Genomic DNA, 62,260 nt, shown 5'->3' on the forward strand with positions numbered 1-62,260 from the left:
AGGTCGTGCTGTTTCGTAGAATTAACTGCAGGCTTCTAGCCAATGAGAAGACAGATGGTGGCTACAATGTATAATAGTTACTATTAGTATGTACCAAACCAGTGGATAGTGTTCTTCACGCATTCTGATTCGCTACAAAAACTTAGAATAGTTGTACTACCACCTCCTAAGCCCGTGAAACAAAAAAGTGATTTCTTTGTTTTCTACCGCATAGGGCCCCTCACCTTTAAAGGAATGAGAAATCATTAAACAAATCCAATCTTTGGCGTGTTTGGGTGCTCTTAAATTAGGACCATTCTGTAATACCTTCGTATCAGTTTTTATCTTACGTCATAACATATTTTTGATGGTTGAATCGGTATAACAAATACTTGACAATGTAAGGAAAAATATATTTTCGGTTTTTCAGATAGATCTCATTGAGCCTAATATATGAAATAATTATAGCGAAAAATATTGATTCTGAACAAAGCTGTTAATAAAAAACGACTTCAAGTTGTATTAATAACCTCTACTTGATACCTGTCATCAAGTTGTTACTCAGTTGTCGCATAAACTAAACTTAAAATAACACTCACGTGACAAGAACGCATAGTCAAGTTGTTGTTTACGAGATTAGGGGACTTAAGATTTGAGTACGAGTACGAGATCGAATACGAGAACGACTTTTCAATTCTAGTTTGCAGGCTTCCCATTATCACATCACATACCCATTTCATCCCATGAGCTACCCTCTTTACCTAAAACCAGCATGAACAGCGAGGACTCTGGAAACGTCACTGATTTGAAAATCGAAAATTGAACTCGTACTAAATCTTGTACTCGTAGTCCAATCTAAAGCCCTCTATTATCACAAGACTTGTGTTGAATTTTCCGCGCGCAGTTCGAGTTTTTCAGTTGCGTTAGCAAATTGTCAGCTTACATTATTGATGTCGTCAAAGAAGCACGAAAGGTTTTGCCCGCTTTCAGGTGCAAAGAAGGTACACTAAGTGGAAAAGGTGTCGAAATTTTCCAGTAAGGATTGGGCCGATGCACGGGACAAACAAGGGCATTAATAATAGCTAGCTGACTATAAGAATCCTTTATCTGCGATGAAATGTTTTAAGGAGATGTCAAACCAGACCTACTGATCTAACTCCTTACCAGTGTGAGGCGTATTGTTATTCGTTGAAACTCATCCCTGAAAGATAATTTGATGCGTTACCAGGTTTAAGGTGGTTCCCTAGGGTATTTACGAACACCCTCCCTGCAGAGCGCGAGTTAGAAAAGGAAACTTAGTTAATTTCTCTTAAAGTTTTCCATGGAGAGATTTACCAATATGAGTACTGTTAAAAAATAAGGCTTATTTTGTGGTTGTCAATTTTTGGTTTACGGCCGTTGCCATGGCAACGTCTCATCTAATGACAGGCAGATATATTTCTCATTTTGGCCTAAACTCTTAAAATATTTATACTTTCCTTCGGTGAATTTTTTTCATACTTTGCCACTTCATGGAAATGATATTGCCTGACATTTTGAATCGATAAAAAGGTAAGGTTGTTCAGACGGTTTTTCCAATATTCTGTAATTTGTCATTTTTTTTAAATATTAGATTAGCTCTGACAGATTTTAACAAAAATAGGGTATTTTAAAGAGCTTGTATGCGGTTACAACTGAGCCAAATTAAAAAAAAAAATTCACCGAAGGAAACGCGAGAAAATTCACTGTCAGTTTTGCTTTTTGTGCTCATGTTGACGTCACAAAAATCGACAAACACTGACGTTTTCCTTTGGGCGCGCGTAGATTACTTTAGCTTTCGTCCTATGCCCTCGTACAATCGTAAAACTATAGGGAGCCACCTTACAGTGATTCCTCAGAATTGCATTGCGCATCTCTACTGCGCACGATTTTCGCGTCATAAGCGCGCTCTCACGAGCGCGTGCACATACACAGCATATACAAAATGGTGGCTTTTTCTAAACTGCTTGGCTTGCGAGAAACAAATCATCAATTTTTCCTCGGAAACGAGTACCGGGACCTAACAAATTTTTATTTAGTTTGAATGCAGAGATCACCTTTCATACACAGCATATACAAAATGGTGGCTTTTTCTAAACTGCTTGGCTTGCGAGAAACAAATCATCAATTTTTCCTCGGAAACGAGTACCGGGACCTAACAAATTTTTATTTAGTTTGAATGCAGAGATCACCTTTTTTCTATACAGTTAACATGAACCAATTTCTATTGCAGAGTAAAAAATTATCACAGAAAATAAGAGCATAGCTAGCACTCGTAAAAGATAATATGTGGCCTCAGAACAATGCGTGCTTAGAACATATGGTATCTCTGTCGACTAAATATGAATGCCCTCACCATGAAACGCGCATCAAATTGCTCCTTAACATTTATGCAATACATCCATTGTTGTATTTCTCGCTTAACTTTCTCTCTATTTTTCTGCTCTCTTAAAGTGTGAGGTGAATGGTTCAAATATAAACGTTTCTGAAAGCAAAAGCAAATAACTTCAGGAATGATGGGGTTTATTGAAGGTCTTCCTGCTCCAAAACGAATATGGAGACCCCTTCTTTTTTATTTCAAATGTTACGTTCTCTTGATATAAACAGTCAACAGGTAAAGTTTGAAAGAAAATCTATTGTGAGTTCTATTTCGATGGAATTACCTTAAATAGTCGTCTGTTTTATGCTTTCCTATTTTAGGTGATCATTCCTGGTTCTTGGATCTTCGCATTAATAATCTTCATGCCACGTATCACGGGCTTCAACGTAAAAGACAATGCCTGTGTGCGGATGGATGAAGAATGGCTGCAAAAAGCTTCTTTTTTGCTCTGGTTAGCCTTTGTGGTCGCGGCCATTGTACTAATGGCTGGATTGTATTCCAGAATCGTGTACGCCCTGTGGTTTAAACGTGATCCTGAGAATCAACTCGCCTTCCCACAGAGGATAAGTATTAACAAACAAGTTCAACACGTGAACATCTTTGTTTCGCTTTCCTCACGATAATTACTGAAGTATGCAAATTAACGTTCATGATTGAAACTTCCATATAGCTAAGTTTGTTCGGTCATATTCTGGTGCCCCGAACATTCTAGTAAGGTTTTCTTTTAGCATTATTATAACTCTCCATCATGCAGTTACCAATGCAAAGGGCGCATGCCGAATATTATTCTTTCTTTGTTTTAAAATGTCTTCACGTTTGTAAATACTGTTAATGCTTAAAAGGTTTGTTAAGTCTGTGATCCAGCAAATATTCCCTAAAAGTTCCATTATGATCAAATTCTCGATACCCATTTTTTTTTTTTTACATTTTCGTACACAATAGGTCTTTCCTAGATATCTTGGCAAATTTCAACCTATTACGAACATTACAACTCATGTTATTTGAACCTTTATTTCCGAGAATTTACGGCCGCCATTGATTTTCCTTGTTCAAAGTCTTGGTTGAGAATTGGAGAAAATGACGTCATTTTCTCAAAAATACCACACGGATTGAAATTATGCGAACAATAAGTACAGCAATTCACACAAAGAATAACAAAAACTTTGGCTCATATATTCGTGCAATTTTCGACATTGATTTTTATTATAACTGATTTCAACCCGTCCAGTATTTTTGAGAAAATGACATCATTTTCTCAAATTCTCAACCAAGACTTGGAACAAGGAAGATTAATGGCGGCCGTAAATTCTCGGAAATAAAGATCCAAAAACCGCGTGTGCTAATGTTCGCAATGGACTGAACTAGGAAAGACCTATTATTTACGAAAATGTGAAAAAAAAAATGGATGTCGAGAATTTCATCATGGTAGCACTTTAAGAGAAACTGATATTTTCACCTTGCCAAAAATATCAGCTACTGAAGGCTTTATTTCCGTTAGTTTAGTTGCCAGGTTCCTAGTCCAGGGCCACAATTTCAAATCAATATCGCGCTGTTACAGATTTCAACACCATTCCCAAATTACCTTAAATAAATTTGTCGGCTCTCTTCTAATTCTTCCTTTATTATCTGAATTTGTAACATTAGGTAGAAGAAATGCTATTCTGTATAAATTGGAGAGTAAACGAAGTTTGCATGCTTGTCTGTCCGTCTGTCTGTCGGCTGTATGTACGCATGTATCTTTGTACGCACAGAACATTGTCATTGTGACGCCGTTAGGGATACATATTCTGTTTGCAGGACCTTTCTTGACAATTCATTTGTTACTATCTAAATCGGATTTATGCCTCTCTCTACACACAGGGCGTCGTGCGAGTGCGGAAGCGAGTCACTTTGATGGGGGTAACTGTCACTGCCATATTTGGAATCTGTTGGGCGCCTAACGTAATTGCGCACAACTTAGACTACTACACATCCCTCAGTGTCAGTGAAGTCGCACACGCTGTTTTTCATATGCTAGTACTGTTCAGTTCCGCCGTCAACCCATTTGTGTACGCTCTGGTTAGCAAAACCTTCCGAGAAAAGCTTAAGGGAATGATATGCTGTAGGTGTACCGGCTCCACGGGATCCACACGAAATCGGGTTTTCCCACAGCAGGGATATCATCTTTGGAGTGATCGAAAAATCTAAAACGTTTCTTCTTTGAATGCTTTGTTTAAAGTTAAAAGGACATTGTGACATGGAGAGACAAAGTTATGATAATGATTCTCTTCTCCCAGCAGCTACAGAAGAAAAGCTTTGTTTCGCTGGGTATGCAATTACGATAGTCTCACCATTCATAACGCTGAGAGGAAAGGTCATCGTAATGCTATGACTTAGATAGACTCGCTCCCCAAGTTTCAACTAGAATATTCAACAAGTAAATCAGTAAAGGTTTCTGATATTATAGTGTTTTCAGTGCTACTGATCTGTTTATACCTCAAAAGATGAAAATAAACTCTTTAGTTGAAGAGTAAGTGCAAATGTCCTTCAAAGTTAAATAAAGGAAAGGATCTTATTTTTTAGCGGTAGGTGAGCAACTTCTCTAAAAAGCCGCGGTGTGCCATGACAGGAGTTGTTATGTAACCCGAAAAACGGAAAGTAAAACTCCCTTGTAATCAACAAAGACATTTGTTGTGAAATTCCTATTGTGCGAACTTATTAAATCATTATTAGTAGTGCAATTGTGAAATAAAACAAGTAAAACATATGACAAGTCGATGGCATCATGGTAACGTAACTGAATTAAGAGCCAGAGCGAAGAGGCCTCCGTTAGGCCTATAACTTCCAAACAGAACGGAACTACGCAATTCTGATTTTCAGTGAGGCAATCATGTGTTTTTCTTGTGGACATGCGATGCGAGACGGGGTGCACTGGACAACAGATGCAGATGTATGGGATAAGAAGAAGGGCTGTGAGGTCGAGATTGATTTACATCCAGGGCAGAAGCGACATATGCCAAGAAAACAATAAAGAGAGAGACGGATGAAGAAACAATTTTCTCATTAATTACAACAGATTGCTAGTATTCCAAGCAGGACAAAAACTGAGCCTGAAACAGAGTATTACCAGTCCATGAATTATTCCGGCGAAAATATTAAGGTACCCACAGTATAGCCCTTTGGCGGCGACATGAATACCCTCACACGGGCCAGGTTTTCTGTTTAAGATGGCTGTTAACGCCGCGTCGCCATAGAGTGGACGTTAGCCTGGATACATGGTACGATTTTATTGTTTCATCGCTTGATTACCAGCTTGACTGCAGGAATGGAAGATAACAGTAAACTAGATCACGAAACCACTAATGTACTAAATTAAAAATCAACCACTAGTGTAATACATGTACTTACCACTATTTTCATAAAAAGCTAACCACTAATGACGTAAAATTGTTAACCACAGTTCTCACACTGAGTGCCTATTAATAGCTAACGTCAAAATGAGAAATAGAAAAAACCTTGACAACTCGACCAGATTTCTTCCTCTTGGTTTTCTAAGAGTACAGACAGTCTTACCATTTTAAACATATGAACACTGCCCATTTGGCAGGAAAATGAAAAACAAAAAATACACACACCCACTAGAAAATAATGAAAAAAGAAACAACAGAAAGAAGAACAAAAACCAAAACTGTTCCAGCTAAAACTGGGGAATATCCAAGTGCTATTCCCCAATTCTCAAAACTGCGCGTGTTGCGGAAAAATTTTTGAAGGATACTAAACACAATACCCTCCATTTAGAGCGTAAATACGCTCGGATATTTGTCCTTGGACATTATCTGTTCCTCAAACTGCTGGCTTCTCGGAAGAGATAATGTCCGCGGACAAATATCCAAGCATATTTCCGCTCCAAATGGAAGCTATTGTTCATATAACGCCGTTTTAAAACAGCAGCGCGATCCGCCCATAGTTTTGCTTACCAGGGAGACGACATTATTTTGCGGTTATGTTGTTTCACTTTTGCCGCGCGTGATTGGTTGAAAACCTGCTATGACAACGCACCACTGAAATGGGTTCCTCACGTACGCTTCAAATTTCAGGACGTTACAACGACGAGTCGTCGCTAATCTTTTGCTTTTGCCAGTTGCACAGTTCAGATAATTTCAGAGATCATCTCCACAAGCAGAGGCGTAGCTAGGGGGGTCTTTGGGTGCCGTGATCCCCCCTTTTGTAAGCCTTTTCCCAGCAAACAACCCACAACAGGTGGTGGAAACGACATGAAAATCTGGTGAGCACCTTCACTTTGACGCGGTGTAACTCCCCCCCCCCCTCCCCCTCTCTTAAAAAAATACTAGCTACGCCCCTGACAAGTTATGAAAAGCGAACTTTACGTAGGCGGTGAAAAAGGCAATTTAAAACCAGAGATGCTTAAAAAAAATTATTGGGCCAATTTATTTGGAATTTGATGTGCCCTCTGCTTCGGTCATATATAATAATTGAACGTGATGTTAGTGTCAGAAGTTTACGCTTTTGATATTCAGAGCTGTTCGAAAATACGATACTGTTAACGACAAATAACACCGTGTTAAAACAATAGAAAGACCATATGTTTAATAATGTGTGTTGAAAAATGCAATTGTCATTTGACATCTAATTTACAATACCAACTGCTCGCAGAGTAAACTGCCAACTAACTTCAATTTTTCGTAGAGGAATATTAACTGTTTATCGGTTAAGAACATGTTTTTGTTGTCCTCCCACCATTCTATGGAATCCTAATTATATTGCGCGAATCAGAAGGACGGATATAACACAAGGAGATATGAATAGCAACATAACGCTGCAGTGCAGTTTTGTTATTTACGATGTAGCCCTTTAAATTGTTTTACTTCACGAATGAGTTTTTGTTGTGTATAAATTCAGAAGTTTGCCAATATTTTCAGTGAACCCTGTCTTGGTTGATTTGTGGATAAATACTGGCGATTTATCAACATGTAGTTGATGTGGGTAAATTAACCGCGTAACGACTTCGTGCACGTGACGTTTCTATCGGGCAGCTGACATTTCGAGCCTTTCTTACGAACAAAGCCATCTTTTAATCTGTTAAAAGCACTTAATGACTGGGGCCAGTCATTAAACATGGTTTTCAATTTTCTCGGCGATTCTGCAGTTTTCAGTCACGTGACGCGTTTAGAACAATCGTGAGCGAGCAAAAACACTTAATGAATGATAACTCTGGATATTTTGTAGTCACCAGTCCAGCGCGATCGCATCATTTCTGTCTACGAAATACGGAAAATAGATAATGTTGGCCAACATTGACGCGGAAAATGAAACAAAAGCTATTGAACAAGCCAATGAAGTATTCAACGAATATCTAAAAACAAAACTGTTGAAGAAAGTGATGGGGAGACAAAACTTTTAGCTATGAATGAAAGCTTTGTTAAGTTTTCAGGTTAAATTGGTTTCGCAATAAATGCGATGAAAAAACAAACTTGGTTGCCGGTTTGAATATTCTTCGGCGCGCATAATTATCACAGATCTCGTATTTCTCACATTTACAAGGTGCTGCGATTGCTTTACTTTGCTTGTGTGGTATTTTTGAGAAAATGACGTCATTTTCTCAAATTCTCAACCAAAATTAACTTGGAACAAGGAAAATTAATTGAGGCCATAGATTCTCGGAACTAAAGGTCCAAGAAAACGTGAGTTCTAATGTTCGTAATAGATTGAAATTTGGCAAGATATGTAGGAATTAAAGACCTATTGTGTAAGAAAATGTAAAAATTGGATATCGACAATTTGAACATAGTGACACTTTAATATAATATGCAGATAATACCGACCAACTTTTGTTAAATTTCTGATATTTTAAAAGCTATTGTTACAATATCTAGAAACTTGGAAATAAAATTGAAAACTGATATCTTACCTTAAGAAACGCTTAACGGACGGAGAATCGGAAGAGTTGAACGATAATTCTGTTGCCAACCCAAAAACCCGATATCACTGCATGATGACATCGGAAGAAATGGGAAAGACAGCGGTTCATTAATCATCGTGTAATCTTTATACAACTTAGACCATGCGTTTACCACCCGCTGCACGTTATGTTAGGCCCCGTCCTCACTACAGGGGCACCCAACAGATCGTTTCGGTAAATTATCTGTTCGGAAGGCCTTTAATTCCTTCTGATTTTCTAAAGAGAATTATCACCTCGAACTTTCGTGATATGAAAAATTTAATGTCTGTTATTTTCGGAATTAGAACATAGTGACACTTTAATATAATATGCAGATAATACCGACCAACTTTTGTTAAATTTCTGATATTTTAAAAGCTATTGTTACAATATCTGGAACTTAGAAATAAAAATGAAAACTGATATCTTACCTTAGGAAACGCTTAACGGACGGAGAATCGGAAGAGTTGAACGATAATTCTGTTGCCAACCCAAAAACCCGATATCACTGCATGATGACATCGGAAGAAATGGGAAAGACAGCGGTTCATTAATCATCGTATAATCTTTATACAACTTAGACCATGCGTTTACCACCCGCTGCACGTTATGTTAGGCCCCGTCCTCACTACAGGGACACTCAACGGATCGTTTCGGTAAATTATCTGTTCGGAAGGCCTTTAATTCCCCCTGATTTTCTTAAGAGAATTGCCACATCGAACTTTCGTGATATGAGATATTTAATGTCTGTTGCTTTCGGATTGTTAAATAATGTCGTTTTGAGTACCGAAAAAAGGTCAGCTATCATTTTCGGAAAGGCGATAAGGCATAAGGTTTTCGGGAAAAGGGCAAAAAAGCCCTAATAAATTCGAGAATACTCAAGCTCCCCTAGAATAACCGAACAGGTAAAACTTTTCTTAGCGCAACCTAAAATTAACCTACAGAGCTTTAAAAGTACTCTAGATAGCCTAAAACAGCGTTTAAAAGCATTCGAGAGAAAACGGTCCTGACACTACGCCGGAGAAAATTGAAAACGCAACTTTATTTCTACGGTTAGGTCTACCATCCACGCCAATCCGTCTGGAAAGCGTATTTTTTCGTAAACGCTGTTCAAACCAGAGTAATTTGAAAACGTCGACCTTGCGTTTTAGTTTGGACAGAAAACATTTTCTAAACGGAGCTTTTCGAAAACGATGACGTCACGATAATCATGTGACTTCCCTGACCGAGTTTTCCTCAAACACAAATCCAAAATGACCTGTGATTGTTGCGTTTTTAAATTCCTCCGGCGTAGTGTGGAAAGGGCTTTATTTGAGTAGTTATAATAAAAATGACAGCAACATTGAAAGCTGTCTGCATTCTCGTATTAGAGTTTCACAAATTTTCCTTGCCTAAGCAAAATTTTGACGTTCAAATTTTTAAAGTTACATAAATTTCAGACGTATTGTAGAGGCAGGTTTCGGTAAACGATTGCTTATTCACGATGAAAGATACTGCAAGCAGTTTAACCAAGTTCAACATGCGAAACTGATAACCAAACTCCATTTGACTGCAAAAAATTTCCGGGTATTTAATTTGTCTTTGGACATTATCTGGCTGTCATGATAGCTTTTCAAATAACATAAACATGCACCGGGTGGTGAGCACATGGTCCAAGTGGTATGAAAATGATATGATGATTAGTGAACTGCTGTCTTTCATAATCCATTTCTTCCGATGCTATCATGCAGTAATATCGGGTTTTGGCCTGTGTACCAAAATTTACGTTCAACTTCTGCTGGAATTCTCCGCCCGTTACGCGTTTGTAAGGTAAGGATTATCACTAACGAGAAATGATTTTTCGTTATTATTTCCAAGTTTCCAGATATTATATTAATGGCTTTTAGAATATCATAAATTTAGCAAACGTTTCTCAGTATTGTCTGCGTATTGTATTAAATAGGTTCTTTTAATGGTGTGAAAGCATTGATCCAAAAGAATTGCTAAAACAGGACTTCAATAATTATTTTCAATCAAATAAGAATCGTATAACACGCAACAATGAGGAAACATCCAGTAGGAACACGGTCTCTTAAAGCTGTACTTCCAGAAATCGATAGAAACACAGAGGTACCAGAGCTGTTGACATAAGCATGAAGGGAGCAAAGAGAGGTTGCATCTGAGAATCGAAATAAATAAGTGACGTTCTTTTCTTTTTGCCCCAGTGTTTCCTAAATAGAAAACATTTTCTTCGCTTTTCTATCGCGTTATAGAAAACTCCTGTAAATTTTTCTGTAACCAGAAGTAGGGGTTTTGGGAGGACTAGGAAAACTGTCGGAACAGCAGCCGCACACAATATTTATCTCTGCCATTAAAGCCCTGAAGCACTCGATAGCAGGCAAACATACACAACTGTTATTGTTTTTGTTGTTGTTGTTGTTGTTGTTGTTTTTTTCTTTTGCTCTTTTTTTTTGTTTTTGTTTTTGTTTTTGTTTTCCTGAATGACCGAAAGAAGGACGTTTTGCCTCTGAGGCGAGATAATGCAGCATGGCGGCAAATCTACTCGTTAGCTAAGCTGATATCGATAATTCGCGCTCCCTCAGAAAATGCCTGCATGCATTTTGAAACAATTTACCCTGTAACATTAGAGAGTCTGCTTCATTGGACAAATTTAAACGCCTTCTCTACCATAATTTTTAAACACGGCATTCATGGAACCCAGGATTTTTCTTAAGTGGCATATTAATGTAAGTCAATATAATGTTAGGATTTGGATTTTTAGTCATTATTATGTAATTTTTTCTACCTGATGTTTTTACCGTGTATAAATAATGATTAAAGATTAAAGATTCAACACGTGGGCCCCTGTAACCGACACAAAAACAATGTAGTGTACTTCGTAAAACTGATGTGCCTCTTTACTAAATTAAGTGGTTAGAAAATGATCAAACCATAAGCTTAAGGTGGCGAATAATGAAAGTATGATGTTTCCTCTCCACTTTCACTTCTTCTCGCATTAAACCAGTGATATTAGCTAAGATGTCAGGAATTCATTCTTCCTTTTCTCTTTATTAAACCAAGAGGGCTTCGCGACTGTGTAAAATCGACAAAACTCGACTCAGTCATGCTTCAATCATCTGGCATTGCCATAGCAACGGTACACTCTATACTCGTCGTGATAGACATCGTTGGAAATTGTCTCGTTTGTGCGATCATAAAGAAACATCGAGACATGAGGTATGTTGAAACTAAAATACCTGAATTATCAAAGTTAATTTAAAATACTACTGAAGGCGTACAAAACAACTTTAACAACTTTATATAACAGTGAACGGAAATAGAAAAGTGCTGGCTTGTGATTTACATAGTCTGATGTGAACATGGGAGAACGTTTGAGAGAACTATAAAGAGATTTTTGAAAGTTCTTCAATCATATGTTGACGTATTCAAATTTACATCGGAGTATAAGAATTACAACTCAGGTAACTCAGCCGTTTTAATTTTTTTAACTTAACATCGTCACAACGCCTTCGGGAATGGTAAAATTAGTTATTTCCTTCAGACGAAAGTCCATTGGAGTATATACACTCCAAGCAAAATTTCTAATGCCAACAGCTCCTGTATGTTCGCAATGTAGATAATATAACCATGCTCCTATCTTGTTCAGCCATTCTTCTGAAGCTATGCAAGAGAGGATAAAGAGTAAGAGAGTAAGTCCTTGATAAAGGCCTTATTCTTAAGGTAATCCCTCTCAAGTTATTTTTAGACATGGAACCTAATTCTGATTAATTTCACTGCGCGCGTAACATGGACGTTTTCGTGGAGGATGAAAACTAATGTGAAGCTGCTTGTGCCTTCCAGGTAAGGGGAGTGCTTTTCTCTAGGCCCTCCTAAGGTTTCCGACGCCTGACGTCGTCTAAAAATAACGTAAAAGGGATTACCGTTGTAATAAGGTCTATTAGAAGAACTAAATATCTTACCCTTCGTCCTCTCTTGATTTATGATATTCCACAGGACTCCCTTCAACTATTTACTTGTGAACCTGGCTGTAGCGAATCCCTTGTTTGCGACCTTTGTTACACCGGAGACTTTCTTCAAGATCACCCCCACTCACCCAGGGGGAACATTTCGTACAGTTTTGTGCAAATTAGTGACGGGTAGAGGCTTGGCATGGACTGCTGGAACCCGTCGGTGGTCACTTTGGTTGCAATTGCCGCTGAACGATATTTTGCGGTAATCTATCCTGCTGGCAACGTGGGCAAACTTACCAAGCGTAAACTGAAGGTGCGTCACTGACAAAGTTTAATTATTACTATTAGTATATTCCAAACTAGTGGATAACTTTTTTCACGTATTCCGATTGGCTGTTTATACTCGGATTGCGTAGGCATTTATGAAAAGGGTCTATAAGCAAAATGCTTTCTTTTTTTACCGCAACATAAGAAGACATTTTCGCAGTCTATGAAGCAGCTGGGGGATTTCTTTCGATTAAGAAAACTTCAATTATAAACAATTATTGGATGAGGTTTTTGTAATATCCGGAATAATCAAGGTCGAGGTAAGTGTTATCAGCCGAAGCCTTCGGCTTCGGCTGATAACACTAACCGAGACCTTGATTATTTCGGATATCACACAAACCTAATCTCATAAATGTTTTATTATACATTGTTTTAAAGAAAATACCGACAAATGCACTGAGCACAGTTTATTCAATTTTCAACAAGCCATGTTCTTACGTGAACTTGACATTGCTCTTGGAAATCATGCACTGCGCGCGCAACCTACCGATTATTTACTAATCTGCTAGCAGATTAGTGAATAATCTGTGGGTCGCGCTGTTTCCTAGAATTAACTTCAGGCTTCTAGCCAATGAGAAGACAGATGGTGACTACAATGTATAATAATTAGTATTAGTATATACCAAACCAGTGGATAGTGTTCTTCACGCATTCTGATTGGCTACAAAAACTTGGAATAGTTGCACTACCGCCTCCTAAGCCCGTGAAAAAAAAAAAGTGATTTCTTTGTTTTCTACCGTATAGGGCCCCTCACCTTTAAAGGAATAAGAAATCACTAAACAAATTCAATCATTGGCGTGTTTAGGTGCTCTTAAATTCGGACCATTCTGTGATACCTTCGTATCAGTTTTCATCTTACATCATAACATATTTTTGATGGTTGAATCGGTATAACAAATACTTGACAATTTAAGGAAAAATGTATTTCCGGTTTTTCAGATAGATCTCATTGAGCTTAATATATAGATTAATTATAGGGGAAAATATTGATTCTAAACAAAGCTATGAATAAAAAACGACTTCGAGTTGTATTAATAACCTCTACTTGATACCTGTCATCAAGTTGGTACTCAGTTGTCACATAAACTAAACTTAAAATAACACTCACGTGACAAGAGCGCATAGTCAAGTTGTTGTTTATGAGATTAGAGGACTTAAGATTTGAGTACGAGTACGAGATCGAATACGAGAACGACTTTTCAATTCTAGTTTTCAGGCTTCACATTAACACGACACATACCCATTTCATCCCATGAGCTACCCTCTTTACCTAAAACCAGCATGAACAGCGAGGACTCTGGAAACGTCACTGATTTGAAAATCGAAAATTGAACTCGTACTAAATCTCGTACTCGTAGTCCAATCTAAAGCCCTCTATTATCACAAGACTTGTGTTGAATTTTCCGCGCGCAGTTCGAGTTTTTCAGTTGCGTTAGCAAATTGTCAGCTTACATTATTGATGTCGTCAAAGAAGCACGAAAGGTTTTGCCCGCTTTCAGGTGCAAAGAAGGTACACTAAGTGGAAAAGGTGTCGAAATTTTCCGGTAAGGATTGGGCCGATGCACGGGACAAACAAGGGCATTAATAATAGCTAGCTGACTATAAGAATCCTTTATCTGCGATGAAATGTTTTAAGAAGATATCAAACCAGACCTACTGATCTAACTCCTTACCAGTGTGAGGCGTATTGTTATTCGTTGAAACTCATCCCTGAAAAATAGTTTGATGGGTTAACAGGTTTAAGGTGGTTCCCTAGGTTATTTACGAACACCCTCCCTGTAGAGCGCGAGTTAGAAAAGGGAACTTAGTTAATTTCTCTTAAAGTTTTCCATGGAGAGATTTACCAGTATGAGTACTGTTAAAAAATAAGGCTTATTTTTTGGTTGTCAATTTTTTATTTAAGGCCGTTGCCATGGCAACATCTCATCTAACGACAGGCAGATACATGTCTCATTTTGGCCTAAACTCTTAAAATATTTATACTTTCCCTCGGTGAATTTTTTTCATACTTTGCCACTTCATGGAAATGATATTGCCTGACATTTTGAATCGATAAAAAGGTAAGGTTGTTCAGACGGTTTTTCCAATATTCTGTAATTTGTCATTTTTTTAAAATATTAGATTAGCTCTGACAGATTTTAACAAAAAATAGGGTATTTTAAAGAACTTGTATGTGGTTACAACTGAGCCAAATTTTAAAAAAAATTCACCGAAGGAAACGCGAGAAAATTCACTGTCAGTTTTGCTTTTAGTGCTCATGTTGACGTCACAAAAATCGAAAAACACTGACGTTTTCCTTTGGGCGCGTGTAGATTACTTGGGCTTTTGTCCTATGCCCGCACACAATCGTAAAACTATAGGGAGCCACCTTAAGGTGATTCCTCAGAATTGTATTGCGCATCCCTACTGCGTACGATTTTCGCGTCATTAGCGCGCTCTCACGAGCGCGTGCACATACACAGCATATACAAAATGGTGGCTTTTTCTAAACGGCTTGGCTTGCGAGAGACAAATCATCAATTTTTCCTCGGAAACTAGTACCGGGACCTAACGATTTTATTATTTAGTTTGAATGCAGAGATCACCTTTTTTCTATACAGTGAATATGGACCGATTTCTATCTCAGGGTAAAAAATTATCACAGAAAATGAGAGCATAGCTAGCACTCGTAAAAGATAATATGTGGCCTCAGAAAAATGCGTGCTTGGAACATATTGTATCCCTGTCGACTAAATATGAGTGCCCTTATCATGAAACGCACATCAAATTGCTCCTTAACATTTATGCAATACATCCATTGTTGTATTTCTCGCTTAACTTTCTCTCTATTTTTCTGCTCTCTTAAAGCGTAATGTGAATGGTTCAAATCTAAACGTTTCTGACAGCAAAAGCAAATAACTTCAGGAGTGATGGGGTTTATTGAAGGACTTCCTCCTCCAAAACGAATATGGGGACCTCTTCTTTTTTATTTCAAATTTTACGTTCTCTTGATATAAGAAGTCAACAGGTAAAGTTTGAAAGAAAATCTATTGTGAGTTCTATTTCGATGGAATTACCTTAAATAGTCGTCTGTTTTATGCTTTCCTATTTCAGGTGATCATTCCTGATTCTTGGATCTTCGCTTTAATATTCTTCATACCGGATATCACGGGCTTAAACGTAAAAGATAATGCCTGTGTGCGGATGGATGAAGCATGGCTGCAAAAAGCCTCTTTTTTGCTCTGGTCAGTCATTGTAGTTGCGGCCATGGTACTGATGGCTGGGTTGTATTTCAGAATCGTGTACACCCTGTGGTTTAAACGTGATCCTGAGAATCAACTCGCCTTCCAACAGATGGTAAGTACTGATTAACAAAGAAGTTGAACACGTGAACATTTTTCTTTCGTTTTCCTTACGATAATTACTGAAGTATGCAAATTAACGTTCATGATTGAAACTTCTATGTAGCTAAGTTTATTCGATCATATTCTGGTGTTATGTGCCCCGAACATAACATTCTCCACCATGCAGTTACCAATACAAACAGTCGCAAGCCAAATATTATTCTTTCTCTGTTTTAAAATGTCTTCACGTTTGTAAATACTGTTAATACTTAAAAGGTTTGTTAAGTCTGTGATCCAGCAAATATTCCCTTAAAGTACCAATATGATCAAATTCTCGATAACCATTTTTTTACATTTTCGTACACAATAGGTCTTTCCTAGATATCTTGGCAAATTTCAACTTATTACGAACATTAGAACTCATGTTATTTGAACCTTTATATCCGAGAATTTACGGCCGCCATTAATTTTCCTTGTTCCAAGTCTTGGTTGAGAATTTAAGAAATTGACGTCATTTTCCCAAAAATACCACACGGTTTGAAATTATACGAACAATAAGTACAGCAATTCGCACAAAGAATAACAAAAACTTTGGTTCATGTATTCGTGCAATTTCCGACATTAACTTTTATTACAATTTCAACCCGTCCAGTATTTTTGAGAAAATGACATCATTTTCTGAAATTCTCAACCAAGACTTGGAACAAGGAAGATTAATGGCGGCCATAAATTCTCTGAAATAAAGGTCCAAAAACCGTGAGTTCTAATGTTCGTAATAGACTGAAATAGGAAAGACCTATAGGCCCTTTGCTCGATGCGGTCTTATGGTACAAAATCACACATGCTGGTGAGCAAGTTCCGCAGTGGGACTTCCAAAACAAAGGCAGGTCCAGGTGAACTGGTACGAGTTGCATTGTTCCACTGTGCAACTTGCTCACCAGCATGTATGATTTTGTACCATGTGACCGGATCGTGCAAAGGGCCTTTTGTGTACGAAAATGTGAAAAAAAATGGATATCGAGAATTTCATCATGGTAGCACTTTAAGAGAAACTGATATTTTCACCTTGCCAAAAATATCAGCTACTGAAGACTTTATTGCCGTTTGTTCAGTTGCCAGGTTTCTAGCTAGTCCAGGACCGCACTTCCAAATCAATATCGAGCTGTTACAGATTTCAACACCATTCTCAAATTAACTTAAATAAATTTGTCGGCTCTGTTCTAATTCTTCTTCTATTATTTAAATTTGTAACATTAGGTAGAAGAAATGCTATTCTGTATAAATTGGAGAGTAAATGAAGTTTGCATGCTTGTCTGTCTGTCTGACCGTCTGTTTCTCTGGCTGTATGTATGCATAATCTTTGTATGCACACAACATTGTCATTGTGACACCGTTAGGGATACATATTCTGTTTGCAGAACCTTTTTTGACAACTCATTTGTTACTATCTAAATCGAATTTATGTCTCTCTCTGCACACAGAGCGTCCTAAGAGTGCGGAAGCGAGTCACTTTGATGGGGGTAACTGTCACTGCCATATTTGGAATCTGTTGGGCCCCTGAAGTAATTGCGCACAACTTAGACTCCTACACATCCCTCAGTGTCAGTAAAGTCGCATACGCTGTTACTCATATGCTAATACTCTTCAGTTCTGCCGTCAACCCATTTGTGTACGCTCTGGTTAACAAAACCTTCCGAGAAAAGCTTAAGGGAATGATATGGTGTAGCTGTACAAGCTCCACGGGGTCCAAAGGAAATCAAGTTTGCCAACGTCAGGGACATCGTCTTTGGAGCGATCAAAAAATGTAAAACATTTCTTCTTTTAGTGCAGCTTTTTTTTATATGTTAGCACTTTAAAATGCCTTGCGAGATAGCAATTCTCCTCTCTTTCTCTGACCAGCAAGAGAAGGGAATCCTTCACAGGGTGTGCAACTTTACAGGAGTATTACCTTTCATAGATCTGGCAGGAAGGTTATTGCAATTCTTCAATTTAGCGCCAGGAGCGCTATTTACATTTGGTAGTTTAAACGAGCTCGCTTATTTGAAGAGGGGGCGTTAATTCCTTTTTCATATTATTATTATTATTATTATTATTATTATTATTATTATTATTATTATTATTATCATTTATTTATTTATTTTACAATGTGCCTCAGTGCTTTAATGAAAAACAGAAACTTTAACTCAAGAACTTTGATAATGTTCAATATTGCGCTCAGAGTTCATTCATAGTTCATTCATCTAATCAGTCTATTCAATGTCAATGCCTTGAATGTCACTTTCGCTTTGGGTACGCTTAGCTTGCATATAAAGAGGGTGCTTAATGAATTTGGAATAGGGGAGGGGGGTGCTTATTAGGTGTTTATTATACCATATACCATCTACGGGTATGTACATAACAAACTGACAACGCGACCAGCTCCCGTTGTCTTGCACCAGTAAATAACCCAGAGGCCATTGATCTTAATTCCGTTTAAGTCTGAATTTTTTCAGGCTTAGATATCATCACAGCTGCTTAAGTTGCGTATTTAAGAGCTGCATGATCATTCATGTATTTGCATTAATTAGCGTTTATTATTCGTTCACGAGCAAGTGCACCCTCCTGCGTTACTATGGGTAGCCAGCACCCCTATCAATTTTGTTTTTAATTTATAACAATAATTATTGTGATAAATTATTTCTAGATCTGGGGTGAAATAAATGTTTTTGTTGTTTTGTTTGTTAATGTTGTTGCGTATGTTCGCTGCTTCGGTACATATAAACAATAGCTTCCATTTGGCGCGAACAAATGCTCGTAAATTTTTCCTTGGGCATTATCTGTTCCGAGAAGCGAACAGCTCTTGAGCTCCGAGAGTGAAGTTTGAGGGAAACTGTGAGTTTCGAGAATCGTACAAAAGTCGTTCTCGAAGAAAAAATATTTCGGAAGTAACAATTCGCAGACATGTCTCTGTAGTTTATATGTGAAACTAGCTATTGTCCAAATTTGAGGGCAATTGAACAAATTCCCTTTGATTTATAACTCTTTAAAGTGTCTGCTTCAAGCAAAAATAAATTTTATGCCGAGAGCGACGCCTTTTTATAAACCCAGCGCACAAAAGACTGAAATGAAATGGTTATAATCGCGGTCGTGCATGAGGCCAGAAACCACTGAATCACTGAGACACTTAATTGGATTAATTTGGCCACTCACGTGGCGTTTATTTCAAACCATTCAAATGCTAAGGTGTCAAATTAATCAATTAAACATCGCTATATTTGATTCAGTGAATAAAGTTGGGGCGAAAAACAGCCAGCCCAGTAAGAGGTAGCAAGAGTAGAGGAGGAGCTCAGGGGATGGTGGAGGGTCGACGAAAGAAAGTAAAGTACGCTTCTGAGGCTAAACAGCTATCACGATCGGCGCTGGCAGAAAAAGGGGAGAGGGTTAGCAGAGCACGCGAATTTAAAGCTTGCTCTGCGTGTGGTGTCAAGCCCATTATCGGCTATCTACCTCTGCAGCTTGTACAGCAAGATAAGATAAGGCCCCGCCCCAACATAAAACCCATTATCGCGGTAATTCAATAATGGGCCATATTCGAGAAAACAGCGCTAAGAAAAATCTTCTGCTTCGCAAACAAACTCCGCCCCCAAACGCCTTCAACTGGGTTGTCAGATAACTGAGCCAATCAGTGCAGGTAAAGTTTACTACCGTTAACCTCCTGGTGAAATGTACGCGCGAATCTCCAAAAAACCCCTGTGTTTCGCAATGCGCTCAAGGTGCCGAAGGCGGAGAGATAATTTTTCTGCTGTAGCTCGGTTTTTCTTGAAGTTGGTCCCTGGCAAAATGGGGAAGACCAAAAAAGATACGAACGCTAGAGTGCCTGGGCGAAGAAAACAAATAAAAGAAAGTGCGGCGGAGCAACTGTACATGGTCAACTGTGCATGGACAATATTCCAGTGGGTCTCAATGAGTCCAATGATTCGTCAATATTGGATTCATCGGAGTCTCTGTCAATATCCCTGTTATTGCTCTCAAGTTTCCAAATTTTTACAGAACCTTTTTTTCTCTCTTACCTCGATATTTTGCCCGCCTTATACGATAGCTATAGCCTCATCCGCGAGGCGAACTTTTGCTTCTTCACTCATTGAGGTATTTTCATTCGTTCTTCGCTGTTTTTGCTTTTTCGAACTGGTCCATGTTTTTGACGTGGTCTATGTTTACTAATAACTTAATAGAATTACACCTGATACCAAAAATGCTTGGTACAGTTGAACCTTGATTATCCGGACTCGTTGGGACTAGACGAAATAGTCCGGATAATCGAGGGTCCGGATATATGAATATTAATAAAGAACAAAACTGTTTAAATAAAGCACATTTAATCGTGAAACAACACTTTTACAAATCGCTTGGAAAACAATATGGCCTACTGTACATCTTGAACCGCTCAACTCTGAGCCAATCAGAACGAAAATCAGAACTCATTAGAGTGTTCTTCATTAGTTACGATAGGTGTGTGCGCTGCTTTTGCTCTTAAAAAGCAAAACAAACTCGCTTTTGACTGCACTTTTTAACGCTATAGTTTTAAAAAGAATATTGCTACGGATCTTGATCATGACTAATAAATATTCATGACAAAATTGGGACTAGAGAAAAAGTCTGGATAATCGAGGTTCGACTGTAGTCAGAACAACAATGCTGATCAACTTAGTCGAGTAGTCAATTCGTGACATTCGTTGAGGTAATTCCGCCGAAAATCGTCTCAGTTGATTGCATCCAAAAGCGCCATAGGGCTGTCAATCAAGAAATAAACTTTACTTCCGGCGAAAACGTAAAACCGCCATTTCTCCGCCAATATTTAATCTTTTTCAACAACTTTTTTCAGAAATTAGAGATTATTCTTCGACCACTACTTTGACCCAAAAATCCAAATTTGAAGAAAATTGCCCACCTGTAGGTATACTGTAACCTGAATATTTCCTTTAATATTTCCTTTACTATTTTTCTTAACACGAGTGACCTGAAAATTGGGGAATATCACTCGGATATTCCCCAGTTTTAGCTGGGTATATTCAGTCACGTGACGCGTTTACACAAATCGCGTTTGAGAGAAAATATTTGATGGATTATAAAGCTAGGTAATAGCGGAGCCCCATACTCATATAGGAAAGAAAATGAAACCCATGAGTTAATTTTGTCATTGTTATCATGGCTAGCAGTATTGCTCGTGTGCGCGTTCGCAGGACCACGGCGACGGCGACGGCGACGGCGACGGCGACGGCGACGGCGACGGCGACGGCGACGGCGACGACAGAGTCGCGCAACATGGCGGCCATACTCCAAATAATAGCGGAGCTCCGGCGGCCCGAAGGGCCGCCAAGCGGAGCCCCATACTCATATAGGAACGCAAAGGAAACCCATGAGTTGATTTTCTCATGGTTATCTGGCTAGCGGTATTGCTCGTGGGCGCGTACGCACGACGGCGACGACGACGGAGTCGCGCAACATGGCCGCCATACTCCAAATAATTGGTTGACAGAGACATGCAGCCTTGGTTTACCGTGTACTTCTTTGATATTGGACATCCGTTACCATCAATTGATACCTGTCAAAACAAGGTATCCGCTGACCAGTATCACGTGACCATATCGCGGGCTCAAGTTTACAGCTTATTGAGGTCGCATGTTTTTTTTAAGTTGACCGCTGACCAAGTGCTGGTTTTCGATTGGATCGCGGGCTCATCTCAGGTTAACTTGTTGAAAACAGGGCAGGATTGTTTGGAAGCCAGTTAACGCTAACCCAGGATTAAAAGTTAACCGAATTATAACTTTTTCTTCTATACAAATGTTTTTTGCTGCTTTGTTTTGTGTTTATAGTGATTATTAAAACTCAAAACAGAAGGCCAAACAATATACGGAAAACCTCGCCTCAAAATTCTACCTTTTCCTGGGTTATTTGGCTCTGAACAACTCGGCCCAGGAGCTACGCTTTTAGGCTGGCCTAAATCTATATATTAGGTTGACAGAGACATGCAGCTTTGATTTACGTGTACTTCCTTGATATTGGACATCCATGTTATTATTAATTGACACCTGTCAAAACAAGGTATACGCTGACCAGTATCACGTATCGCAGGCTCAAGTTTACAGCTCATCGAGGTCACGTGTTTTGTTTTGAAGTTGACCGCTGACCAAGTGCTGGGTTTCGATTGGATCGCGGTCGCATGTCAGGTTAACTTGTTGAAAACAGGGCAGGATTGTTCGGAAGCCGGTTAACGCTGACCCAGCATTAAAAGTTAACCGAATTATAACTTTTTCTTCTACGGACAAATGTTTTTTGCTGCTTTGTTTTGCGTACACGGTGATTATTAAAACTCAAAACAGAAGGTCAAACAATACAGAAAACCTCACCGTAAAGTTACAAAACTTAAATCAAAATTGTACCTTTTCCTGTTAGCTTAATTGGGCTCTGAACAACCCGACTCAGGAGCTCCGCGTTTAGGCTGGCCTAAATCTATATATTATTTGTGATTGGCTGTCAGTTTTACATGCTGAGCTCAGTAACTGCTCACGGTATCGTTATTGGTGATTAGATAACCGTTTACCAAAACCTGCCGTTACAATACGTCTGCAATTTAAAAAGAATGCAGAAATTTAAGCGTCAAAACGTTTCTAATGATAAAGAAAATTGATGTAACTATCATTTGAAAATACGACCAGCTTTCAATTTTGCTACCATTTTTTCTGATAACTATTTAAATAAGGCCCCATCTACACTATGCCAAAGAAATTTGAAAATGGAGGTTTCACCCTGAAAACTCATCAAACGTTTTCCGCTCACATTACGACGGAGAAATTTGAAAACGCAAAAACAAATTTGAGAAATTTAAGAAGTTTGTGTTTGTGGAAAACTCGGGAAGGGAAATTACATGATTATCATAGTTTTCGTAAAGATCTGATTTCAAAATATTTTCCCTCCAAACTAAAGCGCCATGAAGGCGTTTTGAAATTCCTCCGGTTTGTAGAGCGTTTTGGAAAAGCTCCGTTTTCGTGACGGATTAGTGTGAACGGTTGACCTAATCGTAGAAATAAAGCTGCGTTTTCAATTTTCTCCGGCGTATTGTCAACGGGGTCTAACATAACGAGCACCGGCTGGTAATCACGTGGTCCAAGTTGCATAATTGTTTACGATGATTAGTGAACTGCCGTCCTTCATAATCCTTTTCTTGCGATGTCATCAGTGATACCGGCAGTTTTTTGGACTGGCTACATCATTACCGTACAATTCTCCGCCAGTGCAGCGTTTTAGGTAAGATTGTCATTTTGCACTTTTATTTCAAGTTTCCAGACATTTCATTAATAGGTTTTCAAATATCAAAAAAATGTGCGAAAAGTTGGTGGATATTATCTGCATATTGTATTAAGTCATTTTTCTTTTTTTAACGATGTGAAAACAATTAAGTAAAAGAATTGCCAAAACAGGACTTCAATAATAATTTTCAAGCAAATAATAATTATATAACATGTAAGAATGAGGAAACACCCTTTACGAACACAATCGCTGAAAGCTGTACCTCGACAACTCGATAGAAACACAGAACTACTCATGCTGTTGACATTATGATGAAGCGAGCAAAAAGAGTTTAAATATTTATCACCCAAATAAATGAGTGGATTTTTTTTCTTTTTTCTCCAGTGTTTCCTAAAATCAATAGAAACCATTTTCTTCGCGTTCCTATCGAGTTGTAGAAACACAAGAGAAAGTTTGTAGCAGGAATTTCTGCAGTAGATTTTTCTGTAACCTGAAGTGAAGGTTTGCATGAGAAATGTTGCAGCAACACGAGCAGCAGGCAATACATATTTATCTCTGTCATTAAACCTGGAAACGCTCGATAGCGCTCAAATATTCACAAAATGTTGCAAAGGGTTTAACCGGCTGACAGAAATGTTTTTAGTACTCCAGTTTTTTAATGGTTCTCTTTTATATCTAAAATAGAAATAGTGGTTCCTGCAGATTCAAACTTCTCAATGAGCTCAAACTCAGTTCGCGAAAAGAAAATGATTTTAAAAAGGCTACATCGTAAACAACAATGCTACACAGCAGCTATATACTGCGATTCATATTTACGCCATTCTGTTATAACTATCCTCCTGATTTGCGCAGTATAAAATGGCGTCGAATGGTGAGCGCCCAACTAAACCATACTCTCAAAGATAAACAATTTATATTAAAATATCCCAATACGAGAAAATTGAAATAAGGTGTCAATCAGGTTTTAAATAACAATTCTTCTTTTCAATTCACGTTATTAAACAGTCGGCGTCATATCTTCTGTCTTATATCTGATCAGCATCATGTCATAATAGAACATCTTTGAATAAAGCATAAACTTCTAACAATAATTAAAGCAAGAGTTTAAGCGGGGCTAAATAAATTCCAAGCACATCGACCCAGTAACTTTCTCTAAGCATCGCTGGTTTCAATTTGCTACCTGAAGTTTGTCTATTTGTTTTGACAAAATTATCGCTTTTCTTTTTCTTGTTCTTTTTTTTTTTTTTTTTTTTTTTTTCACTTTTCTCATGTTACTGCCGGGTGGGCAGTGTTCATATGTTAAAAGTGATAAGACTGTCTGTAGTCTTAAAAACCCAGCATAAGTATATACAAAAGCAATCGAGTTGAATTGTCAACAAACCCTCTCTTTTCCACTTTAGAAATGACTTTTAATATGTGCTCAGCGTGAGAAAGGTAAGGACATTTGCTTCTTACAAGCTGTCAAAAAAAGCAACCCTGAGAAAAGCTCATCACTATTTTTCTGTCCAGGCTTTTGTGGTAAACCTTCGACAAAGTTTGATTTCATTAAAGACCGATTTTTTCACTTTCGCTTCAGGCTTTATATTCTTCCAAACACTTTGTAACTCACCCAAATATGTAAACTATTTTTTTCACTTAATCATAATAAATTACGCATGTTTCGCCTAGCTAGTGATATAGTCCTAACGGTTTTTCAAATATTCTGTAACTGACGATGATGTTAGTAACATCGAAACATGTCTCGTAAAAAAAAATGTCGTAATCTTCTTAAAAATTACGATTTGCTTTCTGCTGTCTCGACCTTTTGATTCAAGAAAAGGTTATTAATTGGACGTATGATTTTCTATTCAGAATGGCTGTGGACATCTTGTTTGTGTCCGTCAGGAATTTGTTAGGCAGTTTAGCGGGGCAGAGCGCGATAGCGTGACAGCTAGCACAAAAAAAAAAAGAAAAGAAAAGAAAACAATGTGTCTCCCCTAAGCCGCCTGTTACACGGGTTAACTTAAGAGAGTGAGGGAGCGCATTTTGATCAAGCAAGCACCATCTTGTTTTGGGCTTAGGGAGGGAAAAGCGTCATAGAAAGTAAGATTGAAATAATCTAACATGGCAGCAAATCAACTCAAACACGTTAGGATTTACACGCTCGGCTCCGTCTTCTAACGCGTAAGTTTCTTTCTCTGCAACCTTGTTTACTATGAAGCACGAGTGTCCCTGCAAAGGGAGCAAATTCCATCAAAGACGCTGTATAATATGTGCTTTACTGCTAACTTACGTAATCATAAAATTATGTTAAGATATAATGAAAGTATCAAGTTTTATTTCCTTTTAATTAATTTATACCTTAGGTAACATTACATGACGAAATATTCATCAGATATCGATTATCTCCAACAATCAGTGACTGCCACTGTCTTTTTCTCACGTTACGCCAATGATCAGCTCAGTTATCAGGAATTCACTCTTCCTTATCTCTTCATTAAACCCAGCAGACCTAGCGACTGTGTAACATCATCAACAACATTCAGCCATGATCGAATCATCTGGCATTGCTATAGCAACGGTACACTCTATACTCGTCGTGATAGACATCGTTGGACATTGTCTCGTTTGTGCGATCATAAAGAAACATCGAGACATGAGGTTTGTTGAAGCTAAAATAACTAAAATATCACAGCCAGTTTGAAACACTACTGAGGCCTTACACAACAACTTTATGTAACAGTGAGACTAGAAAATGGTTAGCTTGTGATTAACATAGACTGATGCAAGCATAGGGGAAAGTGATAAAGAATTTCAAATTTAGAGAATTTTATTAAAAGTGTTTTAATTATAAGTTCTTGTATTTTATTTTTCATCGGACGTTAAAAATTACAACTCAGACAACTCAGCTGTTTTCATTGTTTTCAATTAAACAACCTATTAGGGAGCGTAAATTGTTTCCTAAATAAGAAAGTCGACTAGAGCATAGAAATCGCTTTCAATACAATATGTGGATGTTTTTTGCAGGAAACAAATTAACGTAAAGCCACTTGGGCTTTCCACGTGAGCGAAATTTCCGTCATAGAAGTACCTTTCTCTAGACCATCATAGGGTATAGAAAAATAATTTAAGAGGGATATACTCTGTAAATAAGGCTTATTTAGGTAATTAACTTTCTTACTCTTCATCTTATTTATGATATTCCACAGGACTCCCATCAACTATCTACTTGTGAACCTGGCTGTAGCGGATGCCTTGTATGCAACCTTTCTTACACCACAGACTTTCTTCCCGATCACACCCACCCACCCAGAAGGAATAGCTGGAACAGTTTTATGCAAAATAATAACAGGTGGAAACCTCGCCTGGATTGCTGGAACCTCCTCGGTTGTTACTTTGGCCGCAATTGCCACTGAACGATATTATGCAGTAATCTATCCCGCTGGTAACGTGGGCAAACTTACCAAGCGTAAACTGAAGGTTCGTCACTGACAAAGTTTAATTATTAGTATTAGTTTATATCAAACCAGTGGATTATGTGTTTTTCGCATTCTGACTGGCTTCTCAAACTCGGAATAGGCAGGTGTTTATGAAAAGGGTCTATAAGCAAAATGCATTCTTTGTTTTGTGCCGTAACTGCAGAAGACATTTTGGCGATCTATGAAGCAGCTGTCCCCATTTCTCACGTGTTTCTTTTACTTCCCTCTGGAACCAGGGCCTTGAATACGAACCTCCATCTGTCTTCTTCGGCTCCTCTCAGCTAGGTCATGCTGATGGTCCTTAGCTCTGCTTGTAGAGTTCTTTTCCATGCCAGAGCTGGTCTTCGTCTTTTCTTTTTCCCTGAGGGTTCCAAGGCTTGGCGGGTGACGCCGGTCTGCTCTCTGAGTAGGGTATGTACGATCCATTTCCACCTTCTGTTCTTAATGGCAATGGTGATGGGCTCCTGCCTTTTTTTCGCCGGAGTTCTTGGTTATAGATGCGCTCTCGCCAAACGATGCGCAAACCCTAACAGATGTTGATGAAGAGCTGCATTTTGTGGTCCAAGTTCTTAGTGTTCCTCCAGGTTTCTGCCCCGTACTGGAGAATTGTTTTGTCATTGCTGTTGAATAGTCTCAGTTCAGTACCCCACCTGAGGCTCTTCCTCCGCAATACTGATCTCTGGGTGGCAAAGGCTTAAAGTGCTTTGTTGATCCTAGCCTTGCCATTTTTATCTGTCCATAGGAGCTTCCTGGCATGCGTTTACTCGTAGGCTTTTGGTTTTTGTGACATTGATCTCGAGACCTGTCGTCCTGACAACTCCGTACAGTATGAAAGTCTTGGTCTGTATATGCTCCCGAGTTGTGAGAGTAGGGTAACGTAGGGTAATCTAAATCCTTGCCATGAGTTGTTGGAACACCTTCCCTTTTACGCGCTAAAGCCCACGATTTCAACTACGTCCTGGACGTTTTCAAAAAAGATGAATAGAAGCAATGCAAGTAAATTGACCCCCCCCCCCCTCCCTCCTCCCCCTAGCAATGTTGAAAGAAAATGAAGTTATTCTGAAGACTAGATCGGATGTGGTTAAAAGGAAAAAGGGACAATAGAAAGTGGTTAGGCAGTTGTCTTGGAACTGAACGTGATTGCTGAAAATTAGTTATAATTGGAATAAGACGTGGGTATCTATCTTATCGTCACTTTAGTTGGAGAATACTGTTCTAGGATGCAGTCGTGTCTCACTCCTGTGTTGACAGTGAACGATACAGACAAACCAGCATTAATTCCGGATACCTCTTCAGCTGGTGTCCTCATAGAGGCTCTTAATGATGTTTACGATCTTGTAAGGAATGCCATAGTGTATAGATTCTCCACATCACTGTTCTTTCCACCATATCAAACAACTTTTTAAAGTCAACAAAACTGACATGCAACCGTGACTCCCATTCTAGCGACTATTCGATGATGATGCAGAGAGTCACTATCTGATGCGTGCAAGACCTCTCTGCCCGGAAACCTGACTGTTCCTTCTCTCAGTTTGATGTCCACAGATTTCCTGATCCTCCCCAGAACTAACCTGTTGAAGACTTTGCTAGTAAGAGAAAAGGAAGAAGCTAAATTCCTCTCCGATTCTGGCAGTCGCCGAGATCTCCTTTCTTGGGAAGCTTTGCAATGTAATCTGTCTTCCATTCAATAGGCACTTCCTCCTTCTCCTGTGCTTCCTACAGCAGGTAAATCGATCATGATATTTGCATTGACCCAATGTCTGCCTCCATGACTTCGGGTGGGGTATTGTCTGGACCTGGTGCTTCTAAATTCTTGATCCTCTTGTCGGCCTTCACTACCTCTGGTCTGGAGATGGAGCCAAGGTTGATGGCCAGGTCATCTCCTTCCTAAGTCTGACAACTGGTGTGCCGTTGAGCAGACTGTTGAAGTGTTCTTCCCATCTCTTAGGCTGGTCTGATGTCTTGCTGAGAACGCTGCCGTCACGTCCACGCACTAGTCTGTTGGTATTTGTATTCCGCCTGACAACTCACGTTTGCTGTAGAGGGTTTTCATGTCATTCTCCTGGCCTGCAGTCTCGGCCTCTTCAGCAACTCTACCTACTAGTTCTCTCTTGCTGTCCCCATTAACACAAAGAAAACTGCAAAATTTGGCTTGGCAGTATTTACAAGTGCGGATTTATTATTCTTAGGAGTGAAGTTATCGGTGAAAACCGGCATGAAACGATTTGTTCACATTTGCAATTTAGAACAACTTCGAAATTTAAAAGCAGCCTAAGTGTTCTTGTTTATAGGATAGCCAAATTAAAACTATGAAATTCGTAAAATGTCTTCTGTCGACGTGGTTTTAAAATCAAGAATACTTTACAATTCCTTTTGATGAAATGTCGCCGGCTCGGGGAAAATCAACAACTAGTAACTTCGACCAGTACTACGGGGAATAACTGTCAACCATAGAGTTACAAAGAAAGCTTTCAAACTAGGTCTACTGATCTAACTCATCACCAGTGTGATGCGTATTGCTATTCCTGGAAAAGCACTCCTAAAAGAAGCGTTGACGGAAGAAGTTTAAAATAGTATTTGCGTCGCTGTCTTAACGTTTTCCGTTTCGCTGTTTCAGGTGATCATTCCTGGTTCATGGATCTTCGCATTGATAGTCCACATACCACCGTTTCTGACCTTAAACGTAAAGGACAATGCCTGTGCGTGGAGTGAAGAATGGATACAGAAAGTTTATATTTTGTACTGGACAGCCATCGTAATTGCAGCCATAGTACTGATGGCTGGGTTGTATTCCAGAATCGTGTGCACCATCTGGTTCAAACATGGTCCCGACAATCAACTTACCTTTCAACAGAGGGTAAGTAGTAAGGGAGCTCATCAGTCACCGTAATCTAAGTTATTTTGGCCACTTACAAATGTATCTATAAATTGAAAGAAAACCTAAAAATAGCATTTTACTAAGATAGGAAAACACGAAAGAGATACCGTTGAGCAACAGTGATAGTTAGGGATGGAGAAGATTGACACGGATTATAAACAACGGACGTAAAAGTGTCAGGCTAAATTTTTAAGTTGCGCAAACAATGACGAAGCTCCTTTGAGAAACAAGATCGATATGTGAACGCTTTTCGTTGGCTTCTCTGACGATAGCTACTGAAGTGTTCAAATGAACGCTCATGACTGAAACTTGCAGATAGCCACGTTTTTTTTCAATTATATTCTGGTGCCCGAACATTCTGGAAACGTTTTGTTCGAGCGTTGCTGTTAAGTGAATACTCTCCACCAAGCAGTAACCATGGAAAACAGACGCAAACAAAATATCATTCTCTCTGTTTTTTGAAATGTCTTCACCTTTGTGAATACTCTGAATACTTAAAAGGCTTGTTCAGTCTGCGATCCAGCTATTATTAGTTAAGAGGAACTGATATTTTTAGTCTGCCAAAAATATGTAAAACCTCTTAAGACCTTAATCCCGTTAGGTCAGTTACCGGGCAACTAGTACGCGCCCAGGACCGCACTTTGTGTCATCGCATAAATTTTTCTGCCTTGATCTAACTTTTATTTCGTTATTTTATTGATAACACCAGGTAGCTCGATTATATATTAGCACTGTTAAAGAAATGTTACCGTGTGAATTCGAGAGTAGATCAAGTTTATGCACGCGTGCATAGTGACAGATCTTGTTTCCAGGAATCGTACTTTCAAACCACTTTGCTGATTCGTTTGTTAACTTGGAAAATATTTATTATTTTCCAAGTTGTAGTGCTGGAACGATTTTCCTCCATCACTCCTTCACTCCTCCAATCCTGCACTCCTCCCCACTCCTTCACTCCTTCACTCCTTCACTCCTTCACTCCTTCACTCCTTCACTCCTTCACTCCTTCACTCCTTCACTCCTTCACTCCTTCACTCCTTCACTCCTTCACTCCTTCACTCCTTCACTCCTTCACTCCTTCACTCCTTCACTCCTTCACTCCTTCACTCCTTCACTCCTTCACTCCTTCACTCCTTCACTCCTTCACTCCTTCACTCCTTCACTCCTTCACTCCTTCACTCCTTCACTCCTTCACTCCTTCACTCCTTCACTCCTTCACTCCTTCACTCCTTCACTCCTTCACTCCTTCACTCCTTCACTCTTTCATTTCCCGTTAGACATTTGGAAACCCGGGGAGGGGGGGAGGAACTCCCATATGAAAAGGCAAGGGATGCTCGTCGGAAAATTTGAATTTATCTCCTAAGGGAGATTAATTTGGACGTTGCTTGAGCTTCATTAGACCCCTAAAATATACCACTTAAAACGAATAGGTTCGATTACTTGCCACTGTTCAAGAGAGGATACCGCGCACTTGTAGACCCGACTCGCGTTCTCGAGAGATTAGCGGATATCAAGCCTAAAAACAGAAATTAAATGAGAACGTTTCTTTTATTATTTCCTCGGGTGCACTCTAAAGGTTACTTTGACAGCTAAAAATAGTGACCTTTCGTCATCAACATCCCAAGTGAGACCAGAATCCTTGATTTGTACCCGAGACGACGAGCATCCCCGACCTTATCATGTAGGAGTCCCCCCGAGTGTCGAACATCAGCCGTCTAAGACCGTTTTACAGTCGCTTGCAGCGTATCAAGTAGTTATTTTCGAGAGGTAGAAGGTAGAACGAATTTTTCATCGTAAGGAAAATACTTATGGTTCTTGCATGCTTAGCGATTCGATTCAGGGAAAGTCTTCGTAGTTTTTCCTTCACAAACCTACGTGATATGTGAATTCGAAAGCAATTGATATAAACGAATGATTAAAGGCTTCAGACGATTTTTTTAACACAAGAAATGGAAAGAAAAACGCTACCTTTCGGTAATTTTAAGAAAAGAAAAAACAATGAAGAAGAAAAGAAATAAAAATCAGCAGTAACCACTAGGATTCGAACTTCCAATGTCTCGCATGGCGAGCCAGCACTTATCACACTGAACTCTTCGACATCAGTTACCGATAACGAAAGTATTAATTATTTATTTACGTACCGCAGGCTGATGAGTTTCGTTCAGTCTGTACCTCACTTTTGACCAAACAAAATAATCTTGCCATTTTTGACTACAGCACAAGGAAGGCTTGTACAGATACATGTAATGTAAAACGTGTAGGCAGGTCTGACTAACAAACAGATTCTTAACGTTGAACATTTTCATTTTGCAAATACCACAACACACCCCTGAATAGAAAAAGGGTTTATGGGCTTGTTAGAAAGCTAGACTGCCCTCAAATCACAACTAGTTCCTTAATGAGCAGAGCCTCTTAACACCCTTTCATAATTTATTTTCCAAGTTCAGTAGCTCACAGCCAGTTTGATTACTATCTTAATTGTATTTTTCTCTATATATTCAGGGCGTCATGAGAGTGCGGAAGCGAGTCACTTTGATGGGGGTAACTGTCACTGCCATATTTGGAATCTGTTGGGCACCTGACGTAATTGCGCACAACTTAGACATCAACACATCTCTCAGTATCAGTGAAGATGCATACGCCGTTATTCATACGCTAGTACTGTTCAGTTCCGCTGTCAACCCATTTGTATACGCTCTGGTTAACAAAACCTTCCAAGAAAAGCTAAAAGGAATGTTATGCTGTAGCTGTACCGGCTCCACGGGATCCACACGAAATCGAGTTTGCCAACAAAATTTAAACTCCACAGTAGAGACATCAACTTTGGTGTGATCAAAAAATCTAAAAACATTTCTCCTTTTAATAATGCCTTTTTTGTAATTAAAGGAAATGTGACGGCATTATACAGATTGGAGAGACAAAGTTATGATAAACGTTAGCACTTTAAACTGCCTTGAGAGACAGCGATTTTCCTCTCTTTCTCTGAGTAGCAAGAGAAGGGAATCTCACAGGGTAGGCAACTTTACAGGAGTATTACCTTTCATAGATCTGGCAGGAACGTTATTGCAATTCTTCAATTTAGCGTCGGGACCGCTATTTACATTTGGTAGTTTAAGGGAGTTCACTTATTGGAAGAGGGAGCGTTTATTCGTTTTTCATAAATATCACGATGTGACCCAGTTCTTTAATGAAAAACAGAACCTTTAACTCAAGAACTTTCATAATGTTCAATATTGCTTCACAGTCCATCCATAGTTCATTCATCTAATTACTCTATTAACTGTCAATGCCTTAAATGACACTGTCGCTATGAGCACGCTTAGCTTGTATAAAGAGGGTGCTTAATGAATTTGGAATGGGGGGGGGGGGGGGGAGCGCTTATTAGGTTATATAGCATATCACATCTATAGGTATGCACATTAAAAACACACAGCGCGACCGGCTCCCAGTTGTCTTACACCAATAAATAACTCACAGGCCATTGGTCTAAATATTTTCAGGCTTTAATGTCATCACAGCTGCTTAAGTTGTGTATGTAAGAGCTGCATGATCATTCATGTATTTACATCAATTAGTGTTTATTATTCGTTCACGAACACGTGCACCCTCCTCCGTTATTATGGGTACCAGCACCCCTATCATTTATGCTTTTAATTTATAATAATAATTACTGTAATAAATTATTTCTAGATCTGAGGTGAAATAAAAGTTTTGTTGTTTTGTCTGTTGATGTTGTTGCATATGTTTGATGCCTCTGCAGATATAACCAATAGCTTATATTTGGCGCGAAAAAATTGCTCAGAAATTTTTCCGCGGACATTATCTGTTCTGAGAAGCAAACCCAGAGAGTGAAGTTAGAGGAAAACTGTCAGTTCCGAGGAACAGATAATGTCCAAGGACAAATATGCGATCATTTTTTACAGTCAAATGGAGGCTATTGTGTTTATTATCTTTATTATCCTTTCCTTTAATAGTATCTCCTTTAATATTTTTCTCAACACGGGTGATCTGAAAATTGGGGAATATCACTCGGATATTCCCCAGTTTTAGCTGGGCATATTCAGTCACGTGACGCGTTTACACCAGTCGCGTGCAAACGAAAATATCTGATGGATTATAAAGCTAGGTACTATACGTGATTGGTTGTCAGTTTCGCATGCTGAGCTCAATAACTGCTCGCAGTATCGTTATTAATGATTGAATAACCGTTTACCAAAACCTGCCTTTACAATACGTCTGCGATTCTATTAGGATGCAGAAATTTAAGCGTCAAAACGTTTCAAATGATAAAGAAAATTGATGCAACTCTCATATGAAAATACAGACAGCTTTTAATTTTGCTACCATTTTTTTTTTTTATGATAACTATTTAAATAAGGCCCCATTTACAATACGCCAGAGAAATTTGAAAACGGAGGTTTCACCCTGAAAACGCATCAAACGTTTTGCGTTTTTTCTCACATTACGCCGGAGAAATTTGAAAACGCAAAAATTACCGGTCATTTTGGATTTGTGTTTGAGGAAAACTCGATCAGGGAAATCACGTGATTATCGTGACATCATCGATTTCGAAAAGCTCTGTTTTCAAAATAATTTCCCTCCAAACTAAAGCGCAATGAAGGCGTTTTCAAATTCCTCCGGTTTGAAGACCATTTTCGGAAGGCTCCGTTTTCGTGATGGCTTAGTGTGGACAGTTCGCATAAAGATAGCAATAAAGCTGCGTTTTTAATTTTCGTCGGCGTAGTGTGGACGGGGCTTAACATAACGAGCACCGGCTGGTAATCACGTGGTCCAACTTGTATAAATTTTCTTACGATGATTATTAAACTGCTGTCCTTCATAATCCTTTTCTTGCGATGTCATCAGTGATAGCAGTTTTTTGGACTGGCTACAACATTACCGTTCAACAACAACTCCGATTGTCCACAAGTGAAGTGTTTTAGGTAAGATTGTCATTTTGCAGTTATTTTCTAAGATTCTAGACAATTCATTAATAGGTTTTAAAATATCAAAGAATGTGCTAAAAGTTGGTAGATATTATCTGCATATTGTATTAAATCATTTTGTTTTAAAGGTGTGAAACATATTGGAGTAAAAGAATTGCTAAAACAGGACTTAAATAAAATTTTTTAAGCAAATAACAATCGTAGGACAATGTAACAATGAGGAAACACCCTGTAAGAAAACGTTCGCTAAAAGCTGTACCTCGACAACTCGATAGAAAAACAAAATTGCCCAAGCTGTTGACATTATGATGAAGCAGGCAAAGAGAGCGTGAATTTTAATCATTCGAATAAATAAGTGGATTTCTTTTCTTTTCCATCCAGAGTTTCCTAAAATTAATAGAAACCATTTTCTTCGCGTTCCTATCGAGTTGTAGAAACACAAGAAAAAGTTTGAAGCAGGAATTTTTGTAGTAGATTTTTCTGTAACCAGAAGTAAAGGTTTGCATAAGAAATGTTGCAGCAACACGAGCAGCAGGCAATACATATTTATCTCTGTCATTAAACCTGGAAGCGCTCGATAGCGCTCAAATATTCACAAAATGTTTCGAAGGTTTTAACCGGCTGACCGGAACGTGGAACTTTTGCCGCTGAGGAGATCTATTTTTTTTTAGTACCCCAGTTTTTCGATGGTAGTCTTTTATATCTAAAATAGAAATAGTGGTTCCTGTGGATTCAAACTTCTTAATCTACATGAGTTCAAACTCAGTTCGTGAAAAGACAATCATTTTAAAAAAGGCTACATCGTAAACAACAATGCTGCACAGAAGCTTTATACTGCAATTCATATTCACGCCATTCTGCTGTAACTATCCTTCTTATCCGCGCAGTATAGAATGGCGTCGAATGGTGAGCGACAAACTAAACCATACTTTCAAAGATAAACAGTTTATATTAAAATATCCCAATACGAGAATATCGAAGTCAGGTGTCAATCAGGTTTTAAATGAAAATTCTTCTTTTCAATTCTCATTATTAAACTGTCTGCGTCATATCTCCCATCTATTGTTTTAAAACTGTCGTATATCTGATCAGCATCATCTCATGTTAGAACATCCTTGAATAAAGCATACATTTCTTGCAATAATCATTATGTTTATTATTATGTATAAAATAAGGAAGAGGTCATGTATTTAAAGCAATAGTTTAAGCAGGACTAAATAAATTCCAAGTACATACGCATCGATCCAGTATTCTTTTTTTTTTTTTCCTTTTAAGGAGCGCTGGTTTTAATTTGCTACTGGAGTTTGTCTATTTTTTTTAAAAGAAAAATTCTAGTTTTTAATCTTTTTCACTTTTTTTTGTTTTTTTTTTTGTTTTTTTGTTTTTCATGTTGCTGCCAGGTGGGCAGTGTTCGTATGTTTAAAATGATAAGACTGTCTGTAGTCTTAAAAACCCAAGATAAGTATATACTCAAGGAATCGAGTTGAATTGTCAAGATACCTTCTCCATCCCATTTTAAAGATGGCTTTTAATATGCATTCAACGTGAGGAAGGTAAGGACATTTGCTTCTCACAAGCTGTCAAAAATAGGAGCACTAAGAAAAGCTCATCACTATTATTCTATCCAAGCTTGTGTGGTAAAGATTCGACAAAGTTCGATTTCATTGAAGACCTATTTTTTTCACCTGATTCAAGAAAAGGTTATTAATTGGGCGCATGATTTTCTAGGACAGAATGGCTACAGCCAACTTGTTTCTGTCTATCTGGAATTTGTTAGCTAGACGTATTTTAGCTATCCAACAGAACCAGGCGCTTTAGCGGGGCAGGGCGCTATAGCGTTACAGTTAGCGGAATAAAAAAAAAAGAAATAAATAAAAAAAAAAAACAATATGTCTCCCATAAACCGCCTGTTAGACCGGTTAACTTATGAGAGTGAGGGAGTACATTTTGATCTAGCAAGCGCCATCATTTTTTGGACTTAGAGAGGAAGAAGCGTCATAGACAGTAGGATTAAAATAATCTAACATGGCGGCAAATCTACTCAATCACCTAATGTTCATAATCCACGTTCCCTCAGAAAAAGGTCGCTATGCATTTTGAAACAATTGCCCCCCAAATGCCATCTTAGGTTCTTCATGGTATGTACCTTGTTTCAAAGTTAAGCGCGAAGGAAACTGCTTAACTATACGTATACCGACCATGACATGGAAACTGTTCCATCATATTGTGGATACGGTGCCATTTACAGGGATTTACAAGTTGAGTTTTACATGCTCGGCCTAGTCTCCTAACGTGTTCGTTTTTCTTTTTCTGCAATTTTGTTTCCTCGATGCACATGTGTCCCTGTAACGGGAGCAAAGTCCATCAAAGACACTGCAGAATATGTCCTTCGTTACTAACTTACAGGATCAGATAATCATTATAAAAAAAACTTAAACTAACGTAATCATATGGTGTGATGTAATGAAGGTATGAAGTTTCAATTCCCTTAATTTATATTCAAGGTAACATTACCAGACAAAATATTCATCAGATATTCAATAATCAGTGCTTGGCACTTCCGTTTTCTCTCACATGTCAAGTATCCACAAATAATCATCTAGTTATCAGGAATTCACTCTTCCTTATCTCTTCATTAAACCTAGCAGACCTCGCGACTGTGTAATATCAGCAACAACATTTAGTCATGATCGAATCATCTGGTATTGCCATAGCAACGGTACACTCCGTACTTGTCATCGTAGACATCGTTGGAAATTGCCTCGTTTGTGCGATCATAAAGAAACATCGAGACATGAGGTATGTTAAAACTAAAATAACTAAAATATCACAGCCAGTTTGAAACACTACCGAAGGTTGTTTCAGCGACTTCACATAGCAGTGAAATAGAAATTGCATGGTTAGCTTGTGGTTTACATAGCCTGATGTGAACATGGGAGAAACGTTTTTAAAGTTCTTCGATTACATGTTCACGGATTTAAATTTTCAGCTGGTATAAGAAGTACAACTCAGGCACCTCAGCCGTTTTCAACTAAACAATGCATTCGTGAAGGTTAAAATTAGTTATTTCCTTAATACGAAAGTCCATTGGAGGATTTACATTCCTAGCAATATTTCTATTGTCCACGGTTCTTGTACATTCGCACAAGTAGATAATATTACCATGCTTCTGTCCAGGTCAGCCATTCAATTCTTCTGAAGTTATGCAAGAAAAAATGAAGAGTGAGAGAGTAAGTCACTCATAAAGGCCTTATTCTTAAGGTAATCCGGATCAGAATATTTCTAAACATCGCTTGCGTTGATGCAGCTTGCGTTGATGTTTTTTGTACAGGATAAAAACGAGTGTAAAGCAGCTATTTGGGCTGTGTAACTGAGCAAAATCTGCGTCACAGGAGTGCCTTTTTCAGACCTCCAAGGGATTCCGGAACCTGTAGTGATCTAAAAATGGATTACCTGGAGAATATATGAAGAACTGACTCTCTTACTCTCCATCTTCTCTTAATTGAAGTATGTATGTATTTATGGTATTCCACAGGACTCCCATCAACTATCTACTAGTGAATCTGGCTGTAGCGGATATGCTGTACGCGACCTTTATTACCCCAAACACTTTCCACAGGCTCACCTCCACCCACCCAGATGGGATGGGCGGTACAGTTTTATGCAAATTGATGACGGGTGGAGGTTTGGCATGGATTGCTGGAATTTCCTCGGTGGTCACTTTGATTGCAATTGCTGCTGAACGATATTTTGCGGTAAACCATCCTGCTGGTAACACGGGCAAACTTACCAAGCGTAAACTGAAGGTGCGTCACTGACAAAGTGTGATTATTAGTAACTATAGAGTGATGATTTAAGAAGAAACGTGTTTTTAGTATGTGTACGCAGATGATTAATAGTATGAAAAAGAAATTGAATCGGTATATTAAGCATAACACGTTCCTATTTCAGATGATCATTCCCGGTTCGTGGATCTTTTCGTTGATAGTCCATATACCTCTGTTCCTGGCCTTAAAAGTAAAGGACAATTCCTGCGTGTGGATGGTTGAAGAATGGATGCCAAAAGCCTATTCTTTGTACTGGTCAGCCATTGTAGTTGTAGCCATGGTAATAATGGCTGGGTTGTATTCCAGAATCGTGTACACCCTGTGGATAAAACGTGATCCTGAGAATCAGCTCACTTTCCAACAGAGGGTAAGTATTAAACAAAGAAGTTCAATACGTGAACATTTCTTTTTTAGTCAATCTTAGGATGTTGGCGGGAAAGAAAATTCCAAGTATTTCTTCCTTTCTAGTCTGTGGATATCAAGAGGTAAGCGTTAATGAAAGTTCTCCCCGTACGCCAGTTTTGATCTTCCTAATCCTCTATGGGTGCCCTAATAGAACTTTTCCGTGTACCAAGGCCTCGCCTGTTAAGAGAGGGGGGGTAGCTATTACGACAAGAACCGTAACGATCGTGACAGAGTGTGGTTGGTTACATTATGTTCAAGTGTCACACTCTTGTTGCGAGAGTGAGATCGTGACAGTGTGACTGTGACATCATGTCTTACGTTCGCATTGTGACGGACAACTTAAGGCCCATCGATTTGCAAAATTCAACTCATTATAATAGGCAAAGTTTGATGTAGAGATTGTAATTCTCACCTGTCACTGACGTTGTCAATAACTTAATTGTCCCTGCGACATTTTGATTGAAACATTGCCATTAAGTGGCAGTCCCGCTAAAAGCAGTCCACACGACTTCGGGACCAAAAATAATTTTCCTTCATTTTTGTCAGTGAAAAGGGTTTGACACGTATCTATAAAAAAGCAGTTTATTATTTTCCAATTCCATATTTTTGCTTTGCTACGAGCCAAAATTGAATTTTGGCCGAACTGAGGTTTCCGACCGGGATCAGAAAGGTAAAATTCACCGATTTTGTGAAGCGTGCTACGTCGCCTAAAATGCAGCTCACGGAATTTCGTTTTCATACGAATGTTAAGGTACATTCATTACTTTGACTTACGAAACATGGAAACTTTGCAAAAAATTCTAAGCTTACCAGCGAGGCTGGAAGACACCCTACTCCGAGGCCTTTGATCCCCTACTAAAATTTAGCCAAATTTGACGGGGAAAATCTCAAAAGTTGGGTCTAAATGAAGCCTAAAAAGCGCATCACAGTAAATTTCATGCCTTAATAAACCGTTCTATAAGTTCAAACCACAGGCGGTCCAAGCTGTCAATGCGAGGACTTATTATTTTTTTTAAATCTCTATGCGAACGTTCAGCGCGCGAAACGTGACACAATTACCGCCGACATCTACTATTACATAACGACCGAGTTTGGTTACGCAAAACGTGACCTTCGCCTCGCAGCCTATGGTGGTGTTATGTTGCAACGGTTTGAATTTACAAAGGTTTGTATGGGGAAAAACGGTAATCGACATTATAGCTGAGATTTTGATCTTTTTGCAATAAAAATGACTTACCTCAATGGCTTGCTGTCTTTTCTATTGTTATCTCGCTTCTCAGCTCGATCCGAAGCCTTTTAAAACCAAAAAGCGATAACTCGCTTTAAAAGCGAACTAAATTAAGTAGTTTGACACAGTTTCTAATCTGAGTAATGACATAAGGATTAGAATGTTCTGGAATGTTCTTATACAAATTGGTCACGGCTGAATGACTTCCGGTTCTAGATTGTTCTAGAAATTGACTTAGACAATTTTTTGTAACATGTACATGTTCTCACATTCCTGTGATATAAATCCATGCCATTCGTTATTTTTTGATCGGGATCATTTCGGTCCAATATGGGGATCATTTCCGGTCCGGGATCATTTGCGGTTCAATTTGGGAATCATTTGCGGTCCTGGGATCATTTGCGGACCCGTACAGAACTATGTTTTGCGATGAATGATGGGCTTTACATCTGTTTTAAGGTTACAGTATACCTTCAGGGGTGTCTCGCGCGCAAGCGATGTAGCGCGTGCAGTTTAAGCTGTAGATACCTAAACCCCTATATCAAATTAAAGCTTCTGGAGCTGGCTATCAAACTATACCAAGAATTTTGAAAGAAAATGAATTGTCGAATTTTCACGACCACTAAATGCGAGCGCCCAAATAACCTTTCGAAAGCTACAAGTCAAAGCGAATTTCCTTTTTCGCCAATTTAATTTTTTCCCCGGTTTCAGGGCCCAAAGCGCTTAAAAAACGTGTCTGCGTTTTGGCATATTCAATTGCAGTAAAAAGTTACAGAACATTTTCGAAATAGGATTAAAAAAATGTGGAGTGATCGTACAAAAATCGCTCTCGAAGAAAAAGTATTTCGTAATTAACAATTCCCAGACACGCTTTTGTAGTTTATATGTTAAACTAGCCACTGTCCAAATTTAAGAGCAATTGAACAAATTCCCTTTGAGTTATAACTCTTTAAAGTGTCTGCTTCAAGTGAAAAAATTTATTCGAGAAAACAGCGCTAAGAAAAATTTCTGCTTCGCAAACAAACTCCGCCCACAAACGCCTTCAATTGGGTTCTCAGATAACTAAGCCAATCAGTGCAGGGAAAGTTTAGTACCGTTAACCTCCTGGTGAAATTTACGCGCGAATCTCTAAAAGACTCTTGTGTTTCGCAATGCGCTCAAGGAACCGAAGGCAGAGAGATAATTTTTCTGTAGCTCGGTTTTTCTTGAAGCTGGTCTGGCAAAATGGGGAAGACTAAAAAGGATACGGACGTTAGAGTGGCTGAGCGAAGGAAACAAACAAAAGAAAGCGCCGAGAGCAACTGTGTGTGGGCAACTGTGCATGGATTATTCTTCAAATGGTCTCAGTGAGTCCGACGATTCGTCGATATCGGACTCATCAGAAGAGTCTCTGTCAGCATCCCTGTTATTGCTGTCAAGTTCCGAAATTTTTACAGAACCTTTCTTTTCTCTTACCACGAATATTTGCCCGCCTTATACGATAACTATAGCTTCATCCGCGTGGCGAACTTTCGCTTCTTCACTCATTGATGTATTTTCATTCGTTCTTCGCTGTTTTCGCTTTTTCGAACCGGTCCATGGTTAAGACGTCGTCTATGTTTACTCATAACTTAATAGAGACACGCCTAATACCAAAAATACTGGGTAGTCAGAACAACAATGCTGATCAACTGAGTAGTCAATTCGTGACATCCATATAGGTAGTTCCCGCGAAAATCGTCTCGGTTGATTGCATACGCGCCATAGGGCTGTCAATCAAGAGGTAAACTTTTACTTCCGGTGAAAACGTAAAACCGCCATTTCTCCGCCAATATTTAGCCTTTTTCAAAAATTTTTTTCAGAAATTAGAGATTATTCTTCGACCACTATTTTGACCCAAAAATCCAAATTTGAGGAAAATTGCCGACGCGAAGGTATACTGTAACCTTAAGCTTGATGCTTGTCTTTTAGTATCTTGGACAGCGCATAAAATAAACTTCGGGATCCGTTTATCGGGCCGTTTATACAACGAAAGCTGAACCAGCTTCGTCAAAATGTCACACAAGTTGTAACGTGACCAATTACCCGGGAGGGGAGTACTCCCTTATATGGGCTTTATAGGTATCTGAGGCCCCAAAGGGTAGGGTTTTTCAGCCGTTTGGGTCATATATACGGTATGGGTCATTTTGGTTATAAATTGGGTATGGTTTGAGCACTCTAGTCTTGAATTGGGTATGTTTCTTGGCAGAAGCTACTTTTTCATCATTATCAATAAGACCTTCAACAAAAGCCCTTCATAACGTATGTTTAGGGCAACTGTGTCAGCCGCAACGGTCGTAAATTAGGCTATCGAATTTTTGGTCAGGTCATAAATAGGGTAGCAAAAAACGCAGATTTTGGTCATAAAAAGGGTAAGGGTTTTGGGAAGTTGGCTGCACACCCCCACTCAACTTTTGTGGAAGTACCCCCCTAGGCCAATTACCAGGGGCCGAGGGCAAATCCCCTACCCCGCGCGCGCTTATCATTAGATTTGGCAAGATTTTCTCATTTCAATATTGATAATGAAAAAGCCACCCATTAACTTTTTGGACCAGTGCAATCTTTTCAGTATGACCGAACGACGACAATCGTTGCACTTTTTCAATTTTTATCTACCTTTCCTCGGAAAATATAAGGAGTTGCTAATACATGAGGGCGGAGGAAGCAGACATGGACCTAACATTCACTTTTCCTTTCCCGTTATCAGCCGTTCGTTTTTCATAGAAAACAAAATGGAAGAAAATCAAAAGATGGGACCAAGAAACCTTCCAAAAAACGTCCATATCGAAGCGCGTGCAGATGTCGAGAGGCCGATTTCTCACTTTGTGTTTATAGGACTACTACCCTTCCCATTTTTTCTGACGACACCAGAATTATTGGCCATAAAAATAGTTTGTCTTTGATTTCTCCGCCTCGCGAAACATATAATTAAGTGATGGGACATGCACTCTTACTGGTATGGGACTCAAGCGTTGGTGCCCGGGAAGTACTCCCTTATATGGGCTATGTAGGTTGGGCGGTCCCAAAGGGTCTGGTTTTTCAGCTGTTTTGGTCATTAATGGGGTATAATTATCAACTTCTTTCAATAGCAGCAGGGACGTCGGAGCCGGGGGAGCTGGGAGGGGGCTTTATTCACCCCAATTTCAAGCAAAAAATACTTGAAATAATAATTTTACAAATATCTCCAGACCTCCTACAAGTAAGCGCCTATGGCGCTCGATTTTAAGCCCCCCCCCCCCCCCTCCCCCCGCCAATTCAAAATACGCTCCTCCATCCCTTAGCAGGGGCCCTTGATTTTAAACGGTAAGCTCCGACCATGGGATTCAATATCACGATGCTCAAGGCCATGTGAGATCATTTTGAAATTCCCCTCAAAGCCGCGAAAGTCTTCTTTAATGAACTTGTAAGCTAAAGGACATGGTGAAAGAATGTTATATTCAGTAGCTCGTCAATCTCAGTGCAGCGTCGACAATTCACAATGTAACTGTCACCAAGCCTTTTATGTTGTAAAAAAAAAAAAGAAAGAAAGAAAACGTAAGGCCAGTGCTGAACTACGGGCGAAAGGGTTCAATTGCATCTTTTGTTTGATTGCTGCTAGGTCCTATTTTGTGATGGTTATGAATATACCCTCAGTTCAGAAATGTTAATGCTCGCGACACATGATATATGTAGAAGTGTTGTCAAAAATGTACTTTGTCTCGGCTATTATGATTTTTACAAACACCACGAGGATGTAACACTAATGTATGCCGGATGCGATATAACACCTTTAATAAAAAGCCTATCGCATTTTAGGACAATTACGTTCAAAGTCCACACCCTTACTTGAGTCCCATACCAGTAAGAGTGCATGTCCCATCACTTAACCATATGTTTCGCCAGGCGGAGAAATCAAAGACAAACTATTTTTATGGCCAATAATTCTGGTGTCGTCAGAAAAAATGGGAAGGGTAGTAGTCCTATAAACACAAAGTGAGAAATCGGCCTCTCGACATCTGCACGCGCTTCGATATGGACGTTTTTTGGAAGGTTTCTTGGTCCCATCTTTTGATTTTCTTCCATTTTGTTTTCTATGAAAAACGAACGGCTGATAACGGGAAAGGAAAAGTGAATTTTAGGTCCATGTCTGCTTCCTCCGCCCTCATGTATTAGCAACTCCTTATATTTTCCGAGGAAAGGTAGATAAAAACTGAAAAGGTGCAACGATTGTCGTCGTTCGGTCTTACTGAAAAGATTGCACTGGTCCAAAAAGTTAATGGGTGGCTTTTTCATTATCAATATTGAAATGAGAAAATCTTGCCAAATCTAATGATAGGCGCGCGCGGGGTAGGGGATTTGCCCTCGGCCCCTGGTAATTGGCCTAGGGGGGTACTTCCACAAAAGTTGAGTGGGGGTGTGCAGCCCACTTCCCAAAACCCTTACCCTCTTTATCATCAATATCTACGTTTTTTGCTACCCTATTTATGACCTGACCAAAAATTCGATAGCCTAATTTACGACCGTTGCGGCTGACACAGTTGCCCTAAACATACGTTATGAAGGGCTTTTGTTGAAGGTCTTATTGATAATGATGAAAAAGTAGCTTCTGCCAAGAAATATACCCAATTCAAGACTAGAGTGCTAGAACCATACCCGATTTATAACCAAAATGGCCAATACGCTATTTATGACCCAAACGGCTGAAAAACCCTACCCTTCGGCGCCTCACATACAGATACCATATAAGGGAGTACCCCCCTCCCGGGTAATAGGTCACGCTACAACTTGTGTGACATTTTGACGAAGCTGGTGCAGCTTTCGTTGTATAAACCGCCCGATAAACGGATCCCGAAGTTTATTTTATGCGCTGTGCAAGATACTAAAAGACAAACATCAAGCATAAACAGAAGTAAAGCCCATCATTCATCGCAAAACATAGTTGCATTCAAGCGTGTCGTGTTCATTCAGGTTCATTTCCCAGCGATGGAACCGGCAAGTGTTCGTTGTTGTTGTTTTTCAAATTCGAGCATATAGCCCTCGAGCTCCAAGTAGTCTTGACAGTAGTATAGCATCCAGTTGCCATTAAACGGTAAATGAAAACTTACGATTTTCTTCTTCGCGTATTGCTACCTCTGCGGCAGAATTTATTGAAGGGTCAGGACGACGGCTACGGTTAATTTCTGTAGACCGGCGCCATTATTTACTTTTGGAGTCTCGCGAGTCTTGATAATCAACTTTAACGCAACCTTCACCTCAAAACTGGATCTAGAGTGTACACAAGTATTAAAGGAAGCTATTTGCCACTACTCAGAAGGTCAACAAACGAACCTGAACGGAAGAAGATGTATTTTCACCGGGTGCTAGGGTTATGCAAATGAGCTTTGACACGAGCGATAGCTATGTAAACACACTGACTGTGGCAGATTTTAATCTGTTCTCGCGTGCAATCCAAGGAGATAACCACCGGTTTGAACTTATAGAACGGTTTATTAAGGTATGAAAATACTGTGATGCGCTTTTTAGGCTTCATTTAGACCCAACTTTTGAGATTTTCCCCGTCAAATTTGGCTAAATTTTAGTAGGGGATCAAAGGCCTCGGAGTAGGGTATCTTCCAGCCTCGCTGGTAAGCTTATAATTTTTCGAAAAGTTTTCATAATTCGTAAGTCAAAGTAATGAATGTACCTTAAAATTCGTACGAAAACGAAATTCCGTGAGCTGCATTTTAGGCGACTTAGCACGCTTCACAAAATCGGTGAATTTTACCTTTCTGATCCCGGTCGGAAACCTCAGTTCGGCCAAAATTCAATTTTGGCTCGTAGCAAAGCAAAAATAAGGAATTGGAAAATAATAAATTGCTCTTTTATATATATGTGTCAAACCCTTTTCACTGACAAAAAATGAAGGAAAATTATTTTTGGTCCCGAAGTCGAGTGGACCGCTTTTAGCGGGACTGCCACTTAATATTGCGATACTATGACACCATTTGCAGGCCTTTTTTGACAATTTACTTTCAAATTACTTTGCCGATTTATTCTTTGCTATTTTAATTGGATATATATCTCTCTCTACACACACAGGGCGTCCTAAGAGTGCGGAAGCGAGTCACTTTAATGGGGGTAACTGTCACTACCATATTTGGAATCAGTTGGGCGCCTGACCTATTTGCGCACAACTTAGACTACTTCACATCTGTCCGTGTCAGTGAACTGGCATACGCTGTTATTCATATGCTGGTACTGTTCAGTTCCGCTGTCAACCCATTTGTGTACGCTCTGGTTAACAAAACCTTCCGAGAGAAACTAAAGGGAATGATATGCTGTAGCTGTACCAGCTCCACGGGATCCACACGAGATCGGGTTTCCCACAAAATGAAACCTTCACAGAAGGGACCTCACCTTTGAAGTGATAAAAAATCTAAAACATTTCTTCTTTTAATGCTTTGTTTAAAGGTAAAAGAAAATTGTGATATGGACGGATAAAGTTATGATGATTCTCTTCAATTTCTCCCAGCAGCTACAGAAGGAAAGCTTGGTTTCGCGGGGGTATGCAATTACGATAGTCTCACCTTTCACAACGCTGAGAGGAAAGGTTATTGTAATGCTACGATTTAGCCAACCTCGGTCCCGCTGTTTCAACTAGAAGATACAACAAGAAAATCAGTAAAGGCTTCTGATATTATGGTGCTGTCATTGCTACTAATCTAAGTGTACCTCAAAAGATGATAATAAACTCTTTAGATGGAGTTAAGTGCAACTGTCCGTAAAAGTTAAATAAAGGGAAGGATCTTATTTTTTTTAGCTGTAGGTGAGCAGTTTCTCTAAAAAGCCGCGGTGTGCCCTGACAGGAGTTGTTATGTAACCCGTTTAAAGAGACAACCACAAAATCCATCAAAACACTGTCAAACTGTCAATTAGGCTAACGTAACGGCATGCGCAGCTCCCATAAGGTTCCATCGCGATTGCGCGCAAAGCGACTTAGAATATTTCCCTTCGAGATTATCTAGGTTGACTAAAACATTTTCTGCCCTAATTTTAACCGACTGTTCCTAAGTGTTATAAGAAACTATTTGGAAATACACGAGACTAGAAATATAAGTGATAGAAACCGACGTTTCGGTGCATCTTGCGCCATTATCAAGGTTACATAATTAAAGATAAAAAGCGGTTTGTGAAGAGGCTAAGTTGAAGTGGATTCGCTTCACAAACCGCTTTTTTTTCCCTTTAATTATGTAACCTTGACAATGGCTCAAGATGCACCGAAACGTCGGTTTCTATCACTTATATTTCTTCTCTCATGTATTCCTAAGTGGTTGACAAAAATAGGGCAACGTGAGTTATATAAATGCTACAATCTTGGTTTTTATTAATTAAAAGGTTAGGAAAACATTAAGTTTAAAAGTAAAAGTTGTTGTCATAAATTTCTTGCAAGTTAAGTGTTGCTAACAAAATGATTGCGAAAACCTCAACTTCGTGGGTTGGCCTTTCCTATATTCTGGACACGCCTAGTTCCATCTCATTATCTGTACGTGCTCTCAAGTTTAAACATATTCAAAGAGACACCATAATGTTATTTGTGATATGTACACATTTCTTTCCACTTTTGTGCGAAGTGTGAACGAGATATGAATTTTAATCAAACAACCGTATTTCGAAGTCCAAAAAGGTCGACTAAATGAACAACATTTAACTGGAAAATTAGACAACAAAATTCTGATAAGTTACGGAATCCATAATCACTATTTCCAGGAAGAGCGCTTGTAAAAGCCAGAACTCGATTTTACGTCACTATCTCGACTGACGCCCGAAAGAAAATTGTATAAGGTAACGGCAAATACGGCTGGAAAATCCCGAAAATGATGGCGCTCAATGAAATACGAATAAACTCAAGTTTTCCTTCTAAAGATAACAGTTGCCTAATAACATAAATTAAAATAAGGAGAAAGTATAATTTGATCAGTTCTGGAATAGAAAATCGAGTAACCTTTTTTAATTAATACTCTGAAATATCCACGATTATATTATCCTGCAAAACATGGCATATGACTAAAAGAGATGCGACCAAACTAGACGTATTTCTACATAAGAGTCTGAGAAGGCTTATGAAGATCTATTGGCCTATGAAAATATCAAATGAGGAGATTCAAAAGCGGGCTATTATCAGTACCATCAGCGAGCAAATCTTCCGGCGGCGCTGGAAGTTCAACGGCCTCGTTCTCAGAATGGATCCAAATAAACATCCCAAGACAGTATTAACATGGGCCCCAGAGGGAAGAAGAAGTCGTGGCAGACCGAAAGAGACTTGGCGGAGAACCGTAGAAAAAAAAAGAACAGTATTGGGTTTTGGCTCATGGAGCGAGGCAACAGTGGCTGCTCGTGACCGTGTGACATGGCGAAGGAGAATGTCTGGCCCTATACCCACTTAGGGTTATGGTCAAAATCAATCAAATCATATTATCCTGCACCAAAAACAAGCGTTGATTAAACATATCGAATACATTCCGACTTGGAGTGTCATTGTTTAACAAGATGTATGACATATTGAAACTCACTTACATGATTCCAGGCTATTCTCGATCCCAGGCCCTTGCCTTCTACAAAAGGAGAAGGGCTCTGAGGTCGAGAATGATTTACAGGCAGGGCCGAGTATATATGCGATATATGCCAAGAAAACAATAAAGAGAGAGACGGAAAAAGAAAATTTTTTCTCATGAATTATAACAGATTGTTAGTATTCCAGACAAAACAAAAACTGAGCCTTAAACAGAATATTACCAGTCCATAAATTATTCCGGCGAAAAAATTAAGGTGCACATAGTATAACCCATCAGCGGCCATATGAATACCCTCACACGGGCCAGGTTTTCAGCCTAAGATGGCTGTTAGCGTCTCGTCGGCGTGGAGACTTACATTGTATTATCAAGAGTTTGACAGCAGGAATGAAAGATAACACCAAAATAGATGATAAAATGGACACAATGATACTAGGAGTAGAACTAGACGGATCTTGATTACGGAACCTATAGCTGCGGTCTGCGCTCGATCGAATTCACAAATTTTTAAATTATAACGAAACAGTCACCCCCAAATAAGCGCGCGTGCGACGCAAGTCATTTGTTCCAGTGGGGGTGAGATAGCATCATTTGCATGTTACAATGGTTTCCAAGGAAACTTTTGCTGCTCGAAAAAAATGGCCGTCAAAAACTATTTTTCTTTTCCTGTCCCTTCTACGAAAACAATTGATCTCAATTTGTACGTTTTGCATGGAAGGGTTTGAATTTTACTGCACATCCAAGAATGTTTTGAGAAGTCGGCACCGCTGAAACTTCTAATACTGAATATGAGGCGGCAACGGAGAAAAGGTACGCTACCCAATGACTTTAACAAAGAAAAATAGAGCTCAAGTTTCTTTTTTATTTAAGTTTTCAAAATAATGCTCAAGGTGCCATATCAGTAGTTTATAAAAACACAGTTGGTGGTTCTTAGCTTCACATCAAAAAATTTTATAAAATTATCGTAAAAAATGTTAAAAGCCTAGCCCACTGCACTCGTTTGGTGAAGAGGTCAGCAAGTATCGGGTAAGCAAATGCCTTTCTAAAGGATTGGCTTTTTCTATTTTTTTTCCCCCATTGTTTTGTTTTTAATACTGGCGGCCGTTTTTAAACAGCTAACTTTCATTCTGCCCGTCCACCATTTTATCCTCAACTTTTTGGTAATGAGCAGAGAAGGTTATAAAGAGGCCAAAAAGAGAATTATAAGAAATTATCAAGGAAATTATTCCACGTCAGACTTGGTTATGCATTCACTGAGACTGTCATTGTGCAGCCTAAGGTACTTGCCTTGATGACTTTTCTTGCATTTTCACTTAAAATGCACCGCACATAGTCACTTGTGTTTACAGATTGAATGCGAAGAGTTATTGACTCCTCGAGACGTTTGCTTGTCGATCCTCTAAGCTCACGGGGGGTTTACAAATTCCAGCTGGCTGGATTATGAGCCTATACAAATGAATCTTACGAGCGAAAACCAGTCGCATGAGGGAACATACGAGCACTTAAGCTTATATCAGCAAATTTATGAATCAAACATCAACAAAGACACTGAAACATCATTACGAGTAGCACAACTTATCAGTCCATAGCATCCAATTAAAACACTCTTGTACCCTAAGGTACGAAAAACAGCTAGAAAACTAGATGTATACACAATATTATATACCGTGACGTAAAAATCCTGGAAGGGTGAAGTGTTCCGTTAAATTGATTTCGTATAAAAGACTGCTTCAAGAGCAGATCGCTTGAGCCGTATTATGACTTTTTCTGACCTCATTAATTATCTTCAAAACTGGTTCAAACATAAGGCAACTGATCGAAGCAGAGCTCTCAGTCATTTTCTAAGCAATTTATCCACGACTTCGTCATAGTTCTCCTTTGATTACAAACTTTATCAAATTCAAACTTGGAAACGGAGGTGAAAAGGCAGCTGGCACTAGATCAGAAATGAATCTTTTTTTATATATTTTTTGTAGAAAATGGTCGGTCCAACGGGAGATATTTGAAATGGAGCAAAATTTGTAGATGGTTTTACATCCTTGTCTCTTCTAACATCTTTGTTCTTTTTTGTGGATACTGGCTTTAATAGCCAGTCACCAGTAAGTCATCCTATTATCTAACTGCAGCGAATACCGTCCAAATAACAGTTCAAATATACAGCGATATTGTACAGTTATTTGTACAGTAGAAAACCTGTTTGCCGTATAGGTCGGCGCGCGCACGCAAAACTGTCACACTCTATCTCTCTCTTTCATTGATAAATTTATCGACTACAGCAGTTGGATACGCAAACCGTGACTGAGGTCCTTCAATGAATATATTTGCATGCTTCCCGTCAGAGTAATCTATATGCAAATTACCAGAGGATCTTGCTTTTATTGCATGTGTTTTCCTTTATCCCACAAGGCAGAAGCTCTTGCCATTTTAGACGTATTCGTTCAAGGATCGGCAAAAGCGTTTTCAATTCTGACTCCAAAATCAATTTCTTGCCTATAAATGTCCTGTAAAGGACAAAGATCTTCTCCGCTAGCAAAAAAAAAAATGAATGGAGACTTAATGAAGAAGGCGTCGTGAAACATTTGACATGGCGTAACCTCCCAAGCAGTACCACCAGTGCATGCGAATGATATGCGAATGACAACTGATGATAATAATGACTTGCATTCTATCGAAATACTCCGGAAAATTACAGGAGAGGAGCTTCAAAATGGCGGAATTAAGATGTGGGTTTACAATACCGTGAAACACACTGGAGCAAAACTAAACGTCTCCTTTGTTAACACTCAAACAACGCCTGGCTGTCCTAGAATTGCATCACAGTTCAACATCAGTCTGGATTTTACGGTAACAGATTAAAGTATGTCTTTCCCATATTTCACAAAAATGAAACGGACGTTAAATTGTTTTCGGAATTGGAACCTGGCCAAAAGCGCTTTCGACACTCAGCTTATATTGGTCAGAAACCTGTATGTTGTGAAACGAAAACAAAAGAGAGAAAGCCGCAAGAAATTAAAAATTATCTTTCGATGCGTGAAAGTATGCGCAAGATCTTGATTAGTTTAATTAGATAATATCGTGGTTTTTTTTGCTTTTAAAAATTCATTGATTCACTGGCCAGTTTGGAAAACAGGGAGGTACCACCTCATAACTCCCGCCTCCCAAAAATGATTTCCAGCGAGAATTTCATCCTTAGAATTTGGAATGAATTGTTGCTTTGTTAATTGCTGCTGTTTATTGACATTTCACAAAAATGCAGTACTTACAATTGAGACTACAGATATATTTAAAAAAGAGAAAAAACAATAAAATACACTACACTGTTTGTTTATTCAAGGGTTGGCGTGCAATTTGGGTTTCGTATGAAGAGTCGAGGCTGGTTAACGACACTGATATCGACACCTTGTTAATAACTGCACCCAAAACTACCACCAACCCAAGTCCTTTATTCTTTGATATTCTACGCTTTGTAAAGAACTTGATAAGGCAGTCTCGGGACAAGATAGTGCCGACAATTGGCAAAGGGATTTACACTCCTAATGCAGTCTGGCAACAAACATATCGCTGGAGTCAGGTAGGTGCCGTATGGTTTGTCGGGGGCGATCCAGGATTTTTCTTAGGAGGGGGTGCACCACTAAGGAATGGCGTAAATGACCGGTGAGATTAACAAATTTTAAAAGCGAATATGTCATCTCGGGGGGGGGGGGGCACCCCCTGCACCCTCCCCCTAGATCCGCCATTGTTTGTGGTGTACAAAGTTTATTGTACTATCGAATTAGCGGGAACCTCCAAAGAAATATGAACTAAGGTTGTACTGAAAACTTGAAATATGAAATAAAATAGAACAGTTCAGGGAGCAAGAATTGAAAGACACGACTGAGAGTGGATTGCAAATGAAAAACTTAACTTGAACACGTTGTAGGCTTCAAGGTTCGTCATCCTTGACACACCCCCTTGGATGACCGGAGATTGCCGGTCAAATTCTTTTTTTTTCTTTCTTTCTTTTTTTTTTTGGCATGTTTATCGTAAGAAACTATCCTAATCGATATTTTGGATATTTCTGTTAATAATTTATAGATGTCGTCAAAAGCGATGAAACACTTAAAGGAGCTACGTCACCATTTGCACAGCTTGAAAAGTTTAGACAAAATATTTAAAGTTTGCTGTTTGCAATCCGTGCTGATCTTCTCCATCCTTGATCATCCTTGTTCCTTTATGGTTTATTAGTATCTCTTAAGAGCTTGTCTATCGTAGCAAACTATTATTTTCAGGTTTTCTTCAATTTAAAGGTAATTTTGTACGTGGCCAAAATAACTCAAAATACCGTGACTCAGCTCCTTTAATATTTTTGAGAATGAAGCTACAATAGTTTGATTTAGTTTAATTGCTCTATTGTTTCACCAATTTGAATTCACAACAACAGGCCACCGAGACACCTATGATGGACCCTAAACCCAATCAGGACAAATTGAATGACTTAGCCCTGATCGAGAAGCGATTGGAGAATTGGTTTTTTTTCCTCAACAACAGAGCTTCTTGAGGTTTGAAGGGAATGCAAAGAAACGATGGGAGTCTTTACAAAAGGAAGTGGACAGATTTCATGTTGAGTTCCGGAAACTGACTGTTGCAAAAAGCTCAGAGGGTGTCATTACAGGTATCAATCAATCAATCAATCAATCAATCAATCAATCAATCAATCAGTCAATCAATCAATCATTCAATTGATCAATCAAAGTTTATCGAGGAAAACAGAAATATTATTACAAACGGAGCCGTGTTTTAACAGAGTGTCAAGAGCGATTCGCATTTGCTATGTGAAAGTAAAACCCAAATCAATCGTGCGTCTTTTCCACATGTTTCCCGTGCTTCGCGGCTGCTTTATGTGATGGCTTCGTTTTTTGATTGGTTCCCGGATAAACTGTGTCCTTTGTGATAAGCCAGAGTGATAACTTAGGTCTTAGTTTTAAAACAATCAATTTACGGCCACTATACATTAGATAAGGAAAGCATGAACGAGGCACTCGTAAAACCTTACGACACTTTTTTTTTTTAATTTGAACTATGCTGGTAAAAAGTGATGGCTTGAAATTTTTGTAATAGAACGATGTCAATTAACGACAATGATTTTTAATCAGACATTTTGCTCCAATCCAACCAAGCATTCAAACCGTTTTCGCTACGATAACATGAATTAACTATTTTTCTGGTAGATTGTACAATCAAGGCTTTAGTAGTTTCTTGTTCGCGAATTTTTCAGAACACTTTTCAGCGCCGGTTTTTCTGATGTAGAACGTACCCGTCTCACATAATTTTAGAAATATACTGCGAGCTTCAATGGTGAACACTGTTTCAGTTCTTTTTGCCGTGTGACATCTCCTATAGCCTACCCTGCAAACTGAAAATATGGGACATTTTCCAGTTACGGGGTTCAACGAAAATATATCTGGACTCAACTGGTCGATAATGCAATACTTGCATGCTTTCATAGAATTTTGCTTAGTCTTACACCAAGAGACCATCACCTCATTTTCTCTTGCGTACACTTGGTAGGCATTCATCTTGATGCCTTTGCATTGCTTGTTGGGATTTTCTTAAAAACAAATCAGTTCGAATCAATTTTGACTGCATTTTTCAACTTCTTAGGTAAACCTCTTTACTCCAAAAAATGTCATGACAGAAAATTTGGCACAGTTTTGCGCAGAGTACTCCTACCAAAGGCGATCGATTTCCACGTGCGATCTCATGAGATTGAGGTTAACGAACAAGCCAGTGAAGAATTGTCTAACCTAAACGGGGATGTGGAGCAGAAGGATGAGGCAATACGGGTGTGAATATATGCTACTTAGAGCTATCGCCCTGTTTTGATTGTTTGTTCTTTTTTTGTACTTGCTTTTTCGTGATGTATTAATATCCCGGTGGACTCCCATATAAAGAAAGGACAAGGCTAATAGTCGGAAAATTTGAAAAGAACCCCTAAGAGCCACCGAGATCCTGTTTTGTGAGAGTGGCTTGAAATTTTTTTTTCACCCCTAAGCTAAGGGATAACAATTCTAAAACAATAATTATCTTCAGGAAGGAGCATTGTGTTGTGTTTTTCTGTGCGAGACACTTTACTTTCACAGTACCTTTCTCCGCCCACGGTTATAAATGGGTACTTTTTATTTCAGATTGAAAATTTAGATTATATTTTATGTAACCTCCAGAAAATAGCGGGTGCCGACCAAACAATGCAACAGACATTTACTAACTCCCTGGGTACAGAAGTTCCATACACTGTAGAGAGGGTTGAGGAGGCCATTAAGGCAGTGAATGAGGCGAGATTGGAACGCATACTTCTGTTTCTGGAGTATATCAAGGACCAAGGTGAGTTTTGCAGCAGCGGTATTAATTAAACTAAAACAAAACATTTTTACTTTCTCTCTTTAATTTGTCTGAAGTAAACGGACACTTATGATGTGTTAGGCTTTATCACTGATATAATGATGTTGAATATACGTATGACATCAAATATATTCTGAGGAAGCCATCTTTGTACAAAAAAGAGCAAATATTCACACCTAGGGCTGAATGACTTCAAATTGTGAAACCTCTAGAGTCTAATTATAAACGCAAAAAGAAACATTTCTGGCCTTATTTCCATACAAACTTGCGATAAAGGACTTTTCAGGAGGTTGGGGGGGGGGGGGGGGAGGGCTGGAACATTGGGGTTGCAGAATTAATAAGACGTGCCCACAAAATGTTGCAATTATTTGAGAATTTGGACCTAATTCAAAACTATTTCAACGAAGATACTAGCAATGCCACAAAGTAGAAATTACTTTGAGGTACCTGTCCAAGGCTAATTATCTCGAAAAAATGCGTGGCTACCCCCATTTTTCTTTGTGGATTCCAATAGCACTTGCAAAGATCTACTTTTTCTGCGTGGTCCTAACCTGGCGCAAAAACCTTTGCAATTGGTAGGCACCGTCCTTAACATCATCGACGAAATCAGTGCAAAGGCTACTGCGATGACGATCGAGCCAGAAAGCTCTCCAAACTGATTCTGGTCCAAAAATTTCGCAGCTTTTGTCATCCATAGAAGACGAGACTGGGCAGTCAGTGTTAAAGGATTCAACAAATTTGTGTATGACTTTGAGGCGTCAAAAAATGAGAATGTCTTTGCTTTTGAATTGGGATTTATCAAAGTAAAGCGTGGCGCGCTGCTTGTGGCCAACAGCGAGGCGGCTCTTCTAACTCAAGATGTCGACAATGGCTGGGATTGGACACGACACCCGGGTGCTACCACCCTCAATATGAACATAGATCAGTTACTCAGCGAAAATCGCAGGTTTGAAAACTAGTCAGATTACAATAAGGGAATTATGAAAGATAATAAACGAATGAAAAAAGAAGGAGAAAATAAAAACAAAACGAGGCTGCGAACGGGTTCTTTTCGAGTCGGGTGGAAGTGAGTTCCATTTATGTAAATAAAGCTCATTCTTGTCCTAAAACGTACTTTTTTTTCTGAAACAGACGCAAAAGCAACTTGAAGTGGCGTTTTATAATATTGAACATTCGATTATTTTTTTCCCTTTAGTTGATGTTTTTGGGTATTTCTTCGCTTTTGCCACTTTGAGTGCTTTTTCTGCCTAATACAAGACACTAATCTAAGTTCATAGCAAGCTTTCAGCCATATTTATTGAAACACGATATATCTACCTGGAAACCAGTCCCCTTTACAGTCAACTTATAATCCAATAAGGCAGGGGGTCTCTCATATCTCAACAGATACTGCCAAAGTAAGGAACTGGCTGGTGGCGTAACATTAGTCAGTGGTGGCGACTATTCGACCGGGGTCTTTGCAATGGATTTCTCAAAGCCTCCGTATCGGTTTCCAGATGGTGCTTTTCAATTGGACATCACCTTTGCCTTCAAAAAGAGCGTGGTTTTTGCCGATTATGTCATTATATGCCTTGGCACGGGTATCACTTCTACCAACAGTGATCCTAATATCACCCAGGTACGCTGCTCTGTTTGTCAATATTTTAATTTCAATATGAAGAAGAAAAAGTGAACTGATTGCAGCCTGCCTGCAAGCAATCTCACTGCGAATACCTACCAAATTAGTGATTACTCGCACTTTCGACCATTCTAAGAGGTCACAAATTTTACGCCTACCTAATATAAATTAACGTCTACGGCTCCGTCCACACGTATCCGAATATTTTTGAATCCGCAACTTTTTCTTTCCGGATTCAAAAATTTCTCCGTCCGCACGTAGCGTATTTAAATCGAATTCGCCTGTCAACACGCATCCGATGGTATCCGGATTCACTCTAGAGAAACTAGGCCGACACGTTGTGCCGCCATATTGGTTTATTGCTCGGCAAGGGACTGGACACGATTTTGCTACGTCATCGGATTCGAAAATATTCGGATTCGCCGTCCACACGTTATCGGATTCGTTGCGATTTTTTTTTTCCACTTTGGAGAGCGGATTCAAAAATGTCCGGATTCGCTGCCGAATTTGCCGGATGCGTGTGGACGGAAGCCGTATCCGGAAAGAAAAAGTTGCGGATTTAAAAATATCCGGATAAGTGTGGACGGGGCCTTAGTGTTCGTGTTTATTTTTTACACTTCCATAAAAAGCACACAATCTCGTTTAAATGCGAAGACCATCCGGCATTCCAGTTCACTCCCTAGAATGGTCGTCTACACCATTAAGTAAGCAATGACAAGCCCATGACTTTTGTCACAGTGTAAACGGAGGTTTTATTACTTAATAATCGTATTGTCAAGTAAGTGTGGTCGAGCCATAGCATGGTTCGTATTTTGGAGAGAAGTCGAGCCAAACTAGGCCTATAAGGAGACCAAACGAGCCTGATATGCCCCTGAAGCGTAGCAAAAACCTATTTACCGTACCCAAATTCGGTCAAAATTCCTGCGATCTCGAGGTCGCTGACCTGACAGCGACTTTGTTTGTATGTGTCAGTGACCAACACGAAAGCCTATGCTACTTTGGTCACTGAGCAGATTTCGTTTTGGCTATTTACTGTTATATTTCTTTTCTCTTTTTAATTAATGTAATTTCTGTAATTAACAATTATTCACCGAAGTGGAAGTGAATAGGCGAAGCCGCGAGGTAAATATCCATCACTTTCACCGACACTGAGGTGAATACTTTTAGTATATAATGTTTTAGTATATACCACACAAGCTGAATAATTATCGGAACAAAACGTTATTTTATGTGTGCAAGCGGTCGGAAATGTTAAAATCTCTCGCACCGGCTGCTCGGAGGTGAATAGTGCTTGCTAATCACCTCCGAGTTAACCAATCAGGGCGCGCGAAAAGCACTATTCACTTGTGTGGTATATACTAAATACTTTTACAACGGCAATCGTTGAATGAATATCGCCCATAATCACTGAGAGGAAATATGTGTCTGCGATGTATTCATTGTGGAAAAATACTCTTTATCATAGATGCTAACCTTTGTGCTTGGAATTTAAATAGACGCGACAAGAAAATTGAAAAGTGAATTGAGAAAATTGGCATCCATTTTATCAGACCAGAATTCAAACGGCTCTGCTGTACCATCTCCTGGACTACTAAATGTATCTTAGAACGTTTTTATTTGATGTTTTTTTTTCACACTACACTGTTCCAGAATAAGCTGTTAGATGCTGCTAATCTGTCATCTATTCTTATAAATGAGAAAAGTTACTCACTTGCCACCGACCTAAATATTCAGCCATCTTTCTTTGGCACAGATACCCATGCGGCCACCCTTCTGGATGTCAACGGTAACAAACGAGCATTTTACATGTATTGGGTCCTCATGGCACCAGTTGATCGTGTTTCAAATCGTCCTAAGAGCAAGCCGTCATGAATCATACAATCTTCATAATTTCGCATGCAAAAATTTGTTTGTTTGTTTGTTTGAGTGTTTGACTTCTGTTGTTGTTGTTGTTGTTGTTGCTGTTTATAGACCTTATGTGGTTGCGTAATTGCACCACACATATCTCGGATCAAACACGAGTATTAATTAATAGTACCTCGTATAGCGCGGTTTTCAATTGAGAGTCGAAAGTAATCAGGCAATTACTTTGGTTTTGGTTTTGGTTTTACTACGGTTTGAGATTAGCTGAGTTTTGTAAGTGGTAAGTAATTGGCTTGGTTTTGGTTTTACGACACTCAATTGAAAAAAACTGCTCTATCACTGCACTGGGTTATTTTTAGTGTAACTTCATATTTAACAGACTTCTATGTGTTTTTCTAAACTTTTATCAATGAGAACACTTTGTGACAGCTTAAATTGCTTCAAATTCAATGACCTATAGCCCCCTTAAATAGTGAACGGTAAAAGAACAGATGAGATTCCCTGAGTTTTACACTAGTTATGCAACACTCTCGAGTGGTATACCATGGAATATTCTACGGGTCACTTGTATTGTCTAGGTATATATACTCGCCTTGATATTCCATGGTACCACGAGAGAGCGTTGCTTGATTCTTTTATACCATGCCATAGTGGCCAAGACAATCAATGCGACATACGCGCGGCACATGATTGGAAGGTCGAATATAATACCGTCGAATACACAACGGCTTTCCTGTATTCTGATTTGCTGTATATTTTCTATGGAATGATACAAAAATAATTCTACAACGGTGAGTACAGCATATCGGCATTGGTTTATTTAACAGGCTCCTTGTGTCGTTATGGTGGAAGAAGTGGATAACAAGAACCTGTGCATGGCCGTGTCGTTTCCAAATCTGAATTTTAACTTCACCAGGCATGTGACATTTGGTAATCAAGTTAATGCTGATGAGAGGTTCTACTCTGTCAGTATGGGAGTAGAAATACAGCTAATATAAATGCTATTATTCACTTAAAAAAAAAAAAAAAGCTTATAGCTTGATCAGGGTGTTTCGATAAATTTGCTTGGTCATTTTTTTGCCACTAATGAAGCTGGTTTCTATATGGTGGTTAAAGTCGCTGAGAAACAAAAAGTTCAGCGATTGTTACGAACATATGGAAACCACTCTCCAGAGATTGTACCGATCGTGGCAATGGCAAATAAACCAGAATGCAGTGGGTCGTTGTTTGATCCAGATGTCTCGGGTCCAGATCATCCCGGACAATCATTTTGTAGCACTTTTTTGAAGTGATTGTAGGGATTTACATACAGTGGAATTAGATAAGCCAAGAAAATTTGGCCGTATGAACGGCCCAAATTGAGTGACGTCTTAGCAGAAACTAAAAGACAATGTTGTTGCACTTCTAAACAACTGTTCTTTAATAAGTATCCGGAATGCAGATATAATTTTTAAAAATTGAATCTCTAACTCTTTGAATACCAAACTTTCGCCAAAAAATACCGTTTTTAACCGTTTAGTCAGGTTTTTTAGCTGCCATGACGCTAAATAAGCCTAAGTTTTGCTAAGAAAGCTTTTTTTACTAAAAGGAGAGATTTTTCGAGGATTGGGTACAAACTTGAGCAATATTTCAATTCCTGGCATGCGCATAAGCCAAATTGTGGACTTTTTTTTTTGCCATTAACCGTTCTCAATTTTGCTTGTTGCCCTTTTCCTTTCTGTTTTTCTCGGTCCTTTTACACTGGCTACCTTTTGCGTTGCATGTTCTTTCTGGCTGCCGTGAAAAGTTGGCGAAGCCTAGAAATGGACCTTGATCAATCATAGGCGTAGTGGACCATTTTACCACCGTTTTTGCACGAAAGCTGATAACGTCGTTTCTCGATTTGCGACGTCAGAATGTCGTCGATATCTAAACCTGACCATTGCTACTGATCATGAATTTCGTCATAACATTGTCAATCCACAAGTCGATAGCCGAGTGAATCCTCAGACTACTTTGGCAATGTTATGATGAAATTCATTGTCAATACCGGGACAGACGTACGAAACACTGACGTCAATTTGTTTTTTTTTTTCTACCATGCATAACAGATTGTCAAATTGTCCGCCTCGCATTCTGCTCTCGCTCGTTGACGCATCGCATAAATTATAAATTCATGTGTCTGTCCGCTTATTGACAATGAAAATTAGCCAATGAGCGCGCGAGAATTGCTGCAGTTATCATAAAATTGGTTATCTGGTTTAGATCGAGCGGTTTCAGCCCTTGACACTCAATTAAAAACCTTTGCAAGCCAAGTAAACGAATGCATGATTTACCTGGAAAATTACATGTAAAAAAAAAAAAAAAAGATTTGAAATTACGCAAACGAAATAGTACGCTATAAGTAAGTAGCGTTTTTGTCCACGCAGTCAGTTATAATGCCTTTTTCCCAGGGAATATGTCCGGCCTACAAATACCTCATTAAAACTGTTTGACATCGGGAAGTAAGAACCCCTTGTTTAAACTGAGGAGTTACGTGGGTACAAACCTTTACCCCAACGTTTCTGTGTCTGTAATCCTTCTCAATCATTCTCAAGGTTTATCCATCCTTGTTTTTTTCTACCTTAGTAAACTATAATCTTCGCATTTCTTTTCATTTGAAGGCAATTTTTTGTGTCCTAAAACATCACTTTTATATTTGCCGTGACAGAGCGCGCGCGTTAAAACGTCAAAATAACCGCCAATGACACTTCAGACTTACAATATTTAAAAAAAGTGAATATTCTCAGTTTTAACAGTTCTTACCATGGAAAAATGCAAATGCAACAAAGTAAATGATTTATTTACAACTGAGGTAACACAAGGTAGGTTAAAAGAAAATATGTAGCAAAATTTAACCAATTGCATGGTAGGTAATGTACTTTTACCCACGTGTATTTGTAATTATTGTAAGTGTAATAAAGTTATTTTGAAATAAAAACTAACAATAAAAAATCACTACGTTTCGACCTCTCCGAGGTCATTTTCAAGTGCGAGTGTAAAGATATAAAATTAGCATAAATATGTCTCTAACAGTAAAAATACTTAAAGAAGTCACGAAGTGTAGAATGTAAAGGGGACCTAAAACCACGAGACAATAAAACAATACTAATAAGCTTAAAGAACTGATCTAAACAAATAATTAGTAAATAGATAGTAAGAGTTATTGTAAAAAAAATCAACCAACCAAACAAACAAACAAACAAACAACAACTAAAAAAATGTAATTACATGATTAAAGTGCAAATAAAGGTTTCTGTTCCTTTTTAACAAGTTAGGTTAAAAATTAGCAGAGAATTATCAAGAAATCCAAGATGGTGGCTGCTTGGAAATCATGAAAGACCAGTCTGGCATTAAATAGCATTTAATATCTACCCCTTCTCTCAGTCTCATTTCTGAAATATGTGCTCTCTAAGTTAGCACTTCTAGGGTTGTGGCTGTACCCCCAGGGGCTGTACCCTGTCCCAGGACAAAGTAATATTGTTGTGATACACTGCTGTTACAATGTGATGACAGCCATCATTAAACAATTATGCCAAGAAATTCGCAGTATGGAAGAATAGCATATTTTAAATAGACAAGCTTAGAAAGAGTGCCTCAAATTGTAAGCAAATGTGTTCTGTGTTTGGCCCTAATTCCAACAAATTTTTATATACATGTATATCCTATCAAATGGATCTTATCATTTTCTCAATAATAACATTAATAATTTTGTAGAGGTGATGTGCATGTACTCGATGAACTGCAGGAAACATACATGTATGAAGTGAGTAATAGATTTATCATCTCTTGACCCTCCCAGTCCCTTCAACTGTCTCTCTCTTTATCCCCCCCCCTTCCACTTAACATTCTTCCTTCCTCCTTCTTCCCCTTTCTCTCATCTCTCTATCCCTCCC

The 62,260-nt window shown here is 38.9% G+C and overlaps 4 protein-coding genes across 4 annotated transcripts in view; all 4 read left to right on the forward strand.

Annotated features, from left to right (window-relative positions):
- Positions 1-2,011, forward strand: part of LOC145467473 (pyrokinin-1 receptor-like) — a 7,519-nt gene extending 5,508 nt beyond the window's left edge. The window contains exon 2 of the mRNA XM_081451033.1: positions 1-2,011. This exon is cut by the window's left edge and continues 814 nt beyond it. The gene's annotated coding sequence lies outside the window, so the exon portion shown is untranslated.
- A 540-nt stretch (positions 2,012-2,551) lies between these two features.
- Positions 2,552-6,683, forward strand: LOC145468645 (pyroglutamylated RF-amide peptide receptor-like). The gene is made up of 3 exons (XM_081452361.1): positions 2,552-2,611; positions 2,698-2,958; positions 4,238-6,683. The coding sequence occupies exons 1-3, from the start codon at positions 2,552-2,554 to the stop codon at positions 4,562-4,564; spliced, it is 648 nt and encodes a 215-aa protein (XP_081308487.1). The 3' UTR covers positions 4,565-6,683.
- Positions 6,684-25,668: 18,985 nt separating this feature from the next.
- On the forward strand, positions 25,669-32,447 carry LOC145468513 (pyroglutamylated RF-amide peptide receptor-like). Its single transcript, XM_081452252.1, has 4 exons — positions 25,669-25,842; positions 26,391-26,661; positions 29,278-29,517; positions 32,038-32,447. Exons 1-4 carry the CDS (start codon positions 25,730-25,732, stop codon positions 32,365-32,367), a joined length of 954 nt encoding a protein of 317 aa, XP_081308378.1. The 5' UTR covers positions 25,669-25,729; the 3' UTR covers positions 32,368-32,447.
- Positions 32,448-37,931: 5,484 nt separating this feature from the next.
- On the forward strand, positions 37,932-46,380 carry LOC145467421 (pyroglutamylated RF-amide peptide receptor-like). The gene is made up of 3 exons (XM_081450978.1): positions 37,932-38,287; positions 38,433-38,675; positions 46,017-46,380. Exons 1-3 carry the CDS (start codon positions 37,991-37,993, stop codon positions 46,338-46,340), a joined length of 864 nt encoding a protein of 287 aa, XP_081307104.1. The 5' UTR covers positions 37,932-37,990; the 3' UTR covers positions 46,341-46,380.
- The last annotated feature ends 15,880 nt before the right edge of the window (positions 46,381-62,260 follow it).

Source organism: Orbicella franksi, chromosome 14 (genome assembly GCF_964199315.1).
Source record: "Orbicella franksi chromosome 14, jaOrbFran1.1, whole genome shotgun sequence".
Classification (NCBI taxonomy): domain Eukaryota; kingdom Metazoa; phylum Cnidaria; class Anthozoa; order Scleractinia; family Merulinidae; genus Orbicella; species Orbicella franksi.

Bases quoted from the DNA above. Each gene is read 5' to 3' on its own strand.
- LOC145467421 (XM_081450978.1), top strand. From the start codon at position 37,991: ATGTATGTATTTATGGTATTCCACAGGACTCCCATCAACTATCTACTA. The intron at 38,288-38,432 runs GTGCGTCACTGA...TTCCTATTTCAG, and splicing joins TTACCAAGCGTAAACTGAAG to ATGATCATTCCCGGTTCGTG. The intron at 38,676-46,016 runs GTAAGTATTAAA...CTACACACACAG, and splicing joins AGCTCACTTTCCAACAGAGG to GGCGTCCTAAGAGTGCGGAA.
- LOC145468513 (XM_081452252.1), top strand. From the start codon at position 25,730: ATGATCGAATCATCTGGCATTGCTATAGCAACGGTACACTCTATACTC. The intron at 25,843-26,390 runs GTTTGTTGAAGC...GATATTCCACAG, and splicing joins AAGAAACATCGAGACATGAG to GACTCCCATCAACTATCTAC. The intron at 29,518-32,037 runs GTAAGTAGTAAG...CTATATATTCAG, and splicing joins AACTTACCTTTCAACAGAGG to GGCGTCATGAGAGTGCGGAA.
- LOC145468645 (XM_081452361.1), top strand. From the start codon at position 2,552: ATGGAGACCCCTTCTTTTTTATTTCAAATGTTACGTTCTCTTGATATA. The intron at 2,612-2,697 runs GTAAAGTTTGAA...TTCCTATTTTAG, and splicing joins TTGATATAAACAGTCAACAG to GTGATCATTCCTGGTTCTTG. The intron at 2,959-4,237 runs GTTCAACACGTG...CTCTACACACAG, and splicing joins GGATAAGTATTAACAAACAA to GGCGTCGTGCGAGTGCGGAA.